A 72,089-nucleotide genomic window follows, 5' to 3' on the forward strand; every position below is an offset into this window, starting at 1 on the left:
ATTATTAGGTTTTAAAATTTTTTAGCCATTCTGACAGATGTGCAGTTGTATAACATTGTCAGATTAATGTGCATATTATTAAAAATTAAGTGAATAAATTTTCACGTTTATTGGCTACTTATTTTTTTGTCACACTCTAAAAATCAATTCTTGATATATTGTATATGAGCTATTTGATAGGTATTCAAAATATCTTCTATTTCTGTGCATTGTGCTTTTACTTTCTAATGCTCCTTGTGACAAATATAAATAAATAGCCAAATTTATCTTCCCTGATGACTCAGTAGGCAAAGAATTTGCATGCAATGCAGGAGACCCAGGATTGATCCCAGGGTCAGGAAGATTCCCTGGAGAAGGAAATGGCCACCTACTCCAGTATTCTTGCCAGGGAAAATCTCATGGTCACATGAGCCTGGGGGCTACAGTCCATAGAGTCACAGAGAGTCGGACACGACTTAGCAACTCATGAATCCTATCCATGTTATATGATCAATGCTTTCCATTCCTTCCTTAAAATATCTTTGTTGAACTCATGGTACTGAAGATATTCCCATATGTTATCTTAAATAAATTCTATTGTTTTAATTCTTACATTTAAACAACCAATTCATTTGGAATTGACTTTTATGTTATGATATAAGGTAGATGGTGAAGATTTGCTTCTGTTTTCAGTTTTTGGTAACTAACTATTGGTAACTAACCAATTGATACAACATTATTTATTAAAAATATCTTTTCTTCAATTCACTACATTCTCATCTTTAAAACAAATAGCAGTTCTATATGTGTGGGTCTGTTTCCTGTCATTCAGCTTTCTTCTATAACTCTATCTGTGTATTCTCAAACCAATAATATACATTATTAACCAGTTTTATAATTAGCCTTTATGACTGGTTGTGTACATCCTTAGGCTTAATTCTTATGCTTAGGGAATACTGTGGCAGACAGAATTCTAAGATGGCCAATTAAGTTCCCCAACCACTGGAATATATACTTTGCACAGTACCATCTCCATGAGCATGGACAGGACCTAAGGATATGATGGATTAATGGCTCCCTTGATTAGCTTATGTTATATAGAAAAAATGAAAGGATTGTCATTCTCATGATTATATTACCTTATATAAGATTATCATATAGAAGAAATAAGCTATCAGGTATTGTGAGAGCCATGCAGTTAGGCAATCCCTAGGAGCTGAGAGGCACCTGTGGCTAAGAGCAGCAAGAAAATAGGGACCTCAGCCTCACAGCTACAAGGAACTGAATTCTGCCAACAACCTGAATCACCTTAGAAATGTATCCAATCCTAATCAGTCCTCCAAAGGAGCATGTAGCCTGGCTGACACCCTGATTATACCCCTATGAGACTTTATTTTATTTTATTTTTTTTGAGACTTTAAATTACAGAACCCACCTGAGCTGGGCCTGGTCTTGTGAACTACAGAAACTGTGAAATAACAAATTAATTTTGTTTTAAGCCACTGTTTGTGTTAATGGTAGTAACATAAAACTAACATAAATAATTTTACTTTTCTTGGTCATTTTCATTTACGTTTTTAAATCACCTTATCAATTTCCATTTTAAAAACCTGCTGAAAACATGAATGGAATAGTATTGAATTTATAAATAAAACAGAGGAGACTTTTTCCTATTAATACAACTTTGGTTTATTCAGCCTAGAAGACTTACAGCTTGTGTTAAAGTTATGCCTAGTTATTTAATTTTCTATAGATGCTATGGATTTGAATATCTCAGTTTTATGTGGTAATTATTTTGAGAGTATAAAAAATATTTTTTTAAAAAAAAGAGATCTCTTCAAGAAAATTAGAGATACCAAGGGAAGTTTTCATGCAAAGAGGGGCAAAATAAAGGACAGAACTGGTATCGACCTAACAGAAGCAGAAGATATTAAGAAGAGGTGGCAAGAATACACAGATGAACTATACAAAAAAAGATCTTACTGACCCAGATGACTATGAATGCGTGGTCACTCACCTAGAGCCAGATATTCTAGAACGTGAAGTCAAGTGGGCCTTAGGAAGCCTCACTACGAACAAATTCCAGTTGAGCTATTTCAAATCCTAACAGACGATGCTGTGAAAATGCTGCACTCAATATGTCAGCAAATCGGAAAACACAGCAAGTGGCCACAGTACTAGAAAAGGTAGGTGTTCATTCCAATCCTAAAGAAGGGCAATGTGAAATAATGTTCAAACTACTGCACAACTGCACTATCTCACACACTTGCAAAATAGTGCTCCAAATTCTTCAAGCCAGGCTTCAACAGTATGTGAACTGTGAACTTCCAGATGTTCAAGCTGGATTTATAAAAGGCAGAGGGACCAGAGATTAAATTGCCAACAATCATTAGATCATCAAAAAAGCAAGAGAGTTACAGAAAAACATCTACTTCTGCTTTATTGACTATACCAAAGCCTTTGACTGTATGGATCACCACAAACTGTGGAAATCTCTGAAAGAGATGGGAACACCAGACCACCTGACCTGCCTCCTGAGAAATCTGTATGCAGGTCAGGAAGCAATAGTTAGAACTGGACATGGAACAACAGACTGTTTCCAAACTGGGAAAGGAGTATTTCAGGGCTGTATATTGTCACCCTGCTTATTTAACTTATATGCAGAGGACAGCATGAGAAATGCTGGGCTGGATGAAGCACAAGCTGGAATCAAGATTGCAGGAGAAATATCTCAGATACACAGATGACACCACCCTTATGGCATAAAGTGAAGAGGAACTAAAGAGCCTCTAATCAAAGTGAAAGAGCACAGTGAAAAAGTTGGCTTAAAATTCAACATTCAAAAAACAAAGATCACAGCATCCAGTCCCATTATTTCATGGCAAATAGATGGGGAAACAATGGAAACACTGACAGACTTTCTTTTCTTAGACTCCAAAATCACTGCAGATGGTGACTTCAGCCATGAAATTAAAAGACACTTGCTCCTTGAAAGAAAAGCTATGACCAACCTAGACAGCATATTAAAAAGCAGAGACATTACTTTGCCAACAAAGGTCCGTCTAGTCAAGGCTATGGTTTTTCCAGTAGTCAAGTATGAATGTGAGAGTTGGACTATAAAGAAAGCTGAGCTCTGAAGAATTGATGCTTTTGAACTGTGGTGTTGGAGAAGACTCTTGACAGTCCTTTGGACTGCAAGGAAATCCAAGCAGTCCATCCTAACGGAAGTCAATCCTGAATATTCATTGGAAGGACTGATGCTGAAGCTGAAGGTCCAATACTTTGGCCACTTGATGTGAAGAACTTATTCACTGGAAAAGACCCTGATGCTGGGAAAGAAGGCATACAGAGAAGGGGACCACAGGATATGAGATGGTTCCGTGGCATCACCAACTCAATGGACATGCGTTTGAGCAAGCTCCAGGAGTTAGTGATGGACAAGGAAGCCTCCCGTGCTGCAATCCATGGAGCAACAAATTTCAGACATGACTGAGCGACTGAACTGAACTGAATATCTGTCTTTACTGCTGTAATTGCTCTTCTAAAACACAGAGGAAATAATACAGGGAAAATGAAAATAAAGGAAGGTTCAGGGAATGTAGAGTTTTCTATTTTTACTTTAGTACTGCGGATGTCAAGGGAAAGATCAAAGAACCCTCCAGTAATGCTGGTTGAAATCATAGCATAATAAGATTGAACTGTTTGATTAAGAAATTGTATTTAAATCTATTGTGATTTAGTCAGCCTTAGAAAATACATCATCAGCTACTTTAATAAGGTTATTTTTAGCAGTATGCAGACTACATTGGGACATAGGGGCAACTAATTAAAATTTCTCATGCAGAATGTACTGCAGGTTTGTATTATAACAAGACTCTTGTGGGCATAAAAACATGAAAGCTATCATAGGTAAGAAAGTTAACTTAAAATTTAAAATGTGAAGCCATGAATTAAATTTAAAAACAAAGTAAAGGGCAGAATCAACAATGTCTCTAAAGTTTTAACCTGTGTAAATATGATAGAATGGGGTAGCTCTGTCATCAATGGAAAGAAGGACTTCTAAAGAACAACTGTCTTAAATGAGGGTAGGAATGGTGGAAATAAGAAGATAAAAAGATTAAGGATTAAAAACGCTTCTACTACCCCCTCTATTTGGTTTAGGGTTGATTTCTTAAATGGTATACAGGAAAACAACAGAATGGGAAAGACTAGAGATCTCTTCAAGAAAATTAGAGATGCCAAGGGAATATTTCAGGCAAAGATGGGTTTGATAAAGGACAGAAATGGTATGGACCTCACAGAAGCAGAAGATACTAAGAAGAGGTGGCAATAATACACAGAAGAACTGTGCAAAAAAGATCTTCATGACCCAGATAATCACAATGGTGTGATCACTCACCTAGAGCCAGACATCCTGGAATGTGAAGTCAGGTGGGCCTCAGAAAGCATCACTACGAACAAAGCTAGTGGAGGTGATGGAATTCCAGTTGAGCTATTTCAAATCCTGAAAGATGATGCTGTGAAAGTGCTGCTCTCAATATGCCAGCAAATTTGGAAAACTCAGCAGTGGCCACAGGACTCGAAAATGTCAGTTTTCATTCCAATCCCAAAGAAAGGCAATGCCAAAGAATGTTCAAACTACTACACAATTGCACTCATCTCCCATGCTAGTAAAGTAATGCTCAAAATTCTCCAAGCCAGGCTTCAGCAATACATGAACCATGAACTTCCAGATATTCAAGTTGGTTTTAGAAAAGGCAGAGGAACCAGAGATCAAATTGCCAACATCTTCTGGATCATCGAAAAAGCAAGAGAGTTCCAGAAAAACATCTACTTCTGTCTTATTGACTACGCCAAAGCCTTCGACTGTGTGAATCACAATAAACTGAGGCAAATTCTGAAAGAGATGGGCATACCAGACCACCTGACCCACCTCTTGAGAAACCTATATGCAGGTCAGGAAGCAACAGTTAGAACTGGACATGGAACAACGACTGGTTCTAAATAGCAAAAGGAGTAAGTCAAGGCTGTATATTGTCATCCTGATTATTTAACTTATATGCAGAGTACATCATGAGAAACACTGGGCTGGAAGAAGCACAAGCTGGAATCAAGATTGCCGGGAGAAATATCAATAACCTCAGATATGCAGATGACACCACCCTTATGGCAGAAAGTGAAGAGGAACTAAAAAGCCTCTTGAAAGTGAATGAGGAGTGAAAAAGTTGGCTTAAAGCTCAACATTCGGAAAACTAAGATCATGGCATCTGGTCCCATCACTTCATGGGAAATGGATGGGGAAACAGTAGAAGCAGTGTCAGACTTTATCTTTTGGGGCTCCAAAATCACTGCAAATGGTGATTGCAGCCATGAAATTAAAAGATGCTTACTCCTTGGAAGTAAAGTTATGACCAACCTAGATAGCATATTAATAAGCAGAGACATTACTTTGCCAACAAAGGTCCATCTAGTCAAGGCTCTGGTTTTTCCAGTGGTCATGTATGGATGTGAGAGTTGGACTATAAAGAAAGCTGAGTGCCAAAGAATTGATGCTTTTGAACTGTGGTGTTGGAGAAGACTCTTGAGAGTCCCTTGGACTGCAAGGAGATCCAACCAGTCCATCCTGAAGGAGATTAGTCCTGGGTGTTCATTGGAAGGACTGATGCTGAAGCTGAATCTCCAATACTTTGGCCGCCTCATGCGAAGAGTTGACTCACTGGAAAAGACCCTGATTATGGGAGGGATTGGGGGCAGGAGGAGAAGGGGCCGACAGAGGATGAGATGGCTGGATGGCATCACCGACTCGATGGACATGAGTTTGAGTAAACTCCAGGGGTTGGTAATGGACAGGGAGGCCTGGCGTGCTGCGATTCATGGGTTCGCAAAGAGTCAGACATGACTGAGGGACTGAACTGAACTGAACTGAACTGAACTGAAGGAGTAGGGGCAACTCTTACTTGCAATTGCTCTGAAATGAACCAGACACCAAAGATAAGAAATTGGGTATCATAAAATTTTCAAAATAAAATACAACTTACAAAAGCAGGTTTCCACAAAGCCAGACAGAGGGTTGAAGTGAATACTTAGTCTGGATATGTTTCTCAAGGGATCAAGAAAGCTAAAGATGAAAGTAACAGCAAGCAGTGAGGACTTGTTTGAGAACACTCTGGCAAACAATGGGCCTCCTCCAAGTCCTTCTAAAAACGAATTTCTCAATTTGAAGGAAGTCAAGTCTCTACTTCCATTACCTCTGTTTTGGAATTATGAATGTTCCTCTAGTTAAAGCTAGAACATTTTCAAGCTATGGAGTAGCTGAACAATAACAATGTGTGTGTGTGTGTGTGTGTGTGTGTGTGTGAAATCATCTTAGGTATCCAGAAATACATATCCAACATAGAATAAGCATAGCCTTAATTATTTGTGTTTATTTATAGTCACCTGTACATAGACATTGATTCTATTTATCAGTCATCTATTATCTATAATGTCTCGGGCATGTGTTATGTTCCTATTTTATAACTATACACAATATAGAAATGTTTTCTTATTTCTTGCCTCTTATCTTTTTTTTTAGGGAAGACAGATATTAAATAATATAAGTGAAATATATCTTCATATTGTGATAATTACTAAGAAAAAAATAGAAATGTATCATGATACAGTAACCTGACTGAGTTGATAGGTTAAGAGTGGTCTCTTAAATAAAATGATCAGGAATGACAGACTTCTCTTGCCTGGATACCTAAAGGAAGTGAGAGAAAAAATCATTTTCTAGCTAAGAAAGTGGGTTTAAGCCTTTGTGCACAACACCTAGAAAAAGACTTTGTATATTGGACAACAGTAAGAAAATCACTGTTTCTGGATCTTAAAGCAGCAGGGGATGGGAGGTGAGTGGTGGATTTTGAAATTTAGAAGTACACAGAAATAATTTTGTGAAATATTCAAAATCTGGATTTTACTTCAAAACTTCTAGCAAAGGCTCAAACTAATCAGAGATTAAAAATCTGAAACTTAGTTCATGCAGAAGAGAATAAAAAAATTAATTCCATCTTCCTAAAACTAGAATCACATTTTCTTATATGCAAGGACATTACTTGGGGGGATTAAATTTCAAGTATCAAAACTGAACAGAAGAATATTAAAAAATTTTTCAATTTGGATTACATGGAAATTAATCCCCCACCCCATTTCCAAACTGAGCCTGGACCTCTTTCCACGTTATATTTTTGAACACAAATATCACTAGAAATATGTACATATCTAAGGAATACAAATATACTCTGGCTGCAAGAAATAAATATTTTTATTTCCAAAAACATTATTTGTGGATAATGTGTTAGATACTGATTTTTCTTTACTTTGAAAGAGGAAGAAATTCATTAAATGAGTATTTCCAAAAAGCTCTAAATTGTACCCTACATTTATGAGAGTTGTTGGATGATGGTTAACTCCATAGAGGAGTATTTCCAGTCACTGCCTCTTTAATAATGCCTTCATTGTTCATGTTTCTCTAAGAACAGCAGGTATTAGTTAACAAATGGATATATTCAGTAACTTTGTTGCCATTTGTGCCTTTCTTCATGAGCTGATTTTGGAAAGGTTCTGATAAATTGTTATCTCTTTCTATTCCTCATTAGGTTATCTCTGAATTCACTGTTTCCTGGTCTCAAGGATGATTGCAGGAAATATGGCCATAAAATAGTAGCTTCTCATTACACCTGGAAGGAGTAGGAGTATAGTATTTATAATCTCATTATCTCAATGGATAGCTGTAGCTGTGCATATGCTCTCATTATCTCTACTGGGGACTGTAATGATATATATAGTCTCATTTTCCATGCTGTGGAATTGGACAGTCATATTTAAAATTGAGTTTTCTACACTGTAAGTAATATGAGGTGGGTGGATAACTATTTGAAAGCCCATCCAACTTCTTATTATCTTATTACAGCTTTCATTTTTCATTTACATTTGATATTTGCTTCTCAAAGTTTTACACGTAGAAAATTCTGGCAAAAGTAGACAACAAAATGAATCAAATAAAAATACCAAAAAATATTAGCTAAAGACTGTAAGACAAACCAATCATGGATAACACCCTTTCCCCTCTCCACTTCTATCATATGTCGACCCACAAGATTGTCATTTAGGCAAAATACAAAGGAGAAATAACAGTAACAAGCTCACATGACAAACAAATGATATTTTAGTTTTGAACTTGCCTGTTCTCATTGCAATCCCTTAGCCATCAGCTTTCTCATATAAGGCATTATGGAAAATACAATTTGCTTAAGCTAATCCAAAATGAAACAGTTTGGTTTTAAGTATTTTCATAAACATGATGTTATACAATCTCATAATGTTTTAAAAAGCTCAGAATGAGGGACAAAGAAAAACCCACAGTTCACATAGCTTATAAATTTTATCTCCAAATAAAACTATTCCAAAATAAAACCAAAAATAGGCAAAATTTTAGACTTAAAAGGCTAAGTGGTGATATGTGTTTCCAAGCAGTCTCCTATTATGTTATATAAACAAAACTTCTGAACTGAATTTCTCCTATGTTTTATTGAGGAATTTAATAATTGTTTACACTCATGGCTTCAAATAAAGAGAGAGCAAATGACATCAATGTAGACAGTTTCAGTATTTCTGGTTGGGTCTAACTCACTAGGCTTGAGAATAATTATATAACTTCTCTTTTCCAAATTTATATTCAATTTGGAACCCTTACCTGTTCATATTAACAGGACAGCAAATCTCTCCTTATTTAATTTCTACATTAAGATTATATGAGACATCAAAGATGAGAAAAAAATTTTTTCTCTATTCTAATCTATGTAAGATTAAACACTTATAGAATTTGTACCTGATGTTACTTTAGATTTCAAATATTTTAATGGTTATAGATTATAACTTTTCTCCTTAAAAATATCATTATAGTTCCCCCCAAAAATTAACTATTTAATCTACCCTTTCCAAATATATTCCAATAAAACTTTTTTCACTATTTTCAATCCTTTCTATAGATACCTTTTATTTCTAACATTATATACTTTTGTTTCCTATCTCATCAAGTATTTTCTTGTATTTATTATCCCTTCTTTCTACATTGTCCATGTTTATTTTTCTTTATCTAATGACTTATATGGGAATATTTAGATTATTAAATTGTGATTATTATTTATATATTTTTAAGTTATAACTTTGTTTTAAACATTGCTATATTACTACACATCACATATTACTATATATGCTATATTACTAAACATCACATATTACTATATATGTTATTTTTTAATGTATTCTTTAGCATGAAGTATATTACTAAGCTTTATATTTTAGATCTGTTTCCCTCTTTACTATTTTAGATATTATGCATTCTATTTCTTTGTCATTATGGATAGCAATAAATTTTGAACCTACATATTTGACATAAAAATTTCAAGTTAAAATAAAAAAACTTAGAAAACTTTAACTATAATTATCACCTCTTGTCTTCTTTGATGATTTTCCCATTACTTTTAGTTGACCTTGTTGACATATTTCAAAGGTCAAATTGTACAGATAATATTGTATAGGAGGCAGTAAACAAAACCACCACAAAGAAAAATAAATGTCAGAAGGCAAAAAGGTTGTCTGAGGAAGCTTTAAAATAGCTGAGAAAAGAAGAGAAACAAAAAGCAAGGGAGAAAGGGAAAGGTATACCTAACTGAAGGCAGACTTAACAGAGAAAAGCAAGGAGAAAAGAAGGCCTTCTTCAATGAACAATGCAAAGAAATAGAGGAAAGAAACAGAATGGGAATAACTAGACAGCTCTTCAAGAAAAATGGAGACATTAAAGGAATATTTCATCCAAAGATGGGCACAATAAAGGACAGAAATAGTAAAGCCCTAATAGAAGAAATCAAGAAAAGATGGCAAGAATACACAGATGAGTGGTACAAAATGGACTGGAATGGGTGAATTTAACTCAGATGACCATTATGTCTACTACTGTGGGCAGGAATCCCTTAGAAGAAATGGAGTAGCCATCATAGTCAACAAGAGAGTCTGAAATGCAGTACTTGGATGCAATCTCAAAAATGACAAAATGATCTCTGTTCATTTCCAAGGCAAACCATTCAATATCACGGTAATCCAAGCCTATGCCCCAACCAGTAATGCTGAAGAAGCTGAAGTTGAACGGTTCTATGAAGACCTACAAGACCTTTAGGAACTAACACCCAAAAAAGATGTCCTTTTCATTATAGGGGACTGGAATGCAAAAGTAGGACATCAAGAAACACGTGGAGTAACAGGCAAATTTGGCCTTGGAGTACGGAATGAAGCAGGACAAAGGCTAATAGAGTTTTGCCAAGAGAACGCACTGGTCATAGCAAACACCCTCTTCCAACAACACAAGAGAAGACTCTACACATGGACATCACCAGATGGTCAACACCGAAATCAGATCGATTATATTCTTTGCAGCCAAAGATGGAGAAGCTCTATACAGTCAGCAAAAACAAGACCGGGAGCTGACTGTGGCTCAGATCATGAACTCCTTATTGCCAAATTCAGACTTAAACTGAAGAAACTAGGGAAAACCATTAGACCATTCAGGTATGACCTAAATCAAATCCCTTATGACTATACAGTAGAAGTGAGAAATAGATTGACGGGACTAGATCTAATAGACAGCCTGATGAACTATGGACAGAGGTTTGTACATTGTACAGGAAACAGGGATCAAGACCATTCCCATGGAAAAGAAATGCAAAAAGGCAAAATGGTTGTCTGAGGAGGCCTTGCAAATAGCTGTGAAAAGAAGAGAAGCGAAAAGTAAAGGAGAAAAGGAAATATATTCCCATTTGAATGCAGAGTTCCAAAGAATAGCCAGGAGAGATAAGAAAGCTTTCCTCAGCTATCAATGCAAAGAAATTAATGGAAAGAAATCAATGCAAAGAAATAGAGGAAAACAACAGAATGGGAAAGACTAGAGATCTCTTCAAGAAAATTAGAGATACCAAGGGAATATTTCATGCAAAGATGGGTTTTATAAAGGACAGAAATGGTATGGGCCTAACAGAAGCAGAAGATATTAAGAAGAGGTGGCAATAATACACAGAAGAACTGTACAAAAAGTTTCTTCATGACCCAGATAATAACAATGGTGTGATCACTCACCTAGAGCCAGACATCCTGGAATGTGAAGTCAGGTGGGCCTCAGAAAGCATCACTATGAACAAAGCTAGTGGAGGTGATGGAATTCCAGTTGAGCTATTTCAAATCCTGAAAGATGATGCTGTGAAAGTGCTGCACTCAATATGCCAGCAAATTTGGAAAACTCAGCAGTGGCCACAGGACTCGAAAATGTCAGTTTTCATTCCAATCCCAAAGAAAGGCAATCCCAAAGAATGTTCAAACTACGACACAATTGCACTCATCTCCCATGCTAGTAAAGTAATTCTCCAAGCCAGGCTTCAGCAATACGTGAACCGAGAACTTCCAGATATTCAAGCTGGATTTAGAAAAGGCAGAGGAACCAGAGATCAAATTGCCAATATCTGCTGGATCATCAAAAAAGCAAGAGAGTTCCAGAAAAACATCTATTTCTGCTTTATTGACTATGCCAAAGCCTTCGACTATGTGGATCACAATAAACTGTGGCAAATTCTGAAAGAGATGGGAATACCAGACCACCTGACCCACCTCTTGAGAAACCTGTAGGCAGGTCAGGAAGCAACAGTTAGAACTGAACATCGACCAACAGACTGGTTCCAAATAGGAAAAGGAGTATGTCAAGGCTGTATAGTGCCACCCTGATTATTTAACTTATATGCAAAGTACATCATGAGAAATGCTGGGCTGGAAGAGACACAAGTGGGAATCAAGATTGCCAGGAGAAATATCAATAACCTCAGATATACAGATGACATCACCCTCATGGCAGAAAGTGAAGAGGAACTAAAAAGCCTCTTCATGAAAGTGAAAGAAGAGAGTGAAAAAGTTGGCTTAAAGCTCAACATTCAGAAAACTAAGATCATGGCATCTGGTTGCATCACTTCATAGGAAATAGATGGGGATACAGTGGAAATAGTGTCAGACTTTATTTTTGGGGGGGCTCCAAAATAACTGCAGATGATGACTGCAGCCATGAAATTAAAAGATGCTTACTCCTTGGAAGAAAAGTTATGACTAACCTAGACAGCATATTAAAAAGCAGAGACATTACTTTGCCAATAAAGGTCCATCTGGTCAAGGCTATGGTTTTTCCAATGGTCATGTATGGATGTGAGAGTTGGACTGTGAAGAAAGCTGAGCACCAAAGAATTGATGCTTTTGAATTGTGATGTTGGAGAAGACTCTTGAGAGTCCCTTGGGCTACAAGGAGATCCAACCAGTCCATCCTAAAGGAGATCAGTCCTGGGTGTTCATTGGAAGGACTGATGCTGAAGCTGAAACTCCAGTACTTTGGCCATCTCATGCGAAGGGTTGACTCATTGGAAAAGACCCTGAGTATGGGAGAGATTGGGGGCAGGAGGAGAAGGGGACAACAGAGAATGAGATGGCTGGATAGCATCACCGACTCAATGGACATGAATCTGAGTGAACTCCAGGAGTTGGTGATGGACAGGGAGGTCGGGCGTGCTGTGATTCATGGGGTCACAAAGAATTGGACATGACTGAGCGACTGAACTGAACTGAATTGAAAGACTAGCAGGTGGTCCTCTTTCTGCCTCCTTCTGAGTGTCTATGTCGGAAGCTTTCTCTATCCCTTTTATACTTTAATAAAACTCTATTATACAAAAGCTCTGATTGATCAAGCCTCTTCTCTGGCCCCGTACTGAATTCTTCTCCTCTGGAGGTCAAGAATCCCAGCATTTTTCAAGGTTCAGCAACAACCTTTCACTAAATCATTTGTTCATTCCCTACTTGCATCTCATTTCTTTCTTTGGAATAACTTCCATTTTTCAGAATTATTGTTTTCAGGGATGACAGACTAATTTAGTCTTTACTTAGTGGAAATTTGTTTACTTCACCCTCAATCCTGAATGTTAATTTAACTGGGCACAGAGTTTTCAGTTTGCTATAGCCATGCATTCCGGGAAACAAACTCACTCAGAAGGACAATGCAGATAGTGGAGTGCAGTTTATTACACCAGCGGGCCTAAGGCAGAATCTCCTCTTGGCCAAGGACCCCGACCAGCATTTGTGAAAATCTTTTATACCCCATGTGTACGTGTCCGAACCCACCACCCCAAATTCCTTGAGACTTACATAAACAAAGGAAGGGTAAATACAATCACAATAACCCCATCATTCATGTGTTATGTGTTCAAACAGTTAATAATCAATAAGCCCGTGGTTATGTTCCAACCAGTTAATAACCGATAAGCCTTTGGTTACATTCTGATAGATACAGAAAAAATTTATGACCTGTCTGGAGGCAGGGGTGATTACAGTATATTTTCTCTTACGCCATGAGTAACCTGGATATGATCTTCAAGATTCCCCTGTCCAGAAGGGGTCTTATCCTTCTGTTGTTCCCATAGACACTGAGCACAGAGCTCAGAGTCTACCGGAGAGGCAGCCGAGCACGATCAGCATGAACAGGCCCGAGTTGGAGCCCAGGCCCTATGAACTCCTTCAAGTTGACAACTATTTTATCTTATCAGTTTTAGCATTTTAAGTTATAGCTTCTTTTTCTTTTGGATTCTATTCTTGCCATTGATCTATCTCTTGTCAGGTTAAATTGTAACAGTAGGTCTTTTCTCATTGTCTTTCATAATACTTTTTTATTTTTGTGTTCTGCAGTTTCACGACAATATTAAAGGGTGGTTTTATGTTAGATTGTTCTGCTAAGGATTCCTTGTATTTGTTGACTGTGAAAATGCCTTTTATTAATTCCAGAAAATTTTCACCTTGTATACCAGCATATATATTTACTTTCACTAATTCTAATACCTTCCCGAATATGATGTTTGGAACTTGTCAACCTATTTCCTGTGTCTCTTAACATTTCACTTACTTTCCACTTCTATATTTCTCCAAACTGCTTTATAATTCACAAGTCAGATCAGCTTGTTAATTTATTCTGTTTTCAGCTGAATCAATCTGTTGTTTAATTGATCCACTAAATTTTTAACAATAATGTTGATTTTCAATTATTTCTAGAGATTCCACTTGGTCCTCTTGCAGATATGAATTTTAACATTTGCTTTCCTCGTGCTTTAATGTATACATCATTTGGGTGAAGATCATTTCTTTTTTTTTTTTTTTTTAATTGGAAGATAATTGCTCTGCAATGTTGTGTTGGTTTCTGCCATACAACAACGTGAATCGGCCGTAGGTATGTGCACGGCCCCTCTCTCTTGAATCTCCCTCATGCCCCCACCCCATCCCCCGCCTCCAGGTTCTCAGAGCACCCACTTGTGCTTCCTGGGGAACACAACAAATTCCCACTACCTATCTGTTTAGCATACGGTAATGTATATGTTTCAATGCTACTCTCTCAAGTCTTCCCACCCTCTCCCTCCCCAACAAGTCTGTGTCCACAAGTCTGTCCTCCATATCTGTATTTCTATCCCTGCCCTGCAAATACACTCATCAGTACTATTTCTCTAGAACCATATATATATTTATATATATATGTTGATATATAATATTTGTCTTTTTCTTATTTCATTCTATATAATCGGCTCTAGGTTGGTGAAGACATTTTTCAAAGAATCATATTTCTCAACCATGAGGAAAGAAGTCATAATAAAGAGTTAATAATGTGACAATAATGACAACCGCCGCATAAAAATTAGTTTCTCAGTTTCCATCCCTGATTCTCTACAGCCTTTGTTCAAGAGATCAACCGAAATGATGTTGTAAAAACATGTACTAGATCACAACAACACTCAAGTTGTGACTATCCCGTCTCCTCCATCACATTTAATAAGATTCAAGTCTTTCCTATGACTTATGAAGCCCTACGTGATCTGGTTTCTCAGATGTGCCATGCACACTGCCTTCCTTGAAAATTTGCTTATGTTTGTCCTTCTCCTAGAACATTCTCCAAGGCATTCTCAGTACATTCAAGTCTTTGCTAAAATGTCATCTCATCCAAGATGAGAAGTTAAATCAATCCCGCCAGCTTAAGTAGCACTCACCTGTTACTCTCTATCACCTTACCATGCTATATTTATTTTTGCAACATTCATCACCATTTATGTATTGAGTTTCTACTATATGTTAGGTGATGATCTAATGGCTAAGCAAAACAGACAAAAATCCCTTCTCTCAAGAAGCTTACATTTTAATTTCATATCAGATGATATATGTTTATTTTTTATTGCCTATCTTCTGCCATAACCATCTCCCCTGGAAACTTGATGTTTTTATCTCCCATTTTTACACACTAAGCCTTCAGAAATGCATCAGTTATAGTTCAGGTAAACTACTCTGGCACTGGTTTTCATGGAAGTTTTGGTTAGTAGGTTTCCACTTTCATAAGCCATAATTCCCTGTTATTAGCCTGTCAATCTCTCCAATTAGAGGAAGGGGACCACAGTTCACCCTGTGACCTCATTTCTCTTAGAGATCTAAGAAGAATTGTTGATATTTTACTTTCTTTCAGCATTTTATTTGTTGTTAGGAATGTAGTGATGTTTTCTAAGCTTTTCACATAACAAACTGGAAAGTCTGCTTAAGGTTTTTCAGAAATACATTTCTCCTAATAAAAACAGGAACACCAACACACACACACACATTATATATAAGAAATAAATGTATATACTGTTGTCTTTATCACCTATCCTTCAACATCCTTCTTTCTGATTTTGAATGGGTTTAGAAGGTGATGATTGGAGCTGCTGCAGCCATCCTATAACCGGGAAGCAAGACTTTGCTGACATGCTAAAGATGACAGATCAGAAAGATGAATGGAACTTGGACCCAGAATTTGATCTCTGTACTATATCTGGGACTGTCCATCTCTGGATTCTTGTTATATGAGATAAAAATAGGCCTCTGTTATCTTGTTTAAGTCACTTTTCATCAGTTATTCTGTGACTTTGCAGATAACAGTAGTCAGATCCAAAAAAGAAGAACTAATGTTAAATCAGCCAGTTACAGCCTCTTTCATTTCAAACTATTAAATCAATCATCTATGTTCTGCTTCCTCTCTGTAATTTCTCCTAAGATGATATTTTGGGAGCTATAGGAAATATTGCTTTGTTCTTGAGGTCTCTGAAAAGACTAGAGTTCCATCTTGCCACTGTTTCTGGCCCTCTTAGGTCCCTGCTCCAAGTGGCTGGTGAGGATCAGTTTCTGCTCAGCACATCTGCTCCTTCTGATCCTGGAAGCATTAGCATTTACTCTCCACCTCATCACTGTTCACCATTTTGCTGTTTGAGAAGGGTTAACTCTATCCTAGGTAAGCTCTGCAAGTCATTCAGGGTTGACTCTGCCTCATTTCAAATATTGCCAGTGCTTCATACCCCTTGAATTTTGACTGTGACTTCTATTCAAACCCTATCAAGGAAGTGATCTCCTTGTGCTATTGACCACATAATCACATCTTGCTACATGACTAATAATGGAACTATTTGATACTTTTGTGAGTGTTACAGGAAACAATGAACTTCAGGGGAACTCAAGGAATTCAAAAGAAGGCATTCATGGTGACTAAACAATCTACACTATAGATAATATCCATGTGTACTTATCCCATATTGTCATAGTTCAGTAATTTTCCAAAGTATAAAATAGATAGCTGAGGAATAAAAAACCCCTTGGTTTTGACTTTGACCACAATTCTTTTAAATATCCCTTCAGTAACATCCATTCTGATAAGGGCAAGGAGGATACATTTATCTCAACACTTGCCACCCTCCTTCCATGTTCCTTCTTCTTAAAACTAATTAGGGACCAAGAAAGTAGATTTTCTACTTAAATTTTTTTTTCATCCAAACTTCCTTAACACTGTATCTCTCACACTCCTGCCTCTTCTTCAGTATTGTAATGATAGAATCATAATGAGGAGCCTGATTTATGGGGGAAAAAGTGAAAAGTTTCAGCAGTTAAACAATGCAAGACAATATTCCTTAACAAAAGTTAACTTAAACTGATAAAGGCTAAACTAATTGACAGGGAATGTTGGACAGAGTGGGTAGCTCAAAAATCTAAAGGGAGTGCTTTCAGTTCAGTTCAGTTCAGTCGCTCAGTCGTGTCCGACTCTTTACGACCCCATGAATTGCAGCACACCAGGCCTCCCTGTCCACCACCAACTCCCAGAGTTTACCCAAACTCATGTCCATTGAGTCGGTGATGCCATCCAACCATCTCATCCTCTGTCGTCCCCTTCTCCTCCTGCCCCCAATCCCTCCCAGCATCAGCGTCTTTTTCAATGAGTCAACTCTTAGCATGAGGTGGCCAAAGTATTGGAGTTTCTCCTTCAGCATCAGTCCTTCCAATGAACACCCAGGACTGATCTCCTTTGGGATGGACTGGTTGCATCTCCTTGCAGTCCACGGGACTCTCAAGAGTCTTCTCCAACACCACAGTTCAAAAGCATCAATTCTTCAGTGCTCTACTTTCCTCACAGTCCAATTCTCACATCCATACATGACCACTGGAAAAACCATAGCCTTGACTAGACGGACCTTTGTTGACAAAGTAGTGTCTCTGCTTATTAATATGCTATCTAGGTTGGTCATAACTTACCTTCCAAGGAGTAAGCGTCTTTTAATTTCATGGCTGCAATCACCATCTGCAGTGATTTTGGAGTCCAAAGAAATAAAGTCTGACACTGTTTCCACTGTTTCCCCATCTATTTGCCATGAAGTGATGGAGCTTTAAGCCAACTTTTTCACTCTCCTCTTTCACTTTCATCAAGAGGCTTTTTAGTTCCTCTTCACTTTCTGCCATAAGGGTGGTGTCATCTGCATATCTGAGGTTATTGATATTTCTCCTGGCAATCTTGATTCCAGCTTGTGTTTCCTCCAGCCCAGCATTTCTCATGATATTCTCTGCATATAAGTTAAATAAGCAGGGTGACAATATACAGCCTTGATGTACTCCTTTTCCTATTTGGAACCAGTCTGTTGTTCCATGTCCAGTTCTAACTGCTGCTTCCTGACCTGCATACAGGTTTCTCAGGATGCAGGTCAGGTGGTGCTTTACAGCTAGCACAGGGAGTGCTCTACAACTGGTCAAAAGGAAACTAAGAGTAACTGAACGGGTAATGAGCACCAAGGCAAGTCTCTGGGCTGTGCTGTACTTGGTCGCTCAGTTGTGTCTGACTCTTTGTGACCTCATGGACTGTAGCCCACCAGGCTCTTCTGTCCATGGGGATTCTCCAGGCAAGAATACTGGAGGGGGTTGCCATGCCCTCCTCCGGGGGATCTTCCCAACCCAGGGATCAAATCCAGGTCTCCCACATTACACGTGGATTCTTTACCATCTCAGCCACCAGGGAAGCCCAAGAGTACTGGAGCAGGCAGCCGAGCCCTTCTCCGGGGGATCTTCCTGACCCAGGGATCGAATTGGGGTCTCCTGCATTGACAGGCAATTCTTTACTGCTGAGCCACCAAAAGAGACCCTGGTAGAAGAGTAATTTCCCACACACAAAAATGAGCTGCTTACAGAAAGCTATACAGATGCTGGGCAGCACAACAGTAGATGTCTAATTACATGAGGAGAGATCTGGACAAAGGAGATTTCCCAACTACTTTCTCCCTTTGAAAAATTTCCACAGTTAATAATCCTTAACACAAAGCTATTGTCATTGTCTTTAGGGTGGAAGATATAGCTCCATATCAGTGAGCAAATAAGGACTGTTTTATTATTAAAACATTTATTTTCTCAATCACTTTAGTGGATGCTAAGGGAACTCTGAAACATTAAGGTTCAACAAAACAACACAATGAACAAATACAAGATGTGGACTTGGTTTTGGGAGCATTTCACCATCATCATTTAAAAGTAAACACACAGCACGCACTTACTCTGCGGGTAAAGCAAGAGTTTCCAATCTCAGTTGCATAACTAATAGGGAATTATGTCAACAGAGTTTAATGAGCTTAGGTTTAGAACTTGACAGTCTTTGGCTCAGTTTCCCAACTTGTGAAATTGGGACAATAATTGTGTTTCCTTAAACTATCTTTAGGAATCAAGGAAAAATAAAATAGGATAAGACAAATAAAATATTTTAGAATACACATTATGTTTTTTACCATCAATATTAAAAGGTTCCATTAAATTAATGCTAGATACATGAAGGATTCCATCAAGAAATAATACACTGAATATGGCTTATGTAAAACACATTATAAAATGAATCCTCACAGATAAACAATTTTTGAGACAATATCATATTCATAACTCTCTCAAGGCTAACTTCAACATATCCAATTGAATCACTAAACTCTACTTCCTTCCCAGAGGAGACAACATTTAGTATACTTCAACAAAGCATACTTTTTTCTTCTCTTTCTGAAAGATAATCAACTGCCAGCTATAAAAAATATAAAGCATATCAAAGATACATTTCAACATCCCAAAAGGAAAATAATCTTATCTCTCTTCCACAATACAGTTTTCATCAAATTTTATAATCAAGAGCAAAAGAAACTTTGCTATTTTGCTGCCCATCAATTTTTGTAAAAATTTATTTTAGATTGTATATATATAAAGATATATTTTTTTTTGCTTAAAGGTTAATTACATACTTTGTTTCTCAAATTTAGCTTCAACTTTCTCATTTGAATTTCATAAAGAAAATAGGAGGATCTTCTCTTTTCTCATACAACTATATGGCAGAAGAAATTCCTACAATATTATGAACAGAGTCCTTAAACTGCATGCTAAGGCAAAAAAGGTCTCTCTAGGGTATGCGATGTTCTAGGACCTAAGAAATTTACAGTTTTAAGAAGTTCCACCTTAGAGTATCCATTTTTCAGTCTGTCTCTAATGCCAATGTACAAGACACAAGTAATTTATAATGCAGTAAACAGACACTCACATTGGCCTTTTTCTGCTGAGCAGTTTGAACAAGGCCACTAAAACAATGGTATCCTGAAAATAACCTCTTTCATCTTCTGTGTAAGCAATCGATATTAAGATACTAGAATGACTATAACACCAAGATAAGTAGTTTAAAATACTCTGCTCTAGAAATAATAGCGGACAATAATTTAGAGTGTGGAAAATATATTCTAGAAATACAAAACATATGAAATATGAAAATATTTCTATATGAAATAAGATACAAATTAATGCATGAAATGATTGCAATTAGTCATGTGACAAAAATCACTTTAATGAATAAATAATAATTACATATGTCATCTAGTTGCTTTGTCTGGCCAAACACAATCTCTTTTTCCATTAATTTATAATTAAAAACAATTTTAAAATACACTTATTGCTAACATTTATGTTCATGATTTAGAAACCATAAATTTTATAACAAACCTAATGTTTATTTTTCCTAAATGAGACTTCACTAAAATGTGACATAATCTCACTTCTATTCAGATAAATGAAACACACTGTTGACAAAATCTTTAAATATCTTCTAAGACTAGCACGAGTTATATTTGGATCTGCAATACAACAAACTCAAGTAGCAAAGAAAGTCATAGTTTTAAACATAACTATTTTCAAAATTACAATATTCAGGATTTTTTTGCAAATGAAGATAATAACAGTATTTATTATTTATTTGTAGATCCAATTTGAAAGAGCAGATAGTGATATGTAGTCATGTTCTCAAAGAGTACAAAGGAAAGCAATAATTTAAATTGGGAATTTATCTGGAATTTGTAGAGCTGTGTACAATTTAAAAATATACTTATTAGCCTCCAACTAATAAAAAGAAATGAAAAAAAAGTTAGGGGTATGGGATTAACAGATACAAATTACTATGCATAAATTAGACAAGCAACAATGATATATTGTATAGCACAAGGAATTATTATCTTTTAATAACTTTTAATGGTATATAATGTATAAAAATACTGAACCATTATATTATACACCTGAAACTAATATTGTAAATCAACTATATGTCAATAAAAATTCTGTTTCATCAATAAATATATATATATATATATACACATACATATATACACTTCATTCTCAAAGAATGAAGAATCTGATGCTACTCAACACACTATGGTAAATAAAAGAGGCTAATAGAACTACTAGCTACTTCTTGTCTAAAAATATGTATTAGATCAGAATTTCTTTGATAACAGAATTACTAGCTTGTTCTTATTTATTTTTCTAACTCAAGCTCCTATCTAGTCAGCGGCCTTAACTTTTCCCAAGATAGGTAAAGAAAAGCAAATTTAGAAAGAAAAAGTACAGTGGACATGTTATTTTTCATATTCTTTATCTCTGCAGTAAAGAGTAGGAAAAGTTAAGCCAACCATGAAGAAAGGAGGAGAATGGAACAACAGCCAATTTAATTTTCTTCTGTGGTTATTTCTTCAAACTCTGAATTAACCATTTTTTATTTAATTTATTGCAAATTTACATAACAATTGAAGTTTTATATAGCATTTTAGTATAAGAACTAGGAAATTTTCCTGCTGACAGATTCAAGAAATTTGAGACTTATCTATTACATTCTTGCTTCATAACAATTAGAAATTTGGGATGTACTAGGAATACTTGTACCTATCAAATTCTTATAAATGTTTTAATGTGTTTTCACAACCATTATTTATTTTGTAAAGTGCCTCTTGGAGGACATGAAAGCAAATAGAATTCCATTTTATAAAAGAAAGTTGATGATAAAGTTATTGTAAATAAATTCAAGAATGTAATGAAAATTCACATGCCTTGATTATGTTCTTTCCTTTTGCATTTACATGCATAATTCAAAGTTTTTCCTTGTCATTTAATTTGGTTTATCAAGTGTCAGTGAAAAGATACTCAAACATCACTGAATTTAAAATGCCATAAAATTTGACAGTATATGTGTTCGGGTTGATTGATATATATTCATACCTCATTTCATTGCATTTTACAGCTATTACATTTTTCACAAACTGAAGCTTTGTGGCAACTGTGTATCAAGCAAGACTATCAGTGCCACTTTTCCAATAATATTTGCTCATTCTATGTCTCTATATCATATTTTGTTAATACTCCTAGTATTTTAAACTTTTTCATTATTACTATGCCTGTTATGGTGATCTGTGACCAGTGACTTTTGATGTTACTATTGTATTTGTTTGGAGGCACTATGAATTGTGCCCATGTAAGATAATAAACAATGGATAAATATTATGCATATTGTGACTCCACCACTGATCAGCCATTCCTCTTTCTCTCTCCCTCTCCTCTGGTTCTTCTGTTCCCTGAGACACAACAGTATTGAAAATAGGCCAATTAATAAGCCTCAAAAGCCTCTAATTGTTTAAGTGAAAAAAGGAGTCACTTAAAATCAAAAGCTATAAATGACTAATCTTAGTGAGGAATTCATGTCTAAAGCAGAGACAGATCAAAAGCTAAGCCTTGTGCCAAATAGTCAAGTTGTGAATGCAAAGGAAAAGTTCTTGAAGGAAATTAAAAGTACAACTCCAGTGAACATAAGAATAAGAAACAGCCTTATAGGTGATATGGAGAAAGTTTTAGTGGTCTGGATAGAAGAACAAGCCAGCCATAGCACTCCCTTATTCAAAGCCTAATTCAGAGCAAGACCCTAACCTAACTCTCTTCAATTATATGAAGAATGAGAAAGGTGAGGAAGCTGGAGAAAAGTATGAAGCTAGTAGAGATCGGTCCATGAGGTTTAAGAGAAGAAGCCCTCTTCATAACATAAAATCAAAAATGCTGACATTGAAGCTGCAGCAAGTTACTCAAAAGATCTAGCTGAGGTCATTAATAAAGGTGGCTACACGAAACAAGAGATTTTCAATGGAGACACAACAGCTTTCTTTTGGAAGAAGATGCAATAGAAGAATTTGATAGGTAGAGAAGAGAAATTGGTGGCTGACTTTAGAGCTTCAAAAGACATGCTGACTGTCTTGTTGGAGACCAATGCACTGGTGACTTTAAGTTGAAGCCAGTGCTCACTTACCATTCTGAAAATCCTTGGACCCTTAAGAGTTGTGTTAAATCTACTCTGCCTATGCTCTGTAAATGGAATAATATAGCCTAGACAATAGCACATCTGCTTACAACTTGGTTTATCTACTATTTTAAGACCACTGTTGACACCTACAGCACCCCCCCCCCAAAAAAAAACAACCATTTCAAACTGGCACTGCTCACTGCCAATGCAAGCACCTGGTCACCCAAGAACTCTGGTGGAGATGGACAATGAGATTAATATTGTTTCCACATCTGCTAACACAGCATGAATTCAGCAGCATGGAACAAGGAGTTATTTAGACTTTCAAGTCATATTGTTTAAGAATTACATTTCATAACAATATAGCTGCCAAAGAAACCAATTCTTCTGATGGATCTGGGCAAAGTAAATTGAAAACCTGGAAAGGATTCATCATTCTAGATGCCATTAAGAAAATCTGTGACTCAGGGGAAGAGGTCAAAATATCAACACTAACAGGATTTTGGAAGGCACTGATTCTACTCCTTATGGATGACTGTGAGGAGTTCAAGACTTCAGTGGAGGAAGTCAATGCAGATGTGGTAGAAATAGCAAGAGAACTAGAAGTGGAGCCTGAAGGTGTGACCAAACTGCTATTATCTGATGATAAAAATTTAACAGATGAGGAGTTGCTTCTTATGGATCAGCAAAGAAAGCTGTTTCTTGAGATAGAACCTACTCCCAGTGAAGATGCTGTGAAAATTGTTGAACCAACAACAAAGGATTTAGAATATTACATATACTCAGCTATTAAAGCAGCAACAGTTTGAGAGGATTGACTTCAATTTTGAGAGTTCTCCTGTGGGCGAAATACCATCAAAAACCATTGGGTACTACAGAGAAATTATTTGTGAAACAAAGAATCAATCAATGCTGCAACCTTCATTGTTGTCTTATTTTAAGAAATTGCCACAGTCACTCCAACCTTCAGCAACAACCACCCTGATCAGTCAGTCAGCAGCCATCTACTTGGAGGCAAGAACTTCCACAAGCAAAAAAGATTATGATTCACTGAAGGCTCAGATGAAGTTTAGCACTTGTAGAAATAAATTATTTTTAATCAAGATTAAGTGCATTGTTTATTTTAGACATAATGTTATCGGAGGCTTTATACTATACTCAATTGCAGTATAGTATAAACATAACTTTTCTGTGCATTAGAAAATCAAAATATGTGTCACCCACTTTATTTTAATATTTACTTTATCTTTGTGTTCTGGAAACAAAGCCACAATATCTCCGAGATGTGTCTACAATTAATGATCTATTTTACTTAGTTTAAATATCTCCAAATAAACCATGTAGTTACTTGTCATCATGACCCCTCAACGTATGACCACTCAACGACTAGTTCTAATTTTTTTTCAAGTTCCTAAGTAGGCTTCAAATCATTTGAACATATTTTACCACTGAAACTCTTTTTGCATTCCACGATACTGTTTCTCCCCTCCCCTGTTGAACTGCATTTCTGTCTCCATAGTCATCTGCTCTTGTTTATTATGCTCCTATATATAAATTCATAGGTTCATTCAGAGAATGTCTTCCTTTTCTTCACAGCTTCATAAATTCTCACAGATTGCCTGAGCACCTTAATGCAGATGACTAAAAACTTTTATTTAGCAATGGTGATATTTCCTTCGTTTTGTTTTATGCATACTTCATTGTTTTGTCACCCACTCCAGTGTTCTTGCCTGGAGAATCCCAGGGACGGGGGAGCCTGGTGGGCTGCCGTCTATGGGGTCGCACAGAGTCGGACACGACTGAGCGACTTAGCAGCAGCAACAGCATTTTGTTATCAATTACATTCCTATATAGTTTCTCTGGCTTCCCTGGTGGCTCAGAGAGTAAAGAATCTGCCTGCAATGCAGGAGACCCGGGTTCAACCCTTGGGTTGGGAAGACCCTGGAGAAGGAAATGGCAACCCACTCCAGTATTCTCGTCTGGACAGAGGAGCCTGGCAGGCTATAGTCCATGGGGTCGCAAACAGTCAGACACAACTATGTGACTACCACTTCACTCACAGTTTCTACTTTGAGTTTAGTACAAGAAAAAAGCATTCCAAATAGGTTTGAGAAATATTGGCAGGTACATTTTCTACCAATTTTAATTTTTTCTTGTAACACATGTTTAATCTGGGATATATTTTTTTTCCATTTATTTTTATTAGTTGGAGGCTAATTACTTTACAGCATTGCAGTGGTTTTTGTCATACATTGAAATGAATTAGCCATGGATTTACATGTATTCCCCATCCCGGTCCCCCCTCCCACCTCCCTCTCCACCCAATCCCTCTGGGTCTTCCCAGTGCACCAGGCCCGAGCACTTGTCTCATGCACCCAACCTGCGCTGGTGATCTGTCTCACCCTAGATAATATACATGTTTCGATGCTGTTCTCTTGAAACATCCCACCCTCGCCTTCTCCCAGAGTCCACAAGTCTGTTCTATACATTTTTATGACAGATGTTAGGTTAAGAAGCTTTGGTTAGTTCACACTATTAAAGAAACTATGTATACTTCTAACCTATGATCTTACTGAACTTTAATTTGTGATAATGTTTCAGTTCATTTGTTGGATTTACTCAGAAGATATTCATATGATTATTAAAAAAATGAAAATACTATTGTAACATTCAGATATAATTTTAATTTTTTAAATATTTCTATTTTTGCATTACATGGGTTACTATGAGTAACAGTAAATAAAAAGGGTGATATTAAAAACACTAGAATTATCCCAGAACGACTTGACTTCTGTCTACTCATTTTCAGCACCTTTGCTACCATTCTCCACACTAGAAACAAAGATTATTTTGAAACCTAAATGTGATTCTTCTTAATGTTTTCTATTGGCATCTCACTATTTTTACTAAATGGCTTAACTTGGCTTATGAAACCCTATCTGATCTATTCGCCATTCCACTTCTTCAGGTCTGTTTCTTGCCATAGCATCTCCTCTCCTGGTTCCAGTCACCCTGGCTGCCTTTTAATGCCTCTCATCCACAAGACTTCTACCACTCACTATAAGGACTTTGAACTCCACCTAGTTAGCGCTCACTTTACTAGTTTGCATTCTTTATCCAGAGGCATTTTCATGAAGAGTATGTTAATGGTACAATTTCTTCTGTGCTGTATCTCACACAAGATTCATATATTTTCTGTGTACAAAACTCTGAGATTATATTTCAGATGAAAATTGTGAAAGAATAATCTCAATAAACTTAGAAAAAATTTTCAAATTACAGGAAAAAAACTGTTATCAATCTACTTCTTTTTAAAATATAAATTTTTGGCCTCGATGCTTAAAGAAGAGCTACACAGTCTCATAAACACACATATTTCATTATAGGGAGTATATGGTGGCATTTGTTGAAATAAACTTCTTGTTTCAGCTCAGATAAATTTTCTATTTTCTTCTTTCTTCACTAATTTCCTTTATCTTGTCTGTTTTTCTCATTCCCTCACATTTCTTAAATCAGCAATGATATTGCTTTAAAAAATTATCTATAGATAGGTTTTTTAAACTATAGTGATTAAGAATGTAGCTCTGCACCTAGAATAAATGTATCTGAAAACTATCCCCACTCTTCTAGCTCTGAAGACTTTGGCCAGTAACTCAAGCTCCCTGTGTCTTAGTTTTCTCATGGGTAAAGTAATAAATGTTTTAAAAAAAAATAGCACTGACTTTACAGGGTTATAGTGAAGATTACTTGGTAGATTAAAAATTGGGAAATACAGTAGTCAAGGTTCAGGATAAATAAAAGATGCATTTGATGCAGAGATATCTCACAGAAAATTTAATTAAAAATTAATTTTGAAAGATATTTGTTTTCAATGCACTCTAATCAAAGTAATGGAGGATGTTCATAGATCCAAGAATACAACATCTATGATCAAAAATAAGAAATTGCAATAAACTACTAGAATGTGTCAAAGTCCTGTGAAATCTAATAATTTCCTGTCTGGGTGCACTCAATTTTTGTGCAGTCACAGTAAGAAATGCAGGTCTCTAGACACACTGGCCCCTGCTACTGCTTCTTAATTTTTGGCTTGAGTCAGAGTTTACCAGTATCTGGCCTAATTAAGCTTAACCCAGTGAATTACACAGCTGAAAGAAATGGACCATCTGTTCAACCAAAAACAGAATGTTTTTCATTTCTTTGAATGTGCTGTCTTCTCTCTCTTGTTGTTATTGTTTAGTCAATAAGCTGTGTCTGACTCTTTGGTGACCCCATGGACTGCAGCCCAGCAGGCTCCTCTGTCCACAGGATTTTCCAGACAAGAATACTGGAGTGGGTTGCAATTCCTTCTCCAGCACATCTTCCCAACCCAGGGATCAAACCCATGTCTTTGGCTTGGCAGGTGCATTCTTTACCACTGAGCCACCTGGGAAGCCCGGTTCTCTCCTTTGTGTGTGAAAAGTGTGTGTTAGGCTCTCAGTTGCATCTGACTCTCTTTGAAACCCTGTGAACTGTAGACTGTCAGACTGCTCCAGCCGTGGAATTCTCTGGGCAAGAATACTGGAGTGGGTAGCCATTCCCTTCTCCCGGGGATCTTCCCAAACCAGGGATCGAACCCAGGTCTCCTGCATGACAGGTGGATTGCTTACCATCTGAGCCACCAAGGAAGCCTGTTCTCTCCTCTATATGGACCTAATGGTGTATTATACATGGTATTTTCTCTGTAATCCTACACATCATTTTTCTTTACCTATCATATTTCAGATCTCATTTTAAATATCATTTTCTCTAAGAAGACTCTGTGATTCTATTAAGAGTACTCTCATATAAACATTATTCACTCTGTTAGCAGTCTATACTTACCTGATCAGACAATTTATCATGCTTTACCATAATTACTTAATTTTCTGTTTCATTTGCTTGACTTTAGCCTCTTCCAGAAAAAGGATAGTGTCTGCTATGCTAAGTGTTAGGTCCCAAACAATCAGAATAGTGCTTTATATAAAATTATAATAATCAATAAATATGTAAAAAGATTAATTAAAGGAGACTACATTGGGCATCTGAGATCTATTCCATGTCTTCTATGTTTTGCCTTTATGATTCATCAATTTCTTAACTTTATCCTCTATTTCACAAAATGGGCTTTTCTATTATCCTGTCTTATATTTACTCCCTCCAAGTGCACTTTCAAAGCAGAAATTGTTAATCACATTTTCCTCTACAATAACCTTTATTATACTATCCCTTTATCAAGACTATCCTTTTAAGCTATTTGATCTCATCAAATGTCCTTCTGAACTTTAATAAATAAATAAGTAGAAGATATTCAAACTTCTCTTATTTCTTACGGAAACACTTTTCAAAGGTCTATGATTTTTGTCCCAATACAGAGATTGGTTCCATTTCTGTGCCTTATAATAAAACTTTACAAGTATGTGAATTCTTTTCATATATTTACAAGATGTCACCAGGCTTTTGACTAGGAGATTGACATTACCCTGGGTCCTGACTTGGTCCTGGCTGTCACACTATTTCCCAAGAGGACTCAAGCAAAGGAATACACACCAAGAAGTGGAGGAATTGAAATAGTATGCTAATTATAACTTGACCTTTGGTCCCAAATGACTATGTAGTGCACTGATAATAGGAATGAACTGACACAGAACATGTGAAACACTTTTTTTTTTTTGGTTCATTTGCAATAGACTAATATTCAAATCAAAGCAAATAAGATGACCTATTTCCCCTAAGCCACACAAACATAAAATTTTCAATTCCATTGACATGAGATGTGCCAGTACCTGATAAAACATATCTAGAGAGCAAGAAACAGAGTTCATCACTATTCTAATATATGCAGAGGTGTTTGTCATCCTTCACAGGAGAAAGACAAGGAAGATTCTAGAATAACTCCTAGAAACAAACACTAAATCAAGTAAGTTCTCCTACTCCTTTACCCCTAAAATGGGAGGTCTGTGTTTGCCATGATGGGAGATGATGCCAGTTTATGCTACCAGCTCAGTAACCCAGCCTCTTCAAAGGAGGAAGGTAGCTGAACCACTGACTGTCCAGGACATAAAGGTTTTCTATGTGTAGACGCTCTTGTTTCCAGAGAGTCCTATGCACCAGCACCAGCTTCCCTGACACAAATATGAGATCTTGTTCAACCTGTTTCTTGGAGTTGCTGTAATAGTTTTTATTCCTATTGTATCAAGAGTCATAATAGGGGGAGGTCACAATTTTTATCTTTATTGTCACATGCCCACATACTCTAAATATATACTGTGATTAACTGCAGCTTCTCAGGTATTTGACTGCCCCACAAGTAAAGGGTAGTTCACATTTGAAACCACTGATACAGTGGAGTGCAAAAAGGCCAAAGTTAGAATTCTCAGTCTGTTCTATAATATCACACTGTCTTGATCTCTGTGGCCTCCAAAGATGTAACAGGATCTTTGTTTTCATAACTCACCTTCTTAAGAAATGTGAGTCAAAAGTTGATGTCACCCTTCAATGTCATGTCATATATATTGGCCTAGCAAAAAACCATTGATATTTATGGTCTGTGGATAGGACCCACTTTTTTCCAGTATTATATAAAATTCTATATATTTTTTAGTTCAGTCACTCAGTCATGTCCAACTCTTTGTAAACCCATGGACTGCAGCACACCAGTCCTCCCTGTCCATCATCAACTCCCAGAGTTTACTCAAACTCATGTCCATTGAGTTGGTGATGCCATCCAACCATCTTATCCTCTGTTGTCCCCTTCTCCTCCTGCCTTCAATCTTTCCCAGCATCAGGGTCTTTTCAAATGAGTCAGTTCTTCGCATCAGGTGGCCAAAGTATTGGAACTTCAGCTTCAGCATCAGTCCTTTCAATGAATACTCAGGACTGATTTCCTTTAGGATGGACAGGTTGGATCTCCTTGCAGTCAAAGGGACTCTCAAGAGTCTTCTCCAACATCACAGCTCAAAAGCATCAATTCTTCAATGCTCAGCTTTCTTTATAGTGCAACTCTCACATCCATACACAACTACTGAAAAAACAATAGCTTTGACTTGATGGACCTTTGTTGACAAAGTAATGTCTCTGCTTTTTAATATGCTATCTAGGTTGGTCATAGCTTTTCTTCCAAAGAGCAAATGTCTTTTAATTTCATGGGTGCAGTTACCATCTGCAGTGATTTTGGAACCCCAAAAAATAAAGTCTGCTATTGTTTCCATTGTTTCCCCATCTATTTGCCATGAAGCGATGGGACTGGATGCCATGATCTTAGTTTTCTGAATATTGAGCTTTAAGCCAACTTTTTCACTCTCCTCTTTCACTTTTATCAAGAAGCTCTTTAGTTCTTCTTCACTCTCTGCCATAAGGGTGGTGTCATCTGCATATCTGAGGTTATTGATATTTCTCCCAGCAATCTTGATTCCAGCTTGTGCTTCCTCCAGCCCATCGTTTCTCATGATGTACTCTGCACATAAGTTAAATAAGCATGGTGACGATATACAGCCTTGACATACTCCTTTCCTGATTTGGAACCAGTCTGTTGTTCCATGTCCAGCTCTAACTGTTGCTTCCTGACCTGTCTACAGGTTTCTCAAGAGGCAGGTCAGGTGGCCTGCTATTCCCATTTCTTTCAGAATTTTCCACACTTCATTGTGATCCACACAGTCAAAGGCTTTGGTATAGTCAATAAAGCAGAAGTAGATGTTTTTCTGGAACTTTATTGCTTTTTTGATGATCCAGTGGATGTTAGCAATTTGATCTCTGGTTCCTCTGCCTTTTCTAAATTCAGCTTGAGCATCTGGAAATTCATCGTTCACATACTGTTGAAGCCTGGCTTGGAGAATTTTGATGTTACTTCAATTTATTAAAACAGTATTACATATAATCCTTTCAAGAAGCCTAGGGTGGGTGCTATTATCCACATTTTAAACCTACATTGAAACTCACTGTTGTTGAAAGATATGTTCCAAGTAGTAGAAATTGTAGGAGAAAGCGAGCAGCCTGGCCTGTCTGGGCTTTCTTGCACATTCTCGAGTCCTTTACTAAATACAACCTGTCATACTTACACTGACAAAAAGAAACGTGTGCTTTATAGAAAAGGGCTGCAGTTTTAGACAAAATTGACTTCAAATGTCTGCTACATAGCTCAAGATCATGTGACCTTAGCCTCTTTTAGACTTAATTGATCATCTTTAATATAGGCAAATTATCATGATGAATACAATGGCTCTCTAATAAGATGCATGCATGCTTAGTTGCTCAGTTATGTCCAACTCTCTGTGACCCTCTGGACTGTAGCCCGCCAGACTCCTGTCCGTGGGATTTTCCTGGCAAGAATACTCGAGTGGGGTGCCATTACCTCCTTGAAGAGATCTTCCCAACCCAGGGGTCGAACCCACATCTCCCATGTGTCCTGTATTACAGGTGGATTCTTTACCGCTCAGCCATTGGGGAAGCCCCTCTAATAACATACCACTACTTGAAAATCACAATATCCAAAACAGACAGTAATTTCTTCTTTAAAATCTGCTGTTTGCTTTTCCTTGCATTTGATTAAAGCATAACAGCCCCAAAGACTTTAAGTTTGACATCAGCTATCTTTGACTCTCTTCTCACCTTCATTTTTAATCCATTACCAGATATATTATTTCTATCCCTAAAACCTATCACAATCTTCTAGCCTTGTAATTTATATTTCCAAAAAGTATTTTCCTATTTCCTTGTAACTGGGAAATTGCAATTGACAATTACAATTGAGAGTTGTAATTACCCCCTTATTGCCCCCAGACCATAAATGTTTCCAAAATAATGTCTCTAAATTCTGAAGCCATGCCTTCAACAAACTGGCCATACCCAAATATCAGTTCTAAATTCTAACAACCACGTATCTTCCACTGGCTGAAACAAAAGTATTTTCTCCTACAGAGAATATTTTCCACATTCTAACACTATGTGCGAATGTTCACACTGACCTCTCAGCTTGGACTCTTTCCTTTACCTCCACTGATGTGAAACTCTGAATTCAGGGCTCAGCTGTCACTTCTTCATATAAAATATCAGTGATAAGTTCAAAGAGGGATAACTGCTACTGTGAATCTGCTTTATTTCATTATAAAATTTATTTTTACTAAATGTATTAAAGCATGACTAAACTCTGTCTTGAACTAAAATGATTTGCCCATAAGCCTCAACAGAGTATAGAATGTAACACTGCATTACTATTTCCCAAAGTCCTTACCATCAAGTGAGTTTATATTTGTTGAAGATTATTTTCCTTCATAATATTTTTATCTTTGTCATATACTTTCATTTTAAGCCCTTTAAAAAAGTCCTCTCCAGTCTTCTTATTCTAGAAAGACTCATTTTCAGGACTGCAAACATGAATGTGAGGATGCATCAAATGCTTTTCAATGAAGCCCAGAAAACAAATTAAGATGTGACTTTGAGAAATAGCACCAGTCAAACATAATTCTAGAACTGGGCAAACAAGACACTTCTTGTTTCTTTGGGGAGACTCTCATTGCCAAGGCTGAAAATGATGAAGTGCTGATTTCTGTGAAAAGAGGCTCATGCATCTTGAAGTGCTTAGGTGGAAACTGGCCATATGTATGCATCAACTTTGTCATAATTTTCTAGTTACTACAGCACATAAAACTTACTGTGCCTTTTCCCTTTGATATTTTTTAATCTGAGAGAATAATATTTTCTTAACTATAACTACAATCTAAGTCATAAATCAAAGCACACATACTATGCTATAAAAATTCAGTGGCATTACTAAAGCTGAGATAATATTTACAAGAAAATGTAAAATTTTTGTCAAAGTAATAACCAGCTAGTGATTTCACTTTTGGTTGGTTTAATGTTACTTTAATAATAATAATAATATTAGTAATTAGATTTCTGCTAGAATTTTTTCTTAAGGTACTTGAATGTGATTAACTTTATGAACAAATTAGCAATTTAGGTTGAAGAAACCTAGCCATTTGGTCTGAATTGTACTAGAAACATGTCAGATATAGAGTATAATACATTGTCAAAAGGAAATTGGCTTTTAAGTTAGAGTTATTTTGAAAATATGTTTGAATACCATATCTCTAAACTAAATTCATAAGAAAATGAAATACAGACAAGTTAACATATAACAGCAGGAAAAATATCACCTGATAATGCAATTATTTCACATATTGTTTTGAGTATGCATATATGTGCATCAGATTACTTATAGTACCTATATGGATAATCACTCAAATCATTAATATGCATTAAAGTCTACTTGCTAAAATAAAAAATCAACATCATGGCATGCTGCTATAATTCTCTAGTGGCTTGTGACTGATTCTATTTTTGTCTCCTGTTTACTTGTGAAAACTGTAGAATCAGCATCTCTAATTCACCCTAGTAGGTCCCCAATTTGTACAGTAGCAGAATGTACAAAATTTGCTGCAGATTTATAGTGTCACAATGATTTCTTTTCCCCTTTAACATGAAATTATATTTTTAATGTAAACAAAACCTTTAAAATGAGAGGAAAAAAAAAAGCTGTCTTTTCCTTTCTGTCAGTGCTTACAGTCTTAATGGGACATCAAGATGTTCTCCTCGAATTTGCAGAGAAAGCAAACTTCCAACACCTCTGCTGCCTTAGACTACTAGCATTTTAAACCAAATTTACTTAGCCCTTATTTGGGAAAGGGATAATAACACTTTTGTAAAACCATGGACAGAGAATTCCTCAAGTATTTAATAAATCTCCATTCAAGTAAATCACAGTTAATTGCTATAGCACATAAAAAAGTGTTTCTTGCACTCCAACCAAGAATATTTTTGCATATATACCTATTATATTTGTGGAAGATTTTAAAATATTTAATAGAAATGCCTGACCAATTCAGATGAATTTCTATTTAAGATTTCATTCAAATATTAACATAAGCATGCCTCAAAATATTTAATGCAAAAATTAGATTGCTACAGCATACATGATACTGCTCAAATATTCTGAACTAAAGGCAGTTGAAATGGAAATGCTTAGTCATTTAAACTTACACAAAATCAATTTTCAAAAATTAGAAAAACAGGCATTTCTACTTTCAGCTTAAAAATATAAAGATTTTGGAAGCAGTCACTCTGATTCTTATAAAAAGAAAAAACATGGACAATCCAAAAATTGGTGATATTTCTTGGATCCATTAGCAATCTGAGATCTCAGAGCAAATTGCCACTATTAAATTTGGAGAGAAAGGTGAATCTAGAGAATCAGAGCCAAGGTCTGCTTAGTGGGAGCAGAAGCTGCTAGAGTCATAAAAATCACAATGTTAATAGTTGAGTTGTGTCTGACTTTTTTGCAACCTCATGGACTATAGCCTACCAGGCTCCTCTGTCCATGGAATTCTCCAGGAATGAATGCTGGAGTGGGTTGTCATTCCATTATCCAGGGGATCTTCCCAAACCATGGATCAAAGCCAGGTCTCCTGCATTGCAGGCAGATTCTTAACTTTCTGAGCCACCAGGGAGATTCAGAGCCATAAACTAGTTCAGTTCAGTCATTCAGTTGTATCTGACTCTTTGTAACCCACAGACTGCAGCACCCTAGGCTTCCCTGTCCATCACCAACTCCTGGAGCCTACACAAACTCATCCTCACTGCGGCAGTGATGCCATCCAACCATCTCATCCTCTGTCATCTCCTGCTCCTGCCCTCAATCTTCCCCAGCATCAGGGTCTTTTCAAATGAATCAGCTCTTCACATCAGGTGGCCAAAGTATTGGAGATTCAACTTCAGCATCAGTCCTTCCAATGAACACCCAGGACTTATCTCCTTCAGGATAGACTGGTTGGATCTCCTTGCAGTCCAAGGGACTCTCAAGAGTCTTCTTCCAACACCACAGTTCAAAAGCATCAATTATTTGGTGCTCAGCTTTCTTTATAGTCCAACTCTCATCCATACATGACTATTGGAAAAACCATAGCTTTGACTAGATGGACCTTTGTTGGTAAAGCAATGTGTCTGCTTTTCAGTATGCTGTCTAGGATGGTCATAGCTTTTCTTCCAAGGAGCAAACATCTTCTAATTTCATGGCTGCAGCCAAGTCATCTGTAGATGTAGATTGTAGAGTGCTCCCTCTCCCCCACATTTTAGCACCACAATGAGGCTGCTCCAGGAGATAATAGCTAAAAGAGCTAAAAGATGCTTACTCTTTCTGAGTAGCAGTACAGAGAAGCCCCCAAGTCAAGAGGAGAGATTAAAATAATGGCAGAGGAATTCAAAGTGTCTTGCAACTACAGTTGAACAAACATTGAATGCAGCTCCAAGCCAAATTAATATAAATTCTCACTAAAAGCCCATTTATTTGATTTCTTATTGTGTGTGCATGTGTGCATGTGTGTGTGTGTGTGTATGTGTGTGTGTGCAGGCATGTGTGCGTGTTCTCCTTTGTATTATAGCCTTCCAGGTTCCTCTTTCCATGGGATTTTTCAGGAAAGAATACTGGACTGGGTTGCCATTTCTTCCTCCATGGGATCATCCCAACGCAGGAATCAAACCTACATCTCTGATGCCTTATTACCCAGTATAATCTGTCTGCTCTATAATAAAAAAATTAAAAGTTATGCCAAATAGCAAGAAAAAATAAACACTGTCTAAAGAGACACAACAGTATCAGAACCACGATCTGATAGAACATGGATGCTGGACCTAGTGGATTTAAAATATCAATCATTAATATGTTAAAGGCTCTAATGGAGAAAAAGGAGACAATATACAATGACATGGGTAATACCAGCAAAGAGACAGAAACTACAAGAAGAGACAAAAGCAAATACTAGAAATGAAAACACAGTAGCAGAAACAAATAATGTCCCCCATGGGCTCACCAGTAGACAACACAACTGAGGAATCAGTGAATTAAAGGAATATCAATTAAATTTGATAATGAACTATGTAATTTGATAATGAATCAGTAATGAACTATGGTGTAAACTTCAGACTTTGGGAGATGATGTGACAGTGAAGTTGCACTACTGTTGACATTTTTATATTATGTTATTGGATGTTGACTGCAGAAGAGATTGCATGTCGATGGAGGTAGGGGGTGTGTGGGAACTCTATGTTCTCTTCCACTTAATTTTGCTGTGAACCTAAAACTCCTCTAAGAAAACAAAGTCTCTTTAAACAAACAAAGATATTTCAAACTGAAGTATTAAGAGAAAAATAAAATTAATTATAGCATACCTTTAATTGGAGCAAGAGAAAAAGAAAAAAAAAAATATGGAGCAGGAAAAAATTTTAATAATGACTGATGACAAATTGAAATTGTAAGGGCGTATTCATAATTCAGACACACAAAAATGGGGACAGGAAACCACTTAGGATCTGGTCCAAGATGTATCTCTAGACCACTGAGAACTTGAATTTCCTCCTAATTATATCAAACCCAATGATATCACCAGGTGTATTAGGAACAATCTCCACCAACTGCAACTTCATGGTCTCAAGTCCCTCTCACTGCTTGTAACTAGGCAATCATGTCAGATCCCAACAAATCCTTGCTTAACAAGCACCATTCTTAACAGATTCAATTACAATTCTTGACAAAAAACTTATGTGACTAACTGTGGCCTTACAGCTTTTGCCTTTATAAGCTTCCTCTATTTTGCAGGCTGCTGCTGCTGCTGCTAAGTCACGTCAGTCGTGTCCGACTCTGTGTGACCCCAGAGACAGCAGCCCACCAGGCTCCCCCGTCCCTGGGATTCTCCAGACAGGAGCACTGGAGTGAGTTGCCATTTCCTTCTCCAATGCGTGACAGTGAAAAGTGAAGGTGAAGTCACTCAGTCGTGTCTGACTCTTAGCGACCCATGGACTGCAGCCCACCAGGCTCCTCCATCCACGGGATTCTCCAGGCGAGAGTACTGGAGTGGGGTGCCACTGCCTTCTCCGATTTTACAGGCTAGCAGAACACAATTCGAGTGTTTGCTGAATCTGTGACTCCTAGGCTGCAGTACTAGCAAACTACAGATAAATATTCCTCTTTATTTCAGTCTTCGTTTCAAAAATTTGGTTTATAGATATGGCTGATCATCTATGAAAATTAATGGCAGTCACCAAAACACATTTTACAGAAGCTCAATGAGTAAGCAGGATGAATATAAACAGAAAACCACCCAAGCATATTATATTTAAGCTGTAGAACACCAAACAGAAGAAAATTGTGAAAGAATAAACAAGGAAAATGGATTATAGTAAATTTCTCATTAGAAATTATATAAGAGAGTTAAGAAAAATAAAGAGGTGAAAGAAAAATAATATGCCAACCTGGAATTCTATATCCAGTAAATTACTCATCAAAAGTGAAGAAAAAAATGAAGACTCTCAAACTAACAAGAAACAGGAAATTGCCAGCTGACTTGCCTTTCATGAAATGTTAAGATCTTTGGGCAAAAAAAAAAATGATATAAATCAGAACTTCAATCTGCATAAATAAGACTATCAGAGAAGGACTAAAGGTAAAATAATGTTCTATTCTTAGTTGATCTAAAAGATAGTCTTTGCTTAAACTAGTGAAAATGCATTGGATGATTACATCAGTAAGTGAAATGAATGATGTTAATTACCACAGACTGAACTGTGCCCCCTAAAACCTATATGTTAAAGCCCTAACCCCAATGTGACTATATTTGAAGATAGAGCATCAGTTCAGTTGCTCAGTTGTGTCCGACTCTTTGCAACCCCATGAATCACAGCACGCCAGGCCTCCCTGTCCATCACCAACTCCTGGAGTTCACTCAAACTCATGTCCATCGAGTCAGTGATGCCATCCAGCCATATCATTCTCTGTCATCCCCTTGCCCTCCTGCCCCCATTCCCTCCCAGTATCAGGGTCTTTTCCAGTGAGTCAACTCTTCACATGAGATGGCCAAAGTATTGGAGTTTCAGCTTCAGCATCAGTCCTTCCAATGAACACCCAGGACTGATCTCCTTCAGAATGGACTGGTTGGATCTCCTTGCAGTCCAAGGGACTCTCAAGAGTCTTCTCCAACACCACGGTTCAAAAGCATCAATTTTTTGGTGCTCAGCTTTCTTCACAGTCCAAATCTCACATCCATACATGACCACTGGAAAAACCATAGCCTTGACTAAATAGACCTTTATTGGCAATGTAATGTCTCTGCTTTTTAATATGCTATCTAGGTTGGTCATAACTTTCTTTCCAAGGAGTAAGCATCTTTTAATTTCATGGCTGCAATCACCATCTGCAGTGATTTTGGAGCCCAAAAAAATAAAGTCTATAAGAAGCTAATTAAGATTGAGATCATAAGAGTGGGGCCCCAAACCAATAGGATCAGTATCCTTAAAGGAGAGACACCAAAGAGCTTGGACTCTCTTTTTGCCATGTGAAGATGTAACAAGATGATAACCATATAAATACATGCTAGAAAGAGAGCTCCCATCAGCCACTGAACTGGTTATCACCTTGTTCTTGGACATTCCAAACTTCATACCTGATAAAAAATAAATTTCTATTCTTTAAGGCATACAGCAGGTAGCAGTGAAGTAGCTCAGTCGTGTCTGACTCTTTGCGACCCCATGGACTATAGCCTGCCAGGCTCCTCCGTCCATGGGATTTTACAGGCAAAAATACTGGAATGGGTTGCCATTTCCTTTTCCAGGGATCTTCCCCACCCAGAGATCAAACGCAGGTCTTCTGCACTGCAGGCAGACTCTACCATCTGAGCCATCAGGTAAGCCCTCAAGGCACACAGTCTGTGGTATTTTGTTACAGAGGCCCAAGCAGACAAATACAGTAATATAAGAAGCAACAAGAGAAATTGGAAATGTTCTGAGTACCTACACTACATCGAAAGTGGTACAGTGTTTTTTGAAGGTGGGCTTAGTTAAAAATATGTATGTTATAAAATCCAGGAACATCACTAAATAATAGTTTAAAAAATACAATTGATATTCTAAGTGAGGAAATACAATGAAATCACATAACAGCTCAATTAAAACACTAGATAATAATCCAACTATAAAAATGATCACTTTTCAATTGGTCTGAAAAAATCAACTGAAAAAACTGAAATTATCAGAGTGGTTTAAACAGAAAAAAGAAAACGAGACACTGAAATATGTTGACTACAAGAAACACACTCTACATACAAAAACTACATCTAAGTATAAAGTAAAGGAAAGGAGAAAGATATACTAACAAACATCCAAAGAAACCTGGAATAACTACATTAACTTCACATAAAGCTTATTCAGAAGAAGAAAGGTTATCTGGGATTAAGAAGGGCATTGTATAATGATAAAAAGGGTCAGTCTTCAAAAGACATTAAACTCCTAAATGTCGATGTACCTAACAGAACATCAAAATACAGGTGGGAAAAAAAAATGATAAAACTGAAAAGAGAAACAGAAATATTCACCATTACAGTCAGAGAGATCAATATCCTCCACCAGTTGATGAATCAATTCAGCAGCACAGCTTTCCATAACCTGCACTACAGTACACCTGATCTAACTGACATCTATAGAATATTCAATAGCAGCAGAATCCATATATTTCTCAAGCTAATGTTGATTTCACCAAGACAGACCACGTTCTAAGCCATAAAACAGACCTTAATTTTAAAAGAACAGGAATTATACAAAGTATATTCTCAATCAGCAATGGAATTGATTTAGAAAACAGTTATCAGAAAGACAGATGAAAATTCCTAATGATTTAGAAATCAAGCAGCACCATTTCTAAATAAGGTATGTGTCAGTGTGAGATAGGCTGGGGCCTGAGGCCTTCTACCAGAGTGCTTGCGTCGGGACAAATGTCTCCTTGCCCAACAGACTACAAAGAAACTATTAGGGACTGAAATTAACTGCACACTTAGGCAATTATAAACAAAACGACGCAAAAATGCCACAAAACAATTCTGTCTTTCTTAGATGCCACAAGAAAAAGCAGGCTGCTGCTGGTGATGCCTGCACCCGGGCCCACCAAGGTGATGGACAGACCACTCGAACTATACCTCCTGCCCAAGCCCCCCACCCCCACCTTGTTACCTCATTTAAGGAACCAGCTGGCCAAGGACACCTGTTTCTTGTTTCTGCTCCCTCCAGCTGCACCACGAAACCTAGTAAAGCTTAGTCGGAAATTTTCCTTGCGCCTGCTAACCAATTTCTGTTGATTAAACAGTCCAAGGGCCCGGGAGGGTTTCAAAAGAGAAACCGAAAAATATTTTAACTGAATAAAACTCAAAATACAACTTACTAAAATTTACAAAATGCAACTAAAGTGTGGCTTAGAAAAGTTTAGGAATTTTGAAAATTCATAGATCTTTCGAACTCTTGCCGGACCCCAAAAGTCTTAAAAATAAAGTGGCATCTCCGGCAGGAGTATCTGGCAGCCGTGAGCAAGCCGTCGACGAAAACGTTAGTTCTTCTCCCGTAGATAAGAACTCCCCAATCCTGGACGGCTCCCTGGGGATGTCTTCCCAAGACAGAAGAGAGGCCCACACAGCGCGGAAGGAGAAAGCTGGCGTGGCGCCTGCGCCTCCACCGTTTGGCCCCTAGAAGGAGCCCACAGAGCTCGGGCCCCTGGCACGCCGCAGCCACTGCGGAATATACGCCGAGTCCGGGGAACACTGACCCGCCTGCCCTCTGAAGGCCGGCGGGGCCAAGTCCCCACGTCCTCAGAAGGAAGAGCTAATGCCCAAGTGGCTGACTCTTCCAGGAGTGGGCTCCTAAAGCTAGAATTTGACGTCTCTGAGGACGCTGCCAACAAAGCCCCCCCCCCCCAACCCCCTCACCGAGGAAACTGGGAAAGGGGCCCAGCCTCAAACCTCCCTCCAGGAGACCGAGGCAGGAAATGGCCCCGGAGCAGGCAGAGGAGGGCCCCTTTCCCCCTCTGCTTACAGCATGGACTGGGACGAGCCGGGTGACCCAAACTTTAACCTGTTCGGAGGATGCAGAGAGACCCGTCTCCCCACGAAGACCCTCAAACAGGTTGGCGGAGCCTGAGGCTGGACGGCTCGGAGCAGGGCCTTTGACGACCACTCACCTCGGTGGAGCAAGGTGCCTTCCACCTCCGTTGGATGACAGCCCTCCGCTGTAGGCCAGGGCAGGGACCTCCAGGAGTGGCAGGCAAGCCCGGGATTCTCTGGGTGCGTGGGCTCCCGTCAGCAGTGCGGTCCGTGAGCCCGGGGCTCGTCCCTCCTCCGTGTGGCCAGAGCGGCCTTGGATGTGAATGAGGAGCACCTCCGACCCAACTGAGCTTCCAGGTGCCAGGCGGGGTGGGTGGACTCTGGAGCAGTTTGGGGCGTCCCTGGTTAAGGACTCAGCCTGGAGGAAACTGTCCTTATACCTCAAGTTCCACCGGCTCCTTTAAGGAAGGTCTGCTGAGACCGGGGCCGTGACACCAGCCTGCACGCGCGCCCGAGGCCAAGCTCGCAGAACCTGGTTTTCTGCGAGCCCCGGATGTTCTCCGGCCTGGCTGGCTCCTCTGTGTCCTCCTTGGCGTGGGGCTCCGCTGCTGCCCGTGGGGCACATCATGGACATGCTGTCACCACACAACAAGGATGCGTGTTGAGAACTGCAGAGTAAGAAAGGAAGGCCAGAGGTACCTGGCACAGAAGGCCACGCAGGAGAGAAACTAAAGCTGGCAAAAGAGGAGCTTGCCCAGGTCCCAAATCAGGCCCAAGCAGAGGGCCTTCAGATAAGTGTGAGGAAGGAGGTGATAGTGCAGGCACTCCCTGGAGAAGACCATGAGCCGACGACAGAAGACAGCAATGACCAGAATCGTGATGACCTCATTCTCCAAGATGGAGATCTGACATGGAAGTCCGGAAACTGGGAAAGCCGAGCTGAAATCAATCCCATACTATTATCTCTGCGTTTAGAAAGGTAAAATGTATGACTGTGTTCATATTTGTTGGTTCTTGACAGTTTATGACCTATTTGGGATTACATTTAATATCAGATACATGCTCTCAGTTCTAGATCCCATGGGCTTTGTTTTAGATTACTATGAAAGCGTGTGAGGCAGAATTTTAGTAAGGATAAAAACATAAAATAATACACAAGCTTGCCACTTAAGGAGTGATAGACCAAGATCCTACTATTTTCACAATTTTCCCTGTACTGACTTTAAGATGGAAGAGTAAAAAGCAGGATGATGCAAGCAAACATTGATATAATTAAAAACTTAAATTTCTCTAATAAAAAGAAGACATTTGGAACTGAGAAAACAAGTTTGTTTTAGTATAGAATTAAAATTTGTTAAATGTGAAAATATATCTTGTTGATTTTAGAGGTCTTGGGGAATACAGCCTATTTCTACTAATGAAAATTAACAATTCAAAATAATCCCAGGTGAGGGGCTTACTCATTTGTCCATAAACATTTAAAAGAGACCCACTCTTTTTTTATAAAATGAACCTGGAGAAAGTCAAGCTATCTGCAAAGATCCAAGTGTAATTAAAAAGCTGATGGAATAAATGTACCTTTAGGTCAGGATCTGCACTTTGACCTTCATAGTGGGCCATTGAGTAAAAAGGTATATTTTATGGCAGCAAAATCTGTACTTAAAACTTGTAGTCAGGATAAATTTAACATACTAAAATAGACATCTTGATGAGATCAACTCCTGTGTACCCATCCTAGTTTTAATAATTGTCAATTCATGAGTCTCATGAATTCATCCATTTCCCAACTCCATATCATTATGAAGCAAATCTGTCATCATGTCATGTCATCCATACATATTTCACTATCACTCAATGATAGGTTTAAAAGCCATAACCATACTATTATAATAAGAAAATGTTAGTTATTATCTTTAAATAAGTGAGTTAAATTTCTAATATCTTCATAAGTGTCATTTCTTCTTGACAGTTTATTTAATCAGAATCCAAATGAAGCCCACACTTTGTGGTTGGTTAACATGCCTCATATTTCTTTATTTTTTCCTTGCCACTTTCTTTTGAGAAAAACCAACTACTATAGAATCATTCTCCATCTCAATTTTGCTGATTATATCCTCAAAGTATAAACATCTCCCTCTATCTTCTAGATTTCCCATAAAATGTATATTCAACTTAGATCAAACTCCAGTATGATTTGGAGAAATGGACTGCTTCCTATGTATTAACTGATGATCAAGTACTTAGATTCCATAAATTGATTGGGCATTACAAAATGTTATTCTGGTCATTGTAATATTATTATCTGGAAACTTCCCATAAAGTTAGTCTCCCTCTCCTCTATTTTGCTTGCTTAATTCTTTCACATTATTTTCCAAATATTTTCCTTATTTTCAAAATAAGGAAAGGATTTACTTGTATCCTACAACATTGAAAATTAGTATTTTTATGTGTTAGTATTTTCATTAAATGTTATCTCATTTCAGTATATGTGATATATATCACGATTTTAAGTATCTGTTATTTTCAACAAGGGTAGTTATTGTTATTGGTCAAATTGTTTTATATTTGGGCAACAGAATCCCCTTCATGTTGGCCCTTGAGTTCTTTTGACACAACTATTACCAACCTGGGTCCTTGGACTCTGTAATCAATAGAAACTTATTACAGGTCTGAGGATTTCAGCAAGACTTTATTGATGGCCATGCTGCAGTGTGAGGGAGCAAAAACAAGAAACAGGTGCCCTTGCTTATTCCCTGAGTGGGAGAGTGAGCTAGTATCTTAAATGGAGTAACAGCTGGGGCGGATCACCAGGTTGGCCAGGAGGCATAGCTTCCGTGGTCTGCCCACTCCTTTGCTGGTACTGTGTGCAGGGATCATGCTCAGTAGCCTGCCTTTGCTACTGGCATCTGAGAAAGGCACAGCTAAGACTAACAGATCAAGAGGGTGGCAACCATCCTCCATTTAGATCATTAATCACCACTGGAATTAACAGATTCAGAGGGACTGCAAGCAGGGACAGTACCTAATTGAGATTGCTGATGGCTTATCCAGCATTCTCTTAAATGTCCTCCTTCAGATGTGATTCTGGAAATGTTGATGAGTGAGTTTTGCACCATTGTCCCCTAGTTACAGGGACCAGTGAAGTGATCAGAATCAATGGGTGGGGCATGCTTGTGGAGTATTTCCTTTAGACCCAGTGAGGACAAAGGAGCTGCATTCCTGGTGGGGGTTGCTGAGCAGACCAGCAAAATGCAATCAGAAATACGCCAACAAGAGTGGCAAATAGGAATACAACCCACCACATCAGTTGTTACTTATCGGTTGATTGTCTTGTCTTTTGCATAGGTATCTCAGATCTTCCACCAGCTCACAGGTGTATTCCTCTGTCGTGGCCTGCAGAGTTTTGGGAGGTAAGAGCTTTATTGTGGACAAATGTACCCAACTAGGTATCACTTGCATTTTGATGGCTGTAGGTGGGGCTCAGATTACCTTTTCGTTTCGGCAATTGTCGATATCAGGGGGATCCTTCCTTCCAAGTTTTAAGAAGAACCTGGTCTCCAGGGTTAATTTGTGAAGGGACTGCCCCTTCTGGGTTTTTTTTTTTTTTTTTTTTTTTTAAGCAGGATCTTACAGTGGTTTGTTGGCATAGTCCAGGATTGCTGTGTGAATTTGTCTGAGATTAATAATAAACTGCTCAGTTTGGCTCATTTCCTCTTCAGATAGAATGTCAATAGTAAGAAAAGATCATAGGTCATTTCAAATGGGCTGAATTGCCGATTCCTCCTGGGGGATATACAGACCCTGAGGAGTACAATAGGAAACCGGTTGGTCTAAGCTTCAAGAGTCTCTCTTGCTAAAGTTTTCTTTAAAGTGTGGTTCATTTTCTCTACTTTCCTGAAGATTGGGGCTACCAGGAGGTGTGTAGGTTGTAACCTGTTTCTAGAGCCCTTGAGAGCCCCTGTGTGATTTTGGCTATAAGAGAGAACTTGTTATTTTTCTGGAGCGATTTTGAACTTATTTCCTTTAAGAGGGACTTACAGACTTTAGTAGCCTTTTTGGTTGGAGTAGGGAAGGCTCCAGCCCATCACATGAAGGTGTCAGCAAATTCTAGGAAGATATTTATATCTTAACTGCAGGGTCATTTGGGTGAAATAAACTGGTCTGTTTTCCCCTGGGTGTTTCTCTTGGTAATGAACTAGCTTGAGAAGTGAGGGGGGGATTATATGGGGCTGTGGGTTATTATGAACACACAGATGACAGACCAGTGTTACTTATTTTGCTGTTCTTTTAAGCGCCTTCCCTAGAAAGGTCTTCTTCATTAAATTCCATCATATATCCCTAGTTAGTGGCATCAGCTAAACTTGTAACATATTTCCACTGTTTAAGTCTCAGAGATAAATAAGCACCTTGTCATCCTTCATATACCAGCCAGTGCTTCTTTTCTCATAACGCTGTTTTTTCAGTTTTCCTTATTCCTGTTGGAAATACTAGAGAAGGCCAGGGAGCCCCAAGGGGGAGGGGGTCGATCACTAAGATCACAACCTGCCCAACCTCTTGCACTCAAGCTGCCTCTTTTGTAGCTGGATCAACTTTTCTGTTCTCTTGGTTCACAGAAGATCCACCCTTCTACAGTAGATTATTGCCATCTGGGTCAGGAGCTGCTCTGCCTCTAAAAAAGCCAGGATTGAATGTTTATGTTTTATGGGAGAGTTTCCAGCAGTTAACATACCTTTTTCTTTCCAAATGGCAGCATGAGCTTGAAGCACATGGAACCCATACTTAGAGACAGTATCAATATTCAGTTTCTTATCCTTCCCTAACTGCAGAGCTCCAACTAATACATTGATTTCAGCCTTCTGGGCCGAAGTCTGGGGTGACAGAGACTCAGCTTCTATGTCTTCTGGGCTATCGTATACCCTGCCTTTAAGGTTCCAATTTCTATAAAACAACTCCCATCAGCAAACCATTGGACCGCTGGGCTGTCAAGAGGTTCATCTAGAAGATCAGACCTGCTGGAATAATTTTGTTCTATAGTTTTTGTACACTGATGCAGTAAGTCTCTCAACAGCTAGAAGCAGAGTTACTCCGTTCAAAGTTTGGCACATCTCTAAGGTAATGTTGAGGGTGTCCATTAGGAGAGGCTGGTATGTTCTCAACCTTCCCAGGCAACAAGTGATGCTCTTCTAGCTTGGATTGTAACTGATGAGGCGTTAATACGTGTAAATGTTACCTTAGTTAACCAACACAGTGGCTGCTCCACCTGCCGGCAGCTTGACTATCCCAGGGCTACTGAGTCCAGTTGTTTTAAAAAGTAAGCTACTAGTCTTTGACCCCAGTTTTTGGGTCGGGACACCTAGAACTGTTCTCATGAACATATAGGATAAAAGGTTTGTCTAAATTTTGAAGCCCACGTGCTAGTTTTCTGCTCAATTCAGACTTTAGAGTCTTGAAGTCATGCTGGTGGTCCCTGTTCCATTGTAGTGGTTCCCTTTCTTCCCCCATCAAGGTTTCATATAGAGTTTTGGCTATAAGGCCATAATTCAGAATCCAGGTACAACAGAACCCAGCCATCCCAGGAAAGCCTTAGAGTTGTCTCTTTGTGGTTGAAGATAACAATGCACTAATTGCTATCTTCTGATCTATGGTCAGGGCTCTCACCCTGGGGTCAAAACAAATCCTAAATATTGAATCTGCTACTGTGAGATCAGAGCCTTGAGATCTGAGATATGAGATTTCATATCCCTTTTCTGCCAGAAAACAAAACCTTAACAGTATTCTCATCTGAATCTCATTTTGTCTCACAACTAATCAATGTCATCAAGATTTTTTAACTGACTTCCATTCTCTTTCAACGACTCTGTTAAAGCATTTTCAAAGAGAGGAGGGCTGTTTCGAAAATCCTGTGGAAGCACTGTCCAATGTATCAAGTAGCTTCCAGGGTGTCAGAGTCCCACCATTCAAAGGCAAAAAGGTATTGAGTCCAGAGGCAAGGGGATGCAGAAAAATGTATGCTGTAACTCCAACACAGAACACTGAGCACTCCCTGGCATTTGGGTGAAGAGGGTGCATGGGTTTGACACCATTGGGTGAATAGGGATGACTCATTTACAGCTCCTGTGTCTTGCACAAACCGGTAATCCCCACTAGACTTTGAAACAAGGAGAATCAGGGTGTTGGAAGGGAAGTGGCAGAGCCTAATGAGTTCGTGTTTTCAGAATTTGGTGAGCGATGGTTGGTTCCCCTTTAGGTTCTAGGGCTTTAAAGGATACTGTTTCTTTCAGGGATATTTTCTCCTAGGTTTTAATCCTATTTTTTAAAGTTTTTATTTAATAGCAGAGTATACTTGATTAACAATTTGGAAACAGTCCATTGTTCTATGTTCGGTTCTAAATGTTGCTTCTTGACCTGCATACAGATTTCTTAGGAAGCAGGTAAGGTGGTCTGGTATGTCCTCCTTTTGAAGAATTTTCCACAGTTTGTTATGATCCACACAGTCAAAGGCTTTCCTATAGTCAATAAAGCAGAAATAATGTTTTTCTGGAACTCTCTTGCTTTTTCAATGATCCAATGGATGTTGGCAATTTGATCTCTGGTTCCTCTGCCTCTTCTATCTGTAGAACATAGGGAAATTCTTGATTCACATACTGTTGAAGCCTGGTTTGGAGAATTTTGAGCATTACTTTGCTAGCGTGTGAAATGAGTGCAATTGTGCCGTAGTTTGAACATTCTTTGGCATTACTCTTCTTTGGGATTGGAATGAAAACTGACCTTTTCCAGTGCTGTGGCCACTGCTGTGTTTTCCAATTTGCTGGCATATTGAGTGTATTACTTTAACAGCATCATCTTTTTGGTTTTGAAATAATAGCTCAACTGGAATTCTATCACCTCCACTAGGTTTGTTCATAGTGATGCTTCCTAAGGCCCACTTGATTTCACATTCCAGGATGTCTGGCTCTAGTTGAATGACCATATCATTGTTTATTGCTTGGTATTTTATTCTTTTTTTATGGGGCTTTTTTTTTTTTTATTTTATATGCTCCAAAACATTCTACTTGGAAATTGTCACTAGAAATAAGAAAACAAAAAAATTAAGGAACAGCAGCACAAATACATAATGAATACTTTAATTATAGATGTATTAAATGCATATTAATGTAATACTTCCATAACATGATAGCTCATATTGTGTTCAAAAATAATACAAAGAGATAATACTAGAGAGCTACATAATCTTGTACTCTGTAGCAGAAGGGATATCCTCATGGGAGCCAAAAAAAGGAGCCCTGGAAAGTGAAGAGAGAGAAGTTACATGTGGTCTACAACTCGCGTATCAGCCAGCTGTGGGTTTTTTAAAAAATGGTGTTAAAATGAATCTGAGAATGCCTTTAGAGATAATTCCCCCTTCAGAGAACATCAGAGAATTCCCAGTGGGATTGTAAAGGCAAGAATGGAAATTGTATTGTGGGGTTTTAGCCATAACTTTCACCTCACTCTGCTGTATGTGAAGAAATAAGGGAAAGTGTTGAGTCATGATGTACACCTTAATCAGCATCAAACAATTCATGTTAGCTCGAAACACTATAAATGCCTCAAAGCAGTCAAGCCTTAACTAAGTCTCAAAGCCTAGTTAACATAAGAAAATTCATACTGGAAAAGAACCACGCAATTTAAGGATTATGAAAAATGCTGTAACAAGGGTTTAAATTTTAGTAACCATCAAAGAGCTCAAAATGGAGAGAAACTCCAAGTGTAATAAATTCTACAAGGCTTTTAGGTTATCATTTACCCATTAGTAAACCCCACACTGGGGAGAAATCTTTTAAATGAGATCAAAATGAGAAGTTCCTAGGTAGTGATTCATTCATTTCAGCATCAAAACTTCCATAAGAAAGGGAAACTTTATGAATATACTGAATGTGTATTGGAACATTTGATCATGTTTAACAGAGGAGCAACACAAATGCTGAAGTAGATAGGTGCCTTGAGGTGCCTCCCCAACCACCTTAAATAAAACACCATCCTTCTCAAGAGTCACACTAGCCCCATGCCCTGCTTTATTCTTCATAGCACTCACCACACTACACATTTATTTCTAAAAATGCATTAATTTCATTAGAATGCAAACTCCGATGTTTTACAAAGCTATATTCTCAATACCTAGTATGAACCTAGCATGTAGTAAATACATAATAATTGTTGATGAGTGAATTATAGTACTTTCCTTAGGCGGAGTATTTGGTATCTTGAAGTTAATCCATTCTAAATGAAACAGAATTTACTTTAGCAGGCTTTTGTTCATTGTTTTGTAATACATCAGAGTAGAAAGCATTGTAACTGCTATGATCTACAAATTATTCTCCGGTTGTGGGGGATGAAAACGTTGTACAAAAAGCACCAGCACCCTCATTGGTGTACTGACCAGTGAGAGACCCAAGTGCAGGGCTTCAAAATGATCCCGAAGACAGCATGGAGTTCCCGCTTCTGAAGACAAAGTTCCCTTCTTTTCTCTGGTTCTAAATCTAAATAATACCTTACTCCTCTCAGGAATAATTCTCTCTTGGCCTTGTCAACCACTGGTACAGAAGACATGACAGTTTGGAATCCAAGATCAGTAGCCCTTTTCTGGCAAAGTTTGGCACTTAGGAATCACATCTCTTATTAATTCAAAGAACAAAACTAAGGGCCTACCATTCAATAAGCACTATGCACAAGAATAGATTTTTAAAACATAGAGTTTGCCAACTCGTAAGAAAAATGACTGTAAAGCAATGTGATCAGTGTGAGAGACTGACGGAGTAAAAGCAAAGGAACATGAAACTTTGACTGAGAAGGGCTGGCAGAAGCCTTCTGAATACAGTATCACTGGAGCTGAGTTCTAAAAGTTAAATAGGTATTCCCTTGGCCACAAAGAAAGGCAGAGCATTCCAGTCAGAAGTCACAAGGATATCGAGGGGAAGTAACTGGTAAACTTGGAACTGATCATGATGCTCCAGAAAGGGTGGGATGAGGGTGGAAAATCTGTGATTTAAATATTCAGAAAGCACAAAGGTATTTTCATAGCAAAACCTGTTAAAAGTTAAATATCTTCTTAGCTGTGTAATGATAAGGAGACTAAATGTCTTTTTAGCTGTGTAAGGATGAACAAGGAGAGATAGGGAGAGATTCTCCTTGTCCCAAGAGGGACTATCAGAATGTTTATCAAAAAGGAGCCCAAGGAGCACTGAACTAGAATATGATCACACAGTGAGATCTGCGGAGATGAGGCTGGCAAGGTCAGTGGAAGAAAGAAGATTCCAGCCTTCTGTATTGCCCTGCTTTGTGGAAGATCGAAAAAAGAGAAAACATGAACCAGTAAAGATTTTAGATGAAAGATGAGTATTAGTTGTTTGAAAATATTGAAATTAAAACTACTAGGGGATGTGTCTAAGTGAAGATATTTAATAGGCAGTTAGAAAGAAGGTTTAGAGAGCAAAAGCAGGGATTCAAAATGTAAGTCTGGGAGTCAGCCTAACATTACAGGTTGTAAAAACCTTGGCTATGAATAACATCACATAAAAGTACAGTTGAACCTTGACAACCTGGGGGTTAGGGTGCAACCCTCTGGCAGTCAGAAATCTGAGTGCAACCCTCCATATCTGTGACTCCTTCAGATGCAACCAACCACTGATTGTGTATTGCTGTAGTATTTACTATTGAAAAAAAATAATGTTTAAGTAGACCCATGTAGTTCAAACCTGTGTTTTTCAAGGGTCAACTGTATTTAGAGTAAGTGAAAAACAAGAAAACGAGAAAGCAAAGAAGGGGAAAGGGGAGAAGAGGGATGAAAAAGAGAAAAAGGATAATACTCTGGGAAAGAGCAATACCTGCAGGGTATTGGCTGAAAAAAAGAGAAGCTCCAGGAAAAAAGAAAACCAGCATAGAGGAAAAGTGGTCTTTCATAAGCAGGAGACCTCTTTCCCCCTAAAATGTGGGAAAATGAGTAGGGCAGAGTGGGGACACAGACAGTGAGCTCCTGTAGTCTGTTTTCTGTTAGACAGGACTAAGGCCATGTGATAGGGAAAGGAACAAGGGGCCAGAGAAAAGTGAAGAGGCAAGTCAGAGGTCTGGATTAGCCACAGTGGAAAAGGGGCCATGCTAGCAACAGATGAAAGGCTATAATTACACTGAGGGCTCTTCTAAAGTTGAAGGTGAGATACTTAGAGTGACTCCAGTTTGAGGAGCTATGGGAACTTCACGTGGAGCTCAGCATTCCAGAAAAGAAGAGGGAATGATAATGATTAGGTTGAAGGCCAAGGAGAAGATACATTTGAAAGGGCTGTGGAGAGTACTTCATATGGTGTCCCCACAAGGCTAAGGCCAGACAGAGAAGGAAGAAAATCTGAAAGTGGCTGAAAGTAAGGAGAAAAGGGGGCAGGAAGAGGAGGAACCTATGAAGAAGCTAAAGACAGAAAAGAGAGAAAAATTAGTTTCAGTGAGAAACTGAAAAGCTGGAATGATAAGAATCTCATTAGTTATTGAAATTTAAGATTACAGAAAGAGAAACTTAGGATGGTGATATCTGTGGTGCATGATAGTCAAGTTCCTGGAATGTGATGAAGCCAATCAAAACAGCTCAAGGATATTGCAAGGCATCATATAGGTCACCCCAGGACGACAGTAGGAACTGAGATAGAAAGACTGTCAGCAGGATACCAAGTTAGGCTCTTGAACATTAAGACTCACCCCTACAATTAAAGACAAAAAATGTTAAAATTTCAAAATGTATGGAAAGATGTGCCATAGAGATATGACTAATGGTAGACTAACCTAATTTGGTTTTATCTTCATTATTCATTTAATAAACCATGCATATTCCTTTAAACAAAATATGGAAATAACTTTAAAATTTTTATAAAATGCCTAACAGACCAAAAATTTTAAATGCAATTAGTATGTGGTGAAACAAATGAAAATTATTTTGTGAAATCTTTCATTATTTATCTTATTGTGGAAATACTATTCTGGATTTGAGTCACGATTTTTCTATTTACCAATTTTTAAATATATTCATGGGATATATCCAAAGCAAAGAGGTGACATAATTTTAATCTCTGAAGCACAGCAAACTTCAAGATAGGAAAACTAAAAAATGATCTAAAAACAGTTAAAATGTTCAATTCTATGTTATGTGTATTGTACCAAAATAAGAAAAATATAAAGTTATAGAATAAATCTTTATAGAGATAAAATGGATTCCTCCTTAATATTAGTTAAAAGGTATCAGTAGTTCGGACTGAGTTAGAATAACATAAATGCCATTTTTTTTAAATTAAAGAAGCATTCCTTCACAAGTTTAAGGATATATAATAAAAAAAAATGGTTCAGTTAAGTTCAGTCACTCAGTTGTGTCCGCCTATTTGTGACCTCATGGACTGCAACACGCCAGGTCGCCCTGTCTGTCACCAACTCCCAGAGTTTACTCATTTAATTCCATTGAGTCGGTGATGCCATCCAACCATCTCATCCTCTGTTGTCCCCTTCTCCTCCCGCCTTCAATCTTTCCCAGCATCAGGGACCAAAGAACTGGAGTTTCAGCTTCAACATCAGTCCTAGCGATGAACACCCAGGACTGATCTCCTTTAGGATGGACTGGTTGAATCTCCTTGCAGTCCAAGGGACTCTCAAGAGTCTTCTCCAATACCACAGTTCAAAAGCATCAATTCTTCAGTGCTCAGCTTTAAATCCAACTATCTACATCCATACATGACTACTAGCAAAACCATAGCTTTCACTAGATGTATGTTTTTTGGCAAAGTAATGTGTCTGCTTTTTAATAAGCTGTCTAGGTTGCTCATAACTTTTCTTCCAAGGAGCAAGCATCTTTTAATTTCATGGCTGCAGTCACCATCTGCAGTGTTTTTGGAGCCCCCAAAAATAAAGTCTGTAACTGTTTCCATTGTTTCTCCATCTGTTTGCCATGAAGTAATGGGGCCAGATGCCATGATCTTAGTTTTCTGAATGTTGAGTTTTAAGCCAAATTTTCAATCTCCTCTTTCGCTTTCATCAAAAGGGACTTTAGTTCTTCTTCACTTTCTGCCCGTAAGAGTGGTGTCATCTGCATATCTGAGGTTATTGATATTTCTCCTGGCAATCTTGATTCCAGCTTGTGCTTCATCCAGCCCAGAGTTTCTCATGATGTACTCTGCATATAAGTTAAATAAGTGGGGTGACAATATATAGCCTTGATGTACTCCTTTCTCGATTTGGAACCAGTCTGTTGTTCCATGTCCAGTTCTAACTGTTGCTTGCTGACCTGCATACAGATTTCTGAGGCTGTGAAAGTGCTACACTCAATATGCCAGCACATTTAGAAAACTCAGCAGTAGCCACAGGACTGGAAAAAGCCAGTTTTCATTCCAATCCCAAAGAAAGGCAATGCCAAAGAATGCTCAAACTACCACACAATTGCACTCATCTCACACACTAGTAAAGTAATGCTCAAGATTCTCCAAGCCAGACTTCAGCAACATCTGAACTGTGAACTTCCAGATGTTCAAGCTGGTTTTAGAAAAGGCAGAGGAACCAGAAATCAAATTGCCAACATCCTCTGGATCATCAAAAAAGCAAGAGAGTTCCAGAAAAACATCTACTTCTGCTTTATTGACTATGCCAAAGCTTTTAACTGTGTGGTCACAACATACTGTGGAAAATTCTTAGAGATGGGAATACCAGACTGACCACCTGACCTGCCTCCTGTGAAAGACGGTAATGGCATTTAATAATTTCATGATTTTCTGGCTGTTGATCCACACAGTTCTTCAATTCCCAGTAACACATTTCTCCACTATACATCGTAGCCAGCAAATAAATGTCATTAAATATTCCTTCACTCAGTTAATTAGCTGTGTCTAGGTCTTGGAAAGAAACACCTTTATTTAACTGGATGGGACACTAAAAATTCAACAACTGATTCCATCAACAAGGTACTTTTTAAACAAGTTGGATTTTCTTCTGAGCCATTCTCTCCTTTTGGTCAGAGAATGACAGTACCTGTAGCGTAGAGCTCCGCATCTCCAAGGGATACATTCCAGGAGTTCATCCCCAAGGAAATCACAATGTTTCAGATGCACATTATTTTCTTTAACTAAAATTTCTGGTTCTGAAAGAAAATTGATCAACTCTTTTTGTGCAGTAGCTTCAAGAAAATCTTCATCTACTAGCTTGTTCTCCACAAAATATGTCCTGTCCAAATAGCCTGTCTGTAAGGTTGTTGAAGATTTGATGGATTTGAACATTTTTTTATCTTCTTAACACAAAAGTTTCAATTTTTCTAGATGTGCAGAAGCCAGAATTAAAAAGTGATCATCTTTGCCAGTGGCTTCGCTAAGTTGTTGTATGTGGGCCTGAGCCAGGTCTCCATGCTCCTCCACTCGCCTTACCACACTCGAGCCTGCAGCCGCCTTGACCGCAACAGGCAGACACACACATTTTGTTCTTCTTGATGTGATGGTAAATGGGATTGTTTCTGTAATTTCTCTTCCCTGGTGACTTAGTCGGTAAAGTGTCTACCTGCAATGCTGGAGACCTGGGTTCATTCCCTGAGTCGGGAAGATCCCCTGGAGGAGGAAATGGCAACCCACTCCAGTGTTCTTGCCTGGAGAATTCCATGTATAGAGGAGTCTGGTGGGCTACAATCCATGGGGTCACAAAGAGTCATACATGACTGAGTGACTAACACACACTATCTGTTGTGTATTTTTTTTACCTTTTCTTGGCCCATATTATTTTGATTTTTAAAAATTTTTATTGAAGTATAGTTGTTTACAATGTTGTTACTCTCAGATGTACAGCCAAGTGAATCAGTTATATATGTATCCACATTTTTTTTTAGATTCTTTACCCATATAGGCCATTACAGAGTGCTAAGTAGACTTCCCTGTTCTACACAGTAAGTCCTTATTAATTATCTATCTTATATATAGTAGTCTGTATGTGTCAATCCCAATCTCCCAGTTTATCCCTTCTACCTCTTATTTGCTGGCAATTATAAATTTGTTTTCTATATCTGTAACTCTCTGTTTTAGATAAGCCCATTTTTACCATTTTTTAAGTGATACCATATGATATTTGTCTTTCTGTCTGACATAGTATGACCATCTCTAGGTTCATTCATGTTGCTGCAAATAGCATTATTTCTTTCTCTTTTATGACTGAGTAATATTCTATTGTATACATGTACCACACCTTCTTTTTCCATTTTTCTATTGATGGACATTTAAGTTGCTTCCATGTCCTGACTAAATGTAAATCGTGCTTCAGTGAACATTGGAGTGCATGTGTCTTTTGGAATTATAGTTCCCTCTGGATATATGTGCAGGCATGGGATTACTGGATCATATGGTAGTTCTGTATTTATTGTTTTAAGGAATCTCCAAACTCTTCTCCATAGTGGCTTTACCAATTTATTTCCCACCAGCAGTATAGGATGGTTCCCTTTTCTTCACATCTTCTCCAGCATTTATCATTTGTAGATTTTTTTGAGGATGGCCTTTCTGATGGATGTGAGGAGATACTTTGCTGTTTTGATTTGCATTTCTCTGATAATTAATGATGTTGTGCATCTTTTCATGTACTTTTTGGCCACCTGTAGGGCATCTTTGGAGAAATATCTCTTTGGACCTTTTGCTCATTTTTTGATATTTTTTTATAGTGGGCTACATGAGCTGTTTGTATATTTTTATATTAATCCCTTGTCAGTTGATTCATTTGAAAATATTTTCTCCTATTATAAAGGCCTAGTTGTTTATTTCTGTTTGTATATTCATCACTTCAGGGGTTGGATTTAAAAAGATCTTGCTGCAGTTTATGTCAAAGTGTATTCTCTGCTTTCCTATAAGAGTTTTAGTGTCTGGCCTTGGATTTAGGTCTTCAATCCATTTTGATTTTAGTTTCATGTATAGTGTTAAGGAGTATTCTAATTTAATTTTTTACATGTAGCTCTCCAGTTCCCCAGCAACACTTATTGAAGAGATGGTCTTTTCTCCATTGTATATTTTTACCTCCTTTGTCACACTTTAGGTGACCCTAGGTGCATGTGTTTATCTCTGGACTTTCTATCTTGTTCCACTGATCCATAATTCTGTTTTTGTGTGAGCACCATACTCTCTTGATGAATGTAGCTTTGTAATATAGTCTGAAGTCAAGAAGACCGATTCCTCCAGCTCCAATTTTTCCCCCCAAGATTGCTTTAGCTTTTCAGGGTCTTTTGTGTTTCCACACAAATTGTAACATTTTTTAATTCTACTTCTGTGAAAAATGCATTTAGTAATTTCATAGGGATTGCATTCATTTGTAGATTTCTTTGAGTAGTATAGTCATTTTAACAATATTTATTCTTCCAATCCAAGAATATGGTATATCTTTCCATTTGTTTGTGTCATTTTTTATTTCTTTTATCAGTATGTTATAGTTTTCTGACTATAGGTCTTTTGCTTCCTTAGGTAGGTTTACTCCTAGGTAATTTGTTCTTTTTGATGTGATGATAAATGGGATTGTTTCCTTAATTTCTCTTTATGATCTTTCATTGTTATTGTGTAGGAATGCAAGAGATTTTTGTGTGTTAATGTTGTGTTATGCAACTCTACCTAATTAATTGATGAACTCTAGTAGTTTTCTGATAGCATCTTTAGGATTTTCTATGTGAAGTATCATGTTATCTGCAGACAGTGACAGTTTTACTTCTTCTTGTCCAATTTGGAGTCATTTTCTTTTTCTTCTATGATTGTTATGACTGGGGAATGGACATTTTGTTGTATCCCTTAAAAGAAATGTTTTCAGCTTTTTCCCATTGAGTATGATGTTAGTTGTAGTTTTGTCTTAATATGAGTTTTACTATGTTGAGGTAAAGGGCTTCCCTGATAGCTCAGTTGGTAAAGAATCTACCTGCAATGCAGGAGACCCTGGTTTGATTCCTAGGTCAGGAAGATCTGCTGGAAAAAGGATAGGCTACCTACTCCAGTATTCTTGGGCTTTCTTTATGGCTCTGGTAAAGAATCTACCTGCAATGTGGGAGACCTGGGTTCATTCCCTGGGGTTGGGAAGATCACCTGGAGATGGGAACTGCTACCCACTCCAGTATTTTGTCCTGGAGAATTTGATGGACTGTATGGTCTATGGGATCACAAAGAGTTGGATGTGACTGAGCAATTTTCACTTTCACTTTCATGTTGAGGTGTGTTGCCTTTCTGGAGAGTTTTTATCATAAACGGGTGCTGGGTTTTGTCAAAAGATTTTTCTGCGTCTATGGAGATGATCATATAGTTTTTATTTTTCAATTTGTTGTGCTGTATCACACTGATTGATTTCAGTGTGCAATATCACACTGATATTGAAAAATATCAGAGATATTGGGATAAGTTTCACTTGGTCATGGTATATGATCCTTTAAGTGTATTGTTAAATTTGATTTGCTAGTATTTTGTTGAGGATTTTTGTGTCTGTGTTCATCAGTGATATTATTAACCTGGTATTTCCTTTTTCTGTGGTATCTTTGTCTGGTTTTGGTATTAAGGTGATGGTGGCCTCATAGAATGAGTTTGCAAGTATTCCTTCCTCTGCAATTTTTGGAATAGTTTCAGAAGGATAGGTACTAACTCTTCTCTAAATATTTGATAGAATTTGCCTGTGAAGCCACCTGGTCCTGGATGTTGGCAATGTTATACCTGATACCTCTGCTTTTTCTAAATCCAGCTTGAACATCTGGAAGTTCTTGGTTCACATACTGCTGAAGCCTCGCTTGAAGGATTTTGAGAATTACTTCACGAGCATGTGAAACAAGCACAATTGTGAGGTCATTTGAACATTCTTTGGCATTGCCCTTCTTTAGGATTGGAATGAAAACTGACTTTTTCCAGTCCTATGGCCACTGCTGAGTTTTCCAGATATGCTGGCATATTAAATGTAGCACTTTAACAGCATCATCCTTTAGGATTTGAAATAGCTCAACCGGAATTCCATCACCTCCACTAGCTTTGTTTGTAGTAATGCTTCCTAAGGTCCACTTGAATTCACACTCCAGGAATACTGACTCTAGGTGAGTGATCACACCATTGTGGTTATCTGCGTCATGAAGACCTTTTTTGTATAGTTCTGTGTATTCTTGCCACCTCTTCTTAATATCTTCTAATTCTGTTAGGTCCATACCATTTCTGTCCTTTATTGTGCCTATCTTTGCATATCTTGGTATCTCTAATTTTCCTGAGGAGATCTCTAGTCTTTCCTATTCTATCAGTTTCTTCTATTTCTTTGCATTGTTCACTTAAGGCTTTCTTATCTGTCCTTGCTATTGTTTGGAACTCTGCATTCAGATGGTTATATCTTTCCTTCTCTCCTTTGCCTTTCACTTCTCACTTTTCTCAACTATTTGTAAGGCCTCCTCAGACAACCATTGTTCCTTGTTGAATTTCTTTTTCTTGGGGAAGGATTTGGTCACTGCCTTACGAACTTCCATCCACAGTTCTTCAGGCTCTCTGTCTACCAGATCTAATCCCTTGAATCTATTTGTCACTTCCACTGTATGATCATAATGGATTTGATTAGGTCATACCTGAATGGCCTAGTGGTTTTTCCTACTTCCAGTTTGTGGCTAAAGGATTTGGTATATTAAGACTTGTCTTTGGGTATAGGATATTTTATTTTTGATAGACTTAACATTTTTTGCCAATGGTTTTTTAGCAATTAGTTGTGGTTTTGTGTCTTCATAAGAAGAGATGAGTTCATGTCTTTCTACTCCACCATCTTCTCTCTGTCCCTCTAATCTTCTATCAGGGAAGCACATTTCACCCTTTCTGGCACAGAAATATCTCAGTCCCCCAAGTCTACCTGTTTAAGTCCTTGGGAAACACCTTAGGAATCATCAGGCAGGTGTCTGAGGTCACCAATAGGTGTATTCCCTGCTCTGGTTTGTCATCTGTTGAATCTCACCTTGTTCTAAGAAAATACTGGCTCTCATTTTATCTAGTAAGTCTCTTCCTTTTGAGGCGGGGGACAGTCATTCTGACATATACAAAAATGAATGGGCAATAATTATAGGTAAAAGGAAATATTAATCACCTTAGCTTTGTCTGTCCATTAACTCTCATACAGTATAGCCATAGTTGGAGATGTGGCCAGCCAGCCAAGTCAGAACAGAGCAGGCAATTCCAGTATCCATAAGGAATTCCATTCTCCTTCCTGCCACATCAAGAGTGACCTGAGGCTCTGTTGGAGTGATGAGGATGGATTGAGTAGGGTTAGGCAGGCACTTCAGGCCCATTCATTCATGTGTAGGAATCTGACAAATTTGGGAGGAACTGGAGCCAGTTAGGATTGTCCTTCTGGCATCTCACAAGAGGGTACTTGGGACATTCCCTCTTCCTAGTGCCCTTTCTTTTGACAGAAGGTCCACTGATTTTGGCCCAGGAGGCTTCTCCACTGTTTCTTTGGTCTTCTTGGCCTCGAGGGTCCCCTCAAGGTGATGGGTGAATCAGAGCAACCAGAAGCTTCATTTTCTTTACAAATGTCCTGTCCTGTTCTTATTGGCTTCCTCTGTTAAATCTCAGTTATTATAGACCTTGAGGATCTCTTCTACCAAGGTTGACATGAGGTTTGGGGCCCAGACTGATGCTTTTTAAATTTTCTGCTGATGTCAGGAGCAGACTGGGTGATAAAATGCATAGCCAGTGTCAGCCTCCCTTCTGCAGAATCGGAATCTGTCCCAGTGTACTTCCTGAAGGCCCCTGTCACCTGGCTCATGAAGACTGCCTGGTTTTCATCTCTTTCCTGTGTAACTTATCAGACCCTATCATAGTTTGCAGGGTTCACCGTACAAGTTTCATTCTTTCTGATACACAAGTAATATAATGTCTCATACTAGCCTTGCGTGCATGGTCTTCACTAGTCCTATTGTGGGTCATGATCTGGGATTGCGCCACCCCTGTTTGATAAATCTGGTGGTGCAGATTTGTTGCCATTAGGCTATCTGTATGTTCTCTGGCCTTGCCTGTATCCGTTCTTATCACCTGAGGTACAACAGTGGGGCCAGAATAATTGTGATGTCCTGCCAGGTCAGAAAGAACCTTAATCTCAATCTGATAAACTCATCCCTAAATTTGTTGGGGTTCTCCCAAGAACCTACCAAACCTATCCTTATAGATTACTTGCTCACCCATTGAGAAGGGGACATGCACTCTAGTACTTGCCCCATTTCTGTCAGCTATTTCTGGATCAGATAAAGGGTCTGTGAAGCAAAAGTGGGAACTAATTTTAAACCTGATTGGAGACAGCACTGGGAGCTCTGATTTGGGAATTTCTGACTTGAAAGGGTAAGGAAGGGTAGGTCTAGAGGCTGAAAGCCATGTTAAAGGGGAGTAAACAGGCTTCTGAGGAAGAGACTTACTGAGCTGATGGCTAGTTAGCCATTGGAAGTGGAGATCTGTGAGAAGTTCTGCCTCCCAGTCTTTTGGAAAAATGGAAAGAAAGGCTACACATTCTCACAGTAGGAGTTTCTTAGCCTGGAGGTCCTGTTATTGTTGCTTCATAGCTAAAAGTCGTGTCTGACTCTTTTGTGACCCCATGGTCTGTAGCCTGCCAGGCTCCTCTGTCCAGGGGATTTCTCAGGCAAGAATACTGGAGTGGGTTGCTTAGGCATTTCCCATGTTTACATAGAAAGCTGAGGGCTGACAACTGGAGATCCCGGGGGTGGTTGAGGGAGCCCTCAAGACTAGGGTAACAAAACCAAAGGGGGAGATAGCAAAGGAGATCACAGAATTCCCTTCCTCAGAGTTGGTGACACAAAACATAACGATGTTAGGGGTCATGAAGAGGGTGACCCAGGATGGAGTGTCCAAGACGCAAGGGGCAGGAGTGTAGGTTTGAAGACCAGGGGAGAGTTAGAGGGAGAGTCAGAGAGAGAGAGGGAGAATGAGATTACCATTTAAACCGCCCCTCTGTGGGTACCTATGCAGGCACTTCTAATTTCCTGAAAGGCCAGGAACCAATCATTTCACACAGAAAAGTCTTAACTGCTTCAGCCTGTTCCTGATAGAACTTCTCTTGGTGACAGGGGAGCGGAAAATGAGAGTTTTGTGAAGATTGGACTTCTAATTATGACTTGATATGAGCATCGAACCTCGATCACTCTTACATCTCCCAGCAGGAGAGGCCACGAGGCCAAGACCTGCACGGTATGAGGTGAGCCTCTCTCACCTCTGCTTGTCACCTGTCATTCTGAGCTGTTGTCAGTCAAGGAAGCCTAGTGTCATAAGCTGAGAGGAGTCAGGCTGTAGCTGCCCCACATCCACTTTCTCAGAAGGAGAGGACAGAAAAAGACGTAGAGATGAAGAGAGGGAAAAGGACCAAGGGGAAGGGACAAGTGGTGCCTGAATGAGAGTTCTGGGGCCTGACGCAGGCTCACCAAATGCAGTGAAACTGAGGCAGAAGGTTTAGGTGGCCACTCGTCAGCTGAGAAGAAGCTGCATTTGGCGACCCTCAAATGCCTAGGTCCTCCCAATGTGGTCAAGATAAACAGAAGCTCCATGGGCCATCCCTTAGTGGTCACTAAACATGTTACTGACCTAGGTCCTTGAACTTTTTAATAAATAGACATTGGTAAGAGGCTGACAAGGATTTCAGGCAGGGTATTATTAGACCCGTGATGCAACATGGGAAAACAAAAACAAGAAGCTTTGTTCTTGCTCACTCCCCAAGAGGAGGCTAGCTAGTTCCTTAAAGAGAGTAATGCCAGGAGTGGATCAGCGGATTGGGCAGAAGGTATAGCTTGGGTGGTCTGCCCACCCCTTTGATGGTTCTGTGTTCAGGGATCATGCACAGAAGCCTGCTTTTGCTCCACACATCAAAATAGGATGGTTGGCATGTGGCCTTTTTGTTCAGAATTTCCCCAGCTGCACTTGTGTGCAGTTATATTTAATCCTTCATAGTTCATTTGTATTCCGTTGCTCGAGGAGAGGTTTATCCAGTTTAACCCTCCTGGAGAGAGTCCAGGTCCCAGACCATCTCACAGTCTTGATAATTTTGTATAGTTTCCTATATTTCTTGTAGATAAAATACTTTGTCATCATCTTGTACATTTTCTATTCCGGATTTGACTCAAACAATTCTCAAAGAAATAGTGGCCCTTATTTTTTATTTTCTTCGTGTTTAAAGATCACAATCTGGGTTAAAGTGCCTACTTTTTCTTAGGTCTTTTACTGACAGAGCTACATTGATTTATTTTTAAGAGATGATAGTTCATAAAAGCTTTAAATCTGTTAATACACACTAGTAAACAATTATAATATGAAAATTGAAGCTAACATCCCCCCGAGTGGACTCAGTCTTGATTTTCCATCATGATAAGAAATTGAGACCCTGGAAAATTGACCCTTGACATTCTATAGGAAATTCTGACTTCATTTTTCTAACCCCTTCCAACTTCACTAATTTGGCTACAAAGAGTGAAATATGGGAGGAAAAATAAAGATGTACTGAACACATACACAAAGTATGCAACTTCACTAAAATATCCTACCTTTTTCAAACTCAGAAATATTTTTCTAATTCCAAAAAATCTCTGCCAGTAGGAAATAAATTTATTTAACATTCACTGACTCAAGAAAAAAATTATTTTCATACTAGAAGAGATCATCGTACTGTGTGAATTTTATAGATAAGGAAACTTGCAAAAATGGATTTATTGATTTTTCTCAGTAAAGTGATAGAGCTCACAGTTAAAGAGAGTGTCATATTACTTGCTCCTTTTGTTTCCACATACTACACAGACTCATATTATTTCTTTAACTTCTGTTCAAGTGTAGTTGACTTACAATATCATGTTAGCTACACTTATAAAGCAAAGTGATTCAGCTATACATATATATGTATATATCTACACACATACACATACATATAATACACATATATACACACTTTCTCAGATTCTTTTCTATTATAGGTTATTACAAGATCTTGAGTATATTTCAATGTGCCATGCAGTAAATTCCTTTTGTTTACCTGTATATATATATATATATATATATATATATAGTGGTCTGTATTTCCTAATCCCATACTCCTAATTTATCCCAGCATTCCTTTCCTCTTTAGAAACTATGTTTGTTTTCTATCTCTGAGTCTGTTTTGCTTTGGATATAAATTCATTGTATTGCTTTTTAGATTCCACATATAACTGATACCATCTAATATTTGCGTGGTAATCTCTGCATCCATTCATGTTGTTGCAAATGGTAGTATTTTGTACTTTTTTAAGGCTGACTAAAACTCCATTGTACACATATATCACTTCTTTATGTGTTCATCTGTCAATGGGCACTTGCGTTGCTTCCATGTCTTGGCTATTGTAAATAGTGCTGCAGTGAACAGCGGGGTGTACATATCTTTTCAAATTAGAATTTCCATCTTTTCCAGATATATCCCAGGAGTGGGGATGCTGTATCACATATTAGCTTTATTTTTAGTGTTTTAAGGAACCTCCATACTGTTCTCCATAGTGGCTATACGAGTTTGCATTCCCACCCACAGTTCAGGAGGGTTCCCTTTTCTCTACACCATCTCCAGTGTTTATTATTTGTAGACTTTTGATGATAGCTATTATAACCAGTTTCAGGTGATACCTCTATCATAGTTTTAAATTTGCACATCTCTAATTAGTAGCAATGTTGAGCATCTTTTCATGTGTCTCTTGGCCATTTGTACATCTTTGAAAAAGTGTCTGTCCAGGTCTTTGGCCCTTTTTTTTTTTTTGATTGGGTTGTTTGCTTGTTTAATATTGAGCTATATGAACTGTTTGTATACTTTGGAAATTAACCCCTTGTGGTCATATTGTTTGCAAATATTTTCTCCAAGTCTGTAGATTGTCTTTTTGTTTATGGTTTCCTTTGCTGTGCAAAAGCTTATAAGTTTGATTAGATCCCATTTGTTTCCTTTTGCGTTTATTTATTTTGCCTTGGGAAATGGATTAAAGAAAAAAATTACTACAATTTTGTCCAAGAATGTTTTGCCTCTGTTCTCTTCTAGGAGTTTGTGCCTTTTATTTATGCCTTTAAAATATTTTAAATTTATTTTTGTATATGGTGTAAAAGTAATGTGAAAGTGAAGGTCATTCAGTCATGTCTGACTCTTTGCGACCCCATAGACTATACAGTCCATGGAATTCTCTAGGCCAGAATACTGGAGTGAGTAGCCTATCCCTTCTCCAGGGGACCTTCCCGACCTAGGAATTGAATCTGGGTCTCCTTCACTTCAGGCAGATTGTTTACCAACTGAGCTATGAGGGAATCCTGGTATATGGTGTGAGGGGTATTCTAATTTCATTGATTTTCATGAGACAGTCCAGTTTTCCCAACACCACTTGCTGAAAGACTGTCTTTTCTCCATTGTTTATTCTTGTGTTCTTCGCGAAGATTAATTGATCATAAGTGTGGGGCTTATTTCTGGTCTCTATTCTATTCCATTTGTATGTCTTTTTGTGCCAATAAAACACTGTTTTGATTACTGCAGCTTTGTCTTATTGTCTGAAGTGTGGGAGGGTTATGTCTCCAGCTTTTTCTGAAGGAAACTGGAGGGTTATATCTACAGTTCTTTTTTCTTAGGATTACTTTGATATTTCTGGTCTTTTGTGGTTCTGTTTAAATTTTATGATTATTTGTTCAAATTCTGTGGAAAATGTTTTAGGTAAGTTGAAGGGATCACATTAAATCTGTAGACTACGTTGGGTAGTATGACCATTTTAACAGTATTACTCTAATCCAAGAGCATGGAATATCTTTCCATTTCTTTGCATCATCTTCAATTTTCTTTACCAGTGTTTTATAGTTCTCAGTTTATAGGTCTTTTACATCCTTGGTTAGGCTATTCATAGGTATTTTTTTTTTATGCAGTTTTAAATGGAATTGTTTTTTACTTTCTGATATTTCATTGTTAGTGTAATGAAATGCAACAAATTTCTGTATATTAATATTGAATTAGTCTATCTTGCTGAATTCATTTCTCACTTCTAATAGTTTTAGGGTGGGGAATTTAGGATTTTCTATATAGAGTATCATGTCATCTACATATAATGACAGTTTTACCTCTTCCATTCTAACTTGATTACCTTTTATTTCTTATCTGATTGCTTGGCTAGGACTTCCAATACTATGTTGAACAGACATGGTGAGAGTCAGCTTCCTTGTCTTGTTCCAGAATTTAGTGGAAAGGCTTTCAACTTTTCACCATTGAGTATTATATTGACTGTGGGTTTATCATAAATGGCTTTTATTATGTTGAGATGTGTTCACTCTATACCCAATCTGATGAGGGTTTTTTAGTCACAGTCTTGCATTTTCTTTATCTATTGAGAAAATTATATGGGTTCTTTTCCTCTGCTTGATGTGGTGTATGACATTAATTTACATGTGAGGAACCATCCTTTCAACCTGGAATGAATTCGACTTGAGTATAGTGTATTATGATCCTTTTTGTGTGTTGTCAGTTTCAGTTTGCTAATATTTTATTGAAGACTTGCATCTGTATTCATCAGAGTTTGGTTTTGATATCAGGGTGATGGTAGCTTCATAGCATGACTTTGGGAGTGTTCCCTGCTCTTCAGTCTTTTCGAAGAGTTTGAGAAGGATCAGTGTTAGGTCTTCTTTGTATGTTTGGTAGAATTCCCCAGTGAAGCCATCTGGTCCTGAACTATTGTATACAAGGAGTTGAGGGGGTGGGTGGGTGGCTTGGTTGTTTTTTTTTACAGATCAAGTTTTACTTCTAGTGATTGATCTGTTCAAATTATCTGTTTATTGACTCAATTTGAAAGACTGTATGTTTCGAGAAACATGTCCATTTCTTCTAGTTTCTTCAATTCATTGGCCTGTAATTCTTCACAGTATTTTCTTATGATTTTTTTTTATTTCTGCAGTATTTACTATGGCTCATCATTCATTTCCTATGTGTTTGGATTCCCTCTCTTTTCTTCTTTTCTCTGTTTTCTCTCTTAGCCTGGCTAAGTGTTTGTCAATTTGTCCTTTCAAAAACTAGGTCTTGGCTTTCTTGATCTTTCCTATTGTTCTTTTAATCTTTATTTTATTCATTTCCTCTCTGATCTTTATTATTTTCTTCCTTCTGCTGAATCTGGTTTTTGTTTGTTCATTTTCTAATTCTTATAGGTGGTAGGATATGGTTGTGTGTGTGTGTGTGTGTGTGTTTTAATTTATTGGGAAAGGCCTGTATCACTATGAATGTTCCTCTTAGAACTGTTTTTTAATGCATAGATTTTTGTAAAGTTTTGTTTTCATTGTTTTTTGTCTCTGGGTATTTTATGATTTCTTGATTTCATCAATGACCCATTGGTTTTTTAGTATCATGTTTTTTAGTCTCCATACAATCAGATTTTTTTCCTTATTTCTCTTTCTGTGGCTGGTTTGTAATTTCATACAATTGTGATCAGAAAAGATGATTGAAATCATTTCTGTTCTCTTAAATTTGTTGAGGCTTGCTTTGCATACTAGTGTGTGGTCTATGCTAGAGAATATTCAATGAGAACTGGAGAAGCATGTGTATTCTGTTGTCTTTGGATGTAGTGTCCAGTAGATATCAAGTAAGTCAAACTGTTGTATTGTTATTTATTATCCCCTATTGCCTTATTGACATTCCATCTGGAACATCTGTTCACTGATGTCAGTGAGGTGATAAAGGCTCCATCATTACTGTGTTCCTGTCAGTTTCTAACTCTGTCTCTTAGGATTTGTTTTATATCTTTAGGTGCTTCTAAATTATGTGCCTATGTGTTAACAAGCATAGTATCCTCTTCTTGTATTGATCTTTTTACCATTCCAGAGCAGCCTTCCTTGTCTGTTTTTGGACTTTGATTTAAGTATGTTTTGTCTATTTGAATATTGCTACTCCCACTTTTGTGTCATTTCAATTTGCAAGAAATATCTTTTTCCATCATCTCACTTTCAATATATGTGTGTCTTTGACCAGAAATCTAGTCTACTGTAGACAGCATATTATAGGTACTTGCTTTGCTATTCAGTCTTCCACTCTCTGTCTTTTGATTGGAGCATTGTGTCCGTTATATGCTTAACTTCCTTTCTTTATGCAAACTTCCTTTGTGATTCTATTTATGCTTTTGATTTGTGGTGGTGGTTGTTCAGTCACCCAGTCATGTCAGCTCTTTTCAACATCATGGACTACAGCACTCCAGGCTTCCCTGTCCCTCACCATCTCCTGGAGCTTGCCCAAGTCTGTGTCCATTGTATTGATGATGCCATCCAGCCATCTCATCTTCTGATGCCTTCTTCTCCTCCTGCCCTCAATCTTTCCTAGCATTAGGGACTTTTCTAATGAGTTGGCTCTTCACATCAGGTGACCAAAATACTGGAGCTTCAGCTCAGCATCAGTCCTTCCAATGAGTATTCAGGGTTGGTTTCCTTAAAGATTGACTATTTTGATCTCCTTGCTGTCCAAGGGGCTCTCACAAATCTTCTCCAGCACCAAAATTCAAAGGCATCAATTCTTGCGCTCTGTCTTCTTAATGGTTCAGCTCTCAAAACCATATGTGACCACTGGGAAGACCACAGCCTTGACTACACAGACTTTTGTTGGCAGAGTGATGGCTCTGGCTTTTCAACACTATGTCTTGGTTTGCCATAGCTTTCCTGCTAAGAAGCAATCATCTTCTGATTTCACGGCTGCAGTCACCATCCACAGTGATTTTAGGGCCTCAAAAGAGAAAATCTTTCACTGCATCCACCTTTTCGCCTTCTAATTTGCCATGAAGTAGTGAGGCCTGATGCCATGACCTTAGTTTTTTTTAATATTTAGTTTTAAGCCAGCTCTTTCACTCTCCTCCTTCACTCTCATCAAGAGGTTCTTTAGTTCCTCTTCGCTTTCTGCCTTTAGAGTGGTATCATTACATATCTGAGGTTGTTGCTGTTTCTCCCATCTATCTTGATCCCAGCTTGTAACTCATTCAGCCTGGCATTTCTCATGATGTGCTCAGCATAGGTTAAACTAACAGGGTGACTGCAGACAGCCCTGTCACACTCCTTTCTGTCTTGAGCCAGTCAGTTCTTCCATTCAGAGTTCTAACTGTTGGATTTGTGGTTACCCATAGCTTTATCTACCAGCTTTAGATTGATAGTCATATAAGTTCAAATACATTCTATAAGATCTACAGTTTTTACTTTTCTCTCCCAATTTTTTTTCATTTTGATCTCCTGTTTTATATCTTTTTGCCATTAATTGTACTTATCTCTTTTACACAATTCTGATTGTTTTATTAATCTGTGGCCTGATTTAAGTGATCTTCAGTCCTTTTATATATTTGCCTTTCATATTATGTTTTTCTTTTTCATATAGATTCTTCTCTATTTAGCGAAGATCTCTAGGTATTATTTTTGAGATTGGATTAAGCATCGTATTCTTTTAGTTTTTTCTTGTCTGAGAAATTCTTAGTTTCTGCTTCTATTCTAAATGATAATCTTACTGAGTAGAGTATCCTAGATTTCAGGTTTTCCACTTTCATGACTTTGAATATATCTTTCTTTTCTGTGAAGTTTCTACAGAGAAATCAACTGATAGCCTTATGGAGGTTTCCCTGTAACTGACTCTTTATTTCTCTTTCTACCTTTAGAATCCTCTAATTATCTTTAACTTTGCCATTTTAATTATGATATGTCTTGGTGTGATATTTAATTATGATATGTCTTAATCTTTGGGACCCTCTGTGCTTCTTCTTCCTGGATATATGTTTCCTTCTTTAGGTTTGGGAAGTTTTCAGTCATAAGTTCTTCAAATATATTTATGATCCCCTTTTCTTTTTCTTTTCCTTCTGGAATACCTATTTGAGTACATTACCATGCATTATATTATTAAATATCTCATAGAATCTTATGTGTTGCTTTCATTTTTTATCTATCTAATTGGATGATTTCCATTATTCTGCTTTCCAGATGATTATTCATTCTTCTTCATTATTTAGTGTACTATTTGTTGCCTTTAGCTTGTTTATTTTGGCAATTGAGTTGTCTAATTTTAACTGGCTCCTCCTTATAGTTTCTAGTTCCTTGTTACAGTGATCTGCATTTCTTTTTATAATCATTCTTAATTACTTTAGCATCTTTATTACCTCCTGTTTGAATTCAGGGTCTGGTAGACCCATGTGGTCTGTTTCATTGTTTGTTCTTTCAGGGGATTTCTCTTGTTCTTTTAATTGGTAGTAGTTTCTTTGCTTTTTCATTTTATTTAAATTCTCTGACTCTGAATTTAGGGGAAACAGTTATCTACTGTGGTTTTTAAGGGCTGTTTTTATGTGAGAGCTTCTCTATGTAGACTGTGTGGTTAAGTCCAATATTTTTGGTGCAGATGCCCTTTTTGTTATAGATGCCTGCCATGTCTTTCATCAGAATGTCCTGGCCATTATCCCCTTGATAGGGGATGTATTTGGTGTTGTAGTGAAGAGAGCCTACATTGGATGCTGGTGGCGCCTCCACTTTGCTCTCTGGCTGTTGACAGCCCTGTTGATGCAGGGTCTGCTCCCTGGCTGTTGGAGTAGAGGCCCCTAGACCCAGTTCTAAGCTGTGGTGTGAGGAGGTAGAACTGAATCAGTACTGCTGCCTTCTCCTTCTCGGGAGCTGGCGCCAGGATGCTGCCTGCCACCCATTGTGTGCACCCACAGATTCCATTGCTGCTGGCTCCACAGCTTTCCCTGTTGGCTGGGCCATCAGTCCCACTCCTGGCAAGTTAGGCTCTCCACTTCTGCAGCCACTGGAGTTGTACCTCATCGTGAGGCTGTTGACAAAAGGGCTCCTATGGCGGATGCCTCCCCCACCCTCTGCGTGATAATAATGGGGCTCCTGTGGTGGGCCCTCACTCCAGCCCATGCAGGTCAGTGATAGCTGCCTGTACACGCTAGGCCCTTCAGGCTGTCTGCATGTAGCCATACCAAGTCCTCTCCCCGGTTCTGTGCACTGAAGCCTGAGTTTAAGCACTCAGGTACCACGCGCACCAGCAGGCATGCAGGTGAAGGAGTTTCCCAGAGCAAGGGACCCTCCCCTTTCACAGCTCACTCCCAAGGGTACAGGCCCCATTTGATTCCATTTTTTCCCTTTTGCTCTACCCAGTTACATGGGGATCTTTCCTGTAGCTTTGGTTATATAAGAAATCTTTTGTGGCTTTCAGTTGGCTTTCTGTGAAAGTTGTTCCACATGTAGATGTATTTTTGATATGTTTCTCGGGGGCAGTGAGCTCCATGTCCATCTATTCTGCCCCTTTGATCTTCTCCACTATTTTTTTTTCCTTGCTTTTAAATTTTGACTCTCATGATATCCTTTATGCTATATGACTGTAAAACAAAACAGGAAAACATATTTTTTCAGAGGATATTATTAATAATAGAGGGAAACTGTAATTGGCAATTATTGGTGGATTAAGTATTTGAAATAAGTGTTTGAGTCAGTTAATTTCCAAATGTTTAACCTTCAGATTGTTCAAATAAAACTTTAAATGATCCCTCAGACTTTAAAAACAACTCTAAAAGACATTTTTGTAACTATTAACCTTTGGAGATTATCCGGACAGAATTTTCTTCTCCAGTCATGTTAAAACCACTATAAAATTTTTCAGTATTATGACAACTCTTAAATGGAGAAACTCAACACTTTTTTTTGTTTGTTTCTGAAACTTTAATTATAGTTAGCCTCCTATCCAGACAGAAGGAATACTTTTTGTTCATTAGTTTTAACTTTTTCAATGGCAGAAAATTGCTTCAAGGCGTGTCAATTCATATTGATGTGCCTACTCATTTTCTCCTGTCACCAGAAGATACCACTTGATCCCCTGTTAGCACCTTAGCCTCCTTTCCATTCAATGTATAATTAGCTAGGAGATGGGTCGAACAATATAGATGCATGAAATTCTACAACACATGCATTTGAACTGATTTTTGAGAGAATATTTTTTTCTGCCTAGTAAATCAGACCTATAAAGCAGTCTCTGTTCCATAATTAACATAATATACTGATACCACTGTGTATCAGAAAATAAAAGGGCAAATACTTTCTGTCAATAATTAGACCTTTTGCCAAGTTTACTTAAGTCCTTAACAACAGTACCCACGTAAGGGCAAGGTGCTGAGCCTCTGGGGAAGAGTACCATTATAGACAATGCAAAGTACTGAAAAGAATACATTAAAATAGAGGTAATTTATTACATTTTGAGATTCAGCCCTTTTTCTACATTTGTAGTTTTTTCCATTTTAAAAAGAGAGTCTTTTTACATGTTTATAATACATATCTTTTCTCTACTTCTAACATGTGAAGGATATAATTACAGGTTGTCATAAAAAATGCTATCAGTGTTTGAAATGGATTAATTAAATGCCACTGCTATAATTGTATTTTTAAAATATTTTTATGTACAGCAATTAAAACTGTGAATGTTTGATTTATTCTGTACGACTTTTTATCATTTTTGAAATATACTGTTATATGGTATCAGAACATGTAATCTTTTTTATATTAAAGCATATTTTGTATTTTCCTGTATTTTATTGCAGATGTGAGTTAATGGAACTCACTAATAGGATAAAGTCAAACTAGTCAAAATCACAAAATATATTTTTTCTATATCCTGATTAATTTAACTTATATAGCTTTTGAACAGATTTTCACTGAAAGAACATTTTTTTTTTCAAAATAGCTACACAAAAATTGTTATAATATGGACAATTTAAGTGTCTGCATCATTCTGAAGTTGAATCTACAAGGCACTGAAATAATTAACTCAAAAAGCAAGGCAACTTTAAATAAATAAATAATAGGCTGGAAAACATTCCTGAAAAAATATACTATTTGTGAAAGATAATTCACAAAAACAATCAGTCAACTTGCCCAATATGAGACATAGCTTGAAGTGGATCTGTACTGACACATAAAAGTTTTAGAAAACAATGAGTTTGGTGGTCAGTTTCCAAAGTCTGTTCTTCATAGTCAGTAAAACTCATCTAGGGAAAATATCTTCTTTCAACTATTGTTAATACATCAGCAATCTTGGACAAAGCACTTTCAGCAAAGGTATTTGTATGTTTTTCCTTTGGAGAAATAATATTGTTCTAT

General features: G+C 37.9%; 1 pseudogene; it reads left to right on the top strand.

Moving 5' to 3' along the window:
• The first annotated feature begins 15,795 nt into the window (after positions 1–15,795).
• Positions 15,796–24,111, top strand: LOC139038638 (tigger transposable element-derived protein 1-like; annotated as a pseudogene).
• The last annotated feature ends 47,978 nt before the right edge of the window (positions 24,112–72,089 follow it).

The sequence above is a fragment of the Odocoileus virginianus genome, chromosome 16, assembly GCF_023699985.2.
Source record: "Odocoileus virginianus isolate 20LAN1187 ecotype Illinois chromosome 16, Ovbor_1.2, whole genome shotgun sequence".
NCBI classification, from domain to species: domain Eukaryota; kingdom Metazoa; phylum Chordata; class Mammalia; order Artiodactyla; family Cervidae; genus Odocoileus; species Odocoileus virginianus.